This window comes from Arachis hypogaea, chromosome 19 (genome assembly GCF_003086295.3).
Source record: "Arachis hypogaea cultivar Tifrunner chromosome 19, arahy.Tifrunner.gnm2.J5K5, whole genome shotgun sequence".
NCBI lineage: Eukaryota > Viridiplantae > Streptophyta > Magnoliopsida > Fabales > Fabaceae > Arachis > Arachis hypogaea.
Window position 1 is genome coordinate 10,906,687 of NC_092054.1, and position 60,948 is coordinate 10,967,634.

Sequence of the window (60,948 nt, forward strand, 5' to 3'; positions counted from 1 at the left end):
GCCTCATCTTTTGAACCTGCACGATGTGTTTCACGTGTCGCAGCTTCGGAAGTACACCCCTGATGCTAGCCATGTGTTAGAACCTGAATCAGTTCAGTTGAGAGAAGATTTGACGCTTCCAGTGGCTCCAGTTAGAATTGATGATACTAGTATCAAACGGTTGCGTGAAAAAGAGGTTTCATTAGTCAAAGTGGCTTGGAATCGAGGCGGTGTTGAGGAACACACTTGGGAACTTGAGTCGGAGATGCGTACGGATTATCCGCACTTATTCTCAGGTAATTTGATTTGAATTTTGTGGGCAAAATTCCCAATTAGGTGGGTAGAATGTAAGACCCGGTTAATTAACGGCTAATTAACCCATAAATGAGAATTTATTCTAGAAAGCCAAAAATGTTATTTTATGGCTTAATATGATAGAGGAGATTGAGACGAGAATTTCGGTACCAATTTTATAGAAATCGGACCAAGATTGGACTGAACGGGCCAAACCGGACCAACCGGACCCAAAGTGGGCCCTTGGCCCAAGTAAACTAAACCAAAACCCTAGTTTTCAGCACTCTCTCTCCTCATTTACTACACACACACGCTGAAAATAGTGGAGAGGAAGGGAAGAACACTCTCTCAAGTTCTCTCCCTTGGTTGATCTTCAAACCACCATAACTTTTGTTCTAGAGCTCCGATTGCCGCTCCGTTTGCGACCACGTGTTCACCGTGGAGAGCTCTACAAAACCCATACAATCAATCTTGAGGTAAGCCACGTTTTACTGTTCGAAATTCCAGCCCTTGATTTCGAGTTTCATGGGTGAAATGTTGAGATTTTGGGTTCTTTGATGTTATAGGACCCAACTCTCTTGAAGGAGAAGGTTAATCTTGTCTCCTTGGACCTTGGGTGTGGTAAGATTCTCAACCCTAGTGTGATTTGTTGTTCTATGATGTTTGGGTATTGAGATGTTGTGTATGGGTATGATGATTGTGGCTTAGGTTGTGTATATGTGAATATTGGAGCTTGATTGGTGATTTTGGAAAGCTTGGGAGAGGGTTTTGTGTGACAAAATCTGTTCTTGGAGGTGTTGAGACCTTGAGAGCTTGTGGACAAGTGGTTTGGAAGTGCTCTGGTTGAGCTTGGGAAATCGGCTAAGGTATGGTTTCGGTTTCCCGTATCTAATATGTAATGTGGTAGGAAATACTTAGGCTAGAGGCCCTAAGATAGGCATTGAATTGTTGGTGTTGTTGAATGGTTGAGATATATGATGTGTTCATATATGTGATTATGAAAATTGATGCCTTGATTGTGTGATATATGAGAAATGCATGTTGTGATATATGCTTGATGGATGATTGAGGTTGAATTGATGGGTGGTACCATATTGATGGTGAGTATGATGTTGATCATGTATAATGATGGTTGATTTGGAAATTGATATTATTGGAAATTGGGATGAGAAGGATGTATGACATGAGATTGTGTTTGTCCTTTAGCCATTGATTGAGAAGTGTTAAAATGGTTGGAGGTAGTTTTGGGAATTTTAGTAAAATGTCAATGTGTGAGTTGAGGATGGCTTGTTGTTGATTTTGGTACATTTTGAATGATTTCAAAGAAAAGGGTTGAAATTGGCATGTTTTGATTGATTTTGAAAAGAGTTAAAAGTGGCTTGTTTTGAAAATGGCACTTTGTGGTTTTGAATGAAAATATGGTTTTTGGGCATACTTTGACGGGACATAACTTGGAATACGGATCTCTGATTTGCACCAAATCTGTTTAGAAATGAAATTGGATCCGGGATGTCCATGCCGTTCGAAGAACGGGTGAAAAATGATTTAAAATGAGAGAGTTATGACCGTCGGAAGATTGGGGGTTGAATCTGTAAATTCTGCAGCTTTTAACTTAGAAAATTTTTTAGCAGAATGACCCCTCGCGCGTAGGCGCACTTGGCGCGTACGCGCCGTTCTTCGAGAAAGCATCATCCACGCGTGCGCGTGGTGTGCGCGAGCGCGTCGATGCGCTGCATCGAATGCCCAGCCATTTTCCAGAGAGTTATGACCGTCGGAAGATTGGGGGTTGAATCTGTGAATTCTGCAGCTTTTAACTTAGAAAATTTTTAGCAGAATGACCCCTCGCGCGTAGGCGCACTTGGCGCGTATGCGCCGTTCTTCGAGAAAGCATCATCCACGCGTGCGCGTGGAGTGCACGTACGCGTGGCCTTGTTTTCATCCCAAAGTTGATTTTTGAGTTTTAAAAGTCAAATTTCATACTTCTAAGCCTCCGATCTCACCACTTATGTCTTGAATCATTATGATATGCCTAGCTATGAGATAAGGAGCTAGTGAATGTGGTAACTTGCGAGTGAAGCAAGGGAAAAATGAATGATCATTGAGGATCAAAGATGATTATGTGAGATGCGGAGAATGGCGGTGGAAGTGCTTGTTATGCCATGGGCCGAAGGGCCATAATTGTTAATGAATTGGCTGGTTATGGATTTAACCGTGAGCCGGATGGCTAGATTATTGCCGTGTTACGGCGGAGCCATGTTTATGGCCAAGTATAAATGCATATATGCTGTTGAATGAATTGTGAATGTTTGCACTTCCACCATTGGAGATGAGGGTTTCCCTGGGTAGTAGCAATGGCTAGCCACCATGTGCTCCAGGTTGAGACTCGAAGCTCTGTTAACCCAATGTCGTAAGTGTGGCCAGGCACTGTGAAAGGCCCGGATGAGCTCGCCCCCGTAAATATTCACCAGTGATGGTGATGGATAAATATTCACCAGTAAGGGTGATGGATATGGATCATGATTATGATCAAGTTTATGATGAGTATAACTTGAGTTGGGGATGCACGACAGAGGGACAGTCCAATGGTTAGCTACCAGGACTTGTCGGGTTGGCTCTATAACCGACAGATGATATCATCAGCCACTAGGGACAGGCATGCATCATAAGCATACTACATGAATTGTTTGAGATTGCCTATTGACTGCATATTACTTGCTAATTGCCTAAATGCCTTATCTGTTCCTATTTGTAAATCTCTTGTCTGATATAACTGTGTTTGCTATATTATACTCCTGCTGGTGGTTGGGAGGTCTGAAGGAATTGGAAAGGGAAGTATTACTTAGAATGAAGGATCTTTAGTCAGTTGCCACTTACGGTTTAGCTTGTTTATAAGCTTTGATATTACCTGGAGGAAGTTCTAGGATTGCCTTCGGCTTTCCTCTATTATTATGTATTATATATGTGGAAGCTGTTACCGTACTGGGGACCTCTGGTTCTCACCCATACGGATTTTGTGGTTTTCAGATGCAGGACGCGAGGCTTCTCGTTGAGGCATGCTGGAGACTTCTGGATTAGCGAAGATCCTTTGTTCTCGGGACTCTATTTTGATTTATATATCTTGTTTAGATACTTTTATCTCCATTAAATAATACAAACTGTGATGACTCCTTATAGAGGGGATTTTGGAGAATAGGTTTTCTGTATTTGTGTCCCTTTGGGTTTCCTTTGGGGTTTTCCTTATTTTATTATTTGTATATATTACTATGCTCGGACCGGTTATCTTCGCGGCCGGATTTTGAGTCTTAATATTCCTGTTTTTGACACTCCTTTGTATATATGTGATCTTGCGTTAGCTTATCCTTTGCTCGTTACGTTATCGATCGGAGTGTTGCGCGTTCGAGTTACGGTTTTTGTTTATCCCTTTTTCTACAAAGGCTCCTAGCTATAATCAATTATTCATACTACTATACGTACTAAATTTTTGTTTTAGAGGTCGTAATACCTTGCCATCTCTGAATTATGACTTAAGCATAAGACTCTGTATGGTAGGGTGTTACATTATGGTATCAGAGTAGTTCGTTCCTGTAGAGCCTGAGGAATGGACTGACTATGCTTCTGTGCATTCTCTGTGTGTGTGTTATGTGCTACTAGTATATCTGCTTGATATAATTGGCATAAACGTTCATGAGCATGCATTTGGGACTTTGAAGCACTAGACTTTCGATATTGAGACTGATCAACTTAATATCGATTGTTTGGTGTGTATAGGGACCAGATGGCGCCTCGTGTACGCGGTAGAGGTCGTGGGAGAGGACATACGAATGCTCGTGCGCCGGAGACTAACCCTAATGACCCGATGAACTTTATGAATGTGTTGGAGAACATGGTTGCTTCTATGCAAGCCACTGCTGAGGCTCTTGGCCAACAGATGAACAACCATGGTAATGATGGAGGTGGAGTTCAGGGCCCGATGACACTGGCAAACTTTTTGAAGGTTAATCCACCGAAGTTCAAGGGAACTACTAGCCCGACTGAAGCCGATACATGGTTTCAAGCCATGGAACGAGCACTGCAAGCGCAGGTGGTACCTGAAAGGCAGCGTGTAGAGTTCGCTACCTATTTGCTCACTGGGGAAGCGTCGCATTGGTGGCAAGGAATCCGACGCCTCCTGCAGTAGGGTGATGATTATATCACCTGGAATGTCTTCCAAGAGGAGTTCTATAAGAAGTACTTTCCGACTTCTGCTAGGACGGCCAAGGAGCTTGAATTGTTGCAGCTGAAGCAGGGTACTATGTCCGTATCTGAGTATACTGACAAGTTTGAGGAGCTGTTCAGATTCTCTCGTATGTGTCAAGGGACTCCGGTGGAATATGAGGAGTGGAAGTGTGTTAAGTACGAAGGAGGACTCCGGAGTGATATTTTCGGTTCGGTGGGGCCAATGGAGATTAGGACTTTCTCCGAGTTGGTGAACAAGTGTAGGGTTGCTGAAGAGTGTGTGAAGAGGGCAACCGCTGAGAAAGGAAGTCACAAAGGATCATTTTTACAGAACCGAGGGAAGAGCTTTGCACCTAGAGGTCCACCTTTCAAGAGGGGAGGTTCTTTTAGGAGGCCCAACAACAACTACTTCCAAGGGAAAAGGTTTGGGAAGCAGCCTCAGAATGATCAAGCTTGTACTAGGTGTGGGAGTCACCATCCGGGAGTACCATGCAAGGCCGGATGGGGTTTGTGCTACAATTGTGGAAAAGCGGGGCATAAAGCCACAAGTTGTCCGGAGAAGCAAAAGCAAGGTGCTGGGAAAGCACAACAGACTGGTCGGGTGTTCACCACCTCAGCTGTGGGTGCAGAGGGATCTGAGACACTCATTCGAGGTAACTGTAAAATGGCTGGTCAAACTTTAAATGCTTTATTTGATTCGGGAGCATCACATTCATTTATTGCATTTGAGAAAGCCCATGAGTTAGGATTGAAGATCGTAACCTTAGGTTATGACTTAAAAGTGTATAATGCTACCCATGAGGCCATGGTAACTAGGCTAGGATGCCCGAAAGTTTCGTTTAGGTTCAAGCAGCGTGATTTTGTCCATAATTTAATCTGCTTACCGATGATCGGTCTTGATCTTATCTTGGGATTGGACTGGTTATCTGAGAACCATGTCCTGCTTGATTGTTCTACAAAGTCGGTGTACTTTATGCCGGAAGATACAGAAGGGCCGGTCGTGGTGAATAATTATTACTTGAATTCGATGATGGTGAACTGTTCTGGAATCGAATGTCAGGGTATCCTGTTGTTAACCGCTGGTGTTTCGGGTGATGATCAAAAGTTGGAACAGATTCCGGTAGTGTGTGAGTTTCCGGAAGTGTTTTCCGATGATATTGAGGAATTTCCACCTAACCGAGAGGTCGAGTTTGCTATTGAGTTGGTGCCTGGGGCGGGACCAATCTCAAGTGCTCCTTATAGGATGTCACCATTAGAGATGGCCGAGCTAAAGTCTCAGTTAGAGGAATTATTGGTAAGAACTTTATCCGACCAAGTGTTTCCCCGTGGGGTGCTCTAGTGTTACTGGTAAAGAAGAAAGATGGAAGTATGTGGCTCTGTGTGGATTACAGGCAGCTGAACAAGGTTACAATAAAGAATAAGTATCCATTGCCGAGAATTGATGATCTCATGGGTCAGTTACAAGGAGCTGGGGTTTTCTCCAAGATCGATTTGTGATCCGGTTATCACCAGATAAGGGTGAGAGTTGAGGATATCCCTAAGACCGCTTTTAGGACTCGTTATGGTCATTACGAGTACACTGTGATGTCTTTTGGGTTGACGAACGCTCCTGCAGTGTTTATGGATTACATGAATAGAGTATTCCGTCCGTTTCTGGATAAATCCGTTGTTGTCTTCATTGATGATATACTAATTTACTCCAAGACTGAAGAAGAGCATGCGGAACACTTGAGGACCGTGTTGCAAATTCTAAAGGAGAAGAAACTCTATGCGAAATTGTCTAAGTGTGAGTTTTGGAAGGATGAGGTGAAGTTTTTGGGTCACGTGGTGAGTAAGAAGGGAATAGCCGTAGATCCAACTAAGGTGGAAGCTGTGATGGATTGGAGGTAACCAACCACAGTAACTGAGATAAGGAGTTTTCTGGGCTTAGCTGGCTATTACCGAAGGTTCATCAAAGGCTTTTCGCAATTAGCTTTGCCGTTGACAAAGTTAACCCGCAAAGACACTCCGTTTGTTTGGACCCCTGAGTGCGAGGAGAGCTTTCAGACATTGAAGAAAAAGTTGACCACTGCACCTGTGTTAGTGTTACCTGAGCCGAACGAGCCTTTTGAGGTGTACTGTGATGCGTCGTTAAAGAGCCTAGGGTGCGTGCTGATGCAGCATCATAATGTGGTGGCGTATGCCTCACGGCAGTTGAGACCTCACGAAGTTAGTTACCCTACGCACGATTTGGAACTCGCTGCGGTCGTGTTTGCCTTGAAGGTGTGGAGGCATTATCTCTATGGGGTTAAGTTCCAAGTCTTCTCCGATCACAAGAGCTTGAAATACCTCTTTGATCAGAAAGAGCTTAATATGAGGCAAAGGAGGTGGATGGAATTGTTGAAAGACTATGACTTTGAGTTAAATTACCATCCTGGAAAGGCGAATATAGTGGCGGATGCGTTAAGTCGGAAGTCGTTGTATGCGTCTTGGATGATGCTTCAAGAGGAGAAGTTGCTCAAGGGATTCGAGAGTCTAAAAATTGGTGCTCGAGAAGTATCTGGAACCTTGTGTTTGAGCCGATTAGAAATCTCAAGTGACTTTAAGTCCGAACTCCTAAAGGCTCATGAAAATGATGAAGCACTATGGAAGGTGTTACCGGCTATCGAGCAAGGAAAACAGTGGAGAGTGTCGGAAGAAAAAGATGGGTTATGGAGATTCAAGGGTAGGATCATTGTGCCGGATGTTGGCACTTTGAGGCAAGATATCTTAAAGGAGGCACCCAAAAGCAGATTCTCCATTCACCCGGGGAGTACTAAGATGTACCATGATTTAAAGGCGATGTTTTGGTGGCCAGGTATGAAGAATGATGTGGCGGAATATGTTTCAAAGTGCTTAACTTGTCAAAAGGTAAAGATTGAACATCAAAGACCTTCCGGGATGTTGCAACCCTTAGAGGTTCCGCAATGGAAGTGGGAAAGTATTGCAATGGACTTTGTGTCGGGATTGCCAAGGACTAGGACTGGTTTTGATGCTATCTGGGTGATCGTGGACCGACTGACGAAGTCAGCTCACTTTTTACCCGTTCGGATGACTTACACCCTCGAGGAGCTAGCTCGGTTATACATAAAGGAGATTGTGAGACTCCATTGTGTACCTGCTACTATAATCTCTGATAGAGATCCTCGTTTCACTTCGAGGTTCTGGGGTGCATTTCAGAAAGCTTTTGGAACCCGATTAAGCTTGAGAACAGCTTACCATCCTCAAACAGATGGTCAATCCGAGAGGACGATCCAAACACTAGAGGATATGTTGAGAGCTTGTGTTTTGGACCAACCGGCGAGTTGGGATCGGTATATGCCGTTAGTGGAGTTTGCATACAATAATAGTTACCATGCGAGCATCGAAATGGCTCCGTATGAGGCATTGTATGAGAGGAAATGTCAATCTCCGCTATGTTGGTATGAAGCTGGAGAGAAAGGCTTGTTGGGACCGGAAATGATAGCTGAGACCACTGAACAAGTCAAGAAAATCCGAGATAGGATACTTACAGTGCAGAGTCGTCAGAAGAGTTACGCCGATCAGAGGCGGAAGCCCTTGGAATTTGAGGCAGGAGATCATGTTTTCCTTAAGGTTACTCCGACCATAGGAGTAGGTAGAGCGATTAAAGCAAAGAGGTTGAATCCTCGATACATTGGTCCATTTCAGATCCTAGAGAGGATTGGGCCGGTGGCGTATCGAGTGGCTCTACCGCCTCATCTTTCGAACCTGCACGATGTGTTTCACGTGTCGCAGCTTCGGAAGTACACCCCTGATGCTAGCCATGTGTTAGAACCTGAATCAGTTCAGTTGAGAGAAGATTTGACGCTTCCAGTGGCTCCAGTTAGAATTGATGATACTAGTATCAAACGGTTGCGTGAAAAAGAGGTTTCATTAGTCAAAGTGGCTTGGAATCGAGGCGGTGTTGAGGAACACACTTGGGAACTTGAGTCGGAGATGCGTACGGATTATCCGCACTTATTCTCAGGTAATTTGATTTGAATTTTGTGGGCAAAATTCCCAATTAGGTGGGTAGAATGTAAGACCCGGTTAATTAACGGCTAATTAACCCATAAATGAGAATTTATTCTAGAAAGCCAAAAATGTTATTTTATGGCTTAATATGATAGAGGAGATTGAGACGAGAATTTCGGTACCAATTTTATAGAAATCGGACCAAGATTGGACTGAACGGGCCAAACCGGACCAACCGGACCCAAAGTGGGCCCTTGGCCCAAGTAAACTAAACCAAAACCCTAGTTTTCAGCACTCTCTCTCCTCATTTACTACACACACACGCTGAAAATAGTGGAGAGGAAGGGAAGAACACTCTCTCAAGTTCTCTCCCTTGGTTGATCTTCAAACCACCATAACTTTTGTTCTAGAGCTCCGATTGCCGCTCCGTTTGCGACCACGCGTTCACCGTGGAGAGCTCTACAAAACCCATACAATCAATCTTGAGGTAAGCCACGTTTTACTGTTCGAAATTCCAGCCCTTGATTTCGAGTTTCATGGGTGAAATGTTGAGATTTTGGGTTCTTTGATGTTATAGGACCCAACTCTCTTGAAGGAGAAGGTTAATCTTGTCTCCTTGGACCTTGGGTGTGGTAAGATTCTCAACCCTAGTGTGATTTGTTGTTCTATGATGTTTGGGTATTGAGATGTTGTGTATGGGTATGATGATTGTGGCTTAGGTTGTGTATATGTGAATATTGGAGCTTGATTGGTGATTTTGGAAAGCTTGGGAGAGGGTTTTGTGTGACAAAATCTGTTCTTGGAGGTGTTGAGACCTTGAGAGCTTGTGGACAAGTGGTTTGGAAGTGCTCCGGTTGAGCTTGGGAAATCGGCTAAGGTATGGTTTCGGTTTCCCGTATCTAATATGTAATGTGGTAGGAAATACTTAGGCTAGAGGCCCTAAGATAGGCATTGAATTGTTGGTGTTGTTGAATGGTTGAGATATATGATGTGTTCATATATGTGATTATGAAAATTGATGCCTTGATTGTGTGATATATGAGAAATGCATGTTGTGATATATGCTTGATGGATGATTGAGGTTGAATTGATGGGTGGTACCATATTGATGGTGAGTATGATGTTGATCATGTATAATGATGGTTGATTTGGAAATTGATATTATTGGAAATTGGGATGAGAAGGATGTATGACATGAGATTGTGTTTGTCCTTTAGCCATTGATTGAGAAGTGTTAAAATGGTTGGAGGTAGTTTTGGGAATTTTAGTAAAATGTCAATGTGTGAGTTGAGGATGGCTTGTTGTTGATTTTGGTACATTTTGAATGATTTCAAAGAAAAGGGTTGAAATTGGCATGTTTTGATTGATTTTGAAAAGAGTTGAAAGTGGCTTGTTTTGAAAATGGCACTTTGTGGTTTTGAATGAAAATATGGTTTTTGGGCATACTTTGACGGGACATAACTTGGAATACGGATCTCTGATTTGCACCAAATCTGTTTAGAAATGAAATTGGATCCGGGATGTCCATGCCGTTCGAAGAACGGGTGAAAAATGATTTAAAATGAGAGAGTTATAACCGTCGGAAGATTGGGGGTTGAATCTGTAAATTCTGCAGCTTTTAACTTAGAAAATTTTTTAGCAGAATGACCCCTCGCGCGTAGGCGCACTTGGCGCGTACGCGCCGTTCTTCGAGAAAGCATCATCCACGCGTGCGCGTGGTGTGCGCGAGCGCGTCGATGCGCTGCATCGAATGCCCAGCCATTTTCCAGAGAGTTATGACCGTCGGAAGATTGGGGGTTGAATCTGTGAATTCTGCAGCTTTTAACTTAGAAAATTTTTAGCAGAATGACCCCTCGCGCGTAGGCGCACTTGGCGCGTATGCGCCGTTCTTCGAGAAAGCATCATCCACGCGTGCGCGTGGAGTGCACGTACGCGTGGCCTTGTTTTCATCCCAAAGTTGATTTTTGAGTTTTAAAAGTCAAATTTCATACTTCTAAGCCTCCGATCTCACCACTTATGTCTTGAATCATTATGATATGCCTAGCTATGAGATAAGGAGCTAGTGAATGTGGTAACTTGCGAGTGAAGCAAGGGAAAAATGAATGATCATTGAGGATCAAAGATGATTATGTGAGATGCGGAGAATGGCGGTGGAAGTGCTTGTTATGCCATGGGCCGAAGGGCCATAATTGTTAATGAATTGGCTGGTTATGGATTTAACCGTGAGCCGGATGGCTAGATTATTGCCGTGTTACGGCGGAGCCATGTTTATGGCCAAGTATAAATGCATATATGATGTTGAATGAATTGTGAATGTTTGCACTTCCACCATTGGAGATGAGGGTTTCCCTGGGTAGTAGCAATGGCTAGCCACCATGTGCTCCAGGTTGAGACTCGAAGCTCTGTTAACCCAATGTCGTAAGTGTGGCCAGGCACTGTGAAAGGCCCGGATGAGCTCGCCCCCGTAAATATTCACCAGTGATGGTGATGGATAAATATTCACCAGTAAGGGTGATGGATATGGATCATGATTATGATCAAGTTTATGATGAGTATAACTCGAGTTGGGGATGCACGACAGAGGGACAGTCCAATGGTTAGCTACTAGGACTTGTCGGGTTGGCTCTATAACCGACAGATGATATCATCAGCCACTAGGGACAGGCATGCATCATAAGCATACTACATGAATTGTTTGAGATTGCCTATTGACTGCATATTACTTGCTAATTGCCTAAATGCCTTATCTGTTCCTATTTGTAAATCTCTTGTCTGATATAACTGTGTTTGCTATATTATACTCCTGCTGGTGGTTGGGAGGTCTGAAGGAATTGGAAAGGGAAGTATTACTTAGAATGAAGGATCTTTAGTCAGTTGCCACTTACGGTTTAACTTGTTTATAAGCTTTGATATTACCTGGAGGAAGTTCTAGGATTGCCTTCGGCTTTCCTCTATTATTATGTATTATATATGTGGAAGCTGTTACCGTACTGGGGACCTCTGGTTCTCACCCATGCGGATTTTGTGGTTTTCAGATGCAGGACGCGAGGCTTCTCGTTGAGGCATGCTGGAGACTTCTGGATTAGCGAAGATCCTTTGTTCTCGGGACTCTATTTTGATTTATATATCTTGTTTAGATACTTTTATCTCCATTAAATAATACAAACTGTGATGACTCCTTATAGAGGGGATTTTGGAGAATAGGTTTTCTGTATTTGTGTCCCTTTGGGTTTCCTTTGGGGTTTTCCTTATTTTATTATTTGTATATATTACTATGCTCGGACCGGTTATCTTCGCGGCCGGATTTTGAGTCTTAATATTCCTGTTTTTGACACTCCTTTGTATATATGTGATCTTGCGTTAGCTTATCCTTTGCTCGTTACGTTATCGATCGGAGTGTTGCGCGTTCGAGTTACGGTTTTTGTTTATCCCTTTTTCTACAAAGGCTCCTAGCTATAATCAATTATTCATACTACTATACGTACTAAATTTTTGTTTTAGAGGTCGTAATACCTTGCCATCTCTGAATTATGACTTAAGCATAAGACTCTGTATGGTAGGGTGTTACATAAAGCACTGTCTAAGTAGATGAACTTCTTCAGAGAGTTTCTTCGCAAAACAAAACATCAATACTCTGAGTTATCTCTCCTTGATTCTGAATGAAGAAAAAATCTTCTTTTATCTCTTTGCATGTTGCTGGGTTGCTCTCCCTAGGTCAACTTCTTGAGCCTTGTACTTCACCAACCCACCATCTCACTTTTTCCTATTAATCCTCAAAATAGAAACTTTTGTTTTGACCTTCTCTTGTTGACCGAAAGCCATAGGAAAACAGAAACAGATATCTTCAATGGTAAACCCAGATCTTGGCCATTGAAAAATAACTTGGTCCCCAAGACACACTTGTGACCGTAGATACACAGCACTGAGGAATAGAAATCATCTTTCCCATGTATCCCATTTCGGACTTGGCAGATAGTTGGGAAGAGGAGAAGAAAGCAATATGCATGCAATAGGAAATGTGTTACCTTTAACCTTTGCCTTAGTTTGATTTGGTTTGATTTTGCTGATTTGACCTCAACCTTTCTTGCCTAACCTTCTCTTTCTTTCTTCTTCTGTGAATAGCTTAGAAACTAAGCACTCTCTCACTTCTCTAATATCTGATTGAGATAGGAAAAAGTGAACGTTGCTTTTGAAGCAAGATGGAGGGATTAGCTTGCTGAAATCAAATCGGGCTTGGGTCGGGTTTGATTTGCTTGACCCGTCTGATTCCTTGCTTTGTATTTCTTTGGACTTCTATTTATTTGTAGTCCACCAGCCTTGTTTTAATTTCATTCAATTTAGGCTGCAGCTGAATATTGAATTTGTGGCCTGCATCACTTTAACCAAAATAATCAAAACTAATTAGTTAATTTTTCCAATAAATTAATGTTTATCATCATTAATTAATTCAGTTAATTTCTTAACTCAACAATCTCCCCCTTGATGACAAACATAATTTAACATTAATCAAAAGGAATTGAATTTTAGTAAGATTAAGAAACTTCCCTTTGAATGATGTTGCTTGCTTTTATATTGCTCCCCCTTTCCTTTTCAAAGTTAGCTCCCCCTGGATTTATGCTCTTCTCTTCTTTCCTGTTTGCATTTAATTATAGAGAGCATCATAAAGAGCTACACAGAATTATTTTGACTTAGGGAGTTTAAACAATCAACACTACAAATCCAGCCCAATACTGAGCATATTATGTCAGCAACAAAATTAAATCATCAAGATTAATCAAGGGCAAACCAACAAAATATGAAAGCAAGTTCCAATTGTCATGTCATTGCATTTCCTGCAGGAGCACAATTGCAAATCAAAATTTATATGCTCAAAACTATTAGCAGCAATCAATTTTAGCTTTCTGCATTCAGCAGCTATTACTCCCCCCTTTTGTCATTAAGAGTGGAACCTAAGCAAGACCAATAAAAACAGCACCTTAAATTCTGCAAGAAAAGGTAATGCACAGTCTAAAACACCAAATTAATTTAAAGTAAGTGCATCAGTTGTTAAGGTATTACAGTCATCCAAAAATAACAAACATAAGTTCCAAAGTATCAAAATAGACAGGTTTTATGAAACAAAAGAGGAGCAGTCAGCAGCAACTTGATGAGACAATTCTAAGCATCAGAAGTATTTCCCTCTGAATCAATTTCCTCATCAGCATCAGTGGCAGGGTCTTCATCCTTTTGAAGGTTGTCAATGAACGTCATGAACACAGCCACTCTATCTCTTGATTTCCGGAAGAAATTCTCATGTTTGCTCGCTAGCCTCCTTTGTTCCTTGCTCATGGCAATCATGTGATTTGATTGTGAGACAAACTCCTGCACCAGATCCTTAACGACCTCATATAAAGCAAATTTTTGTCCAGTGGAGGCTGAAGTACCCGTGGTAGAAGGAGGAGAAATGTCTTCTGGTTCATAGTCATCATCATCTTCATCAAGAACCACTCTTTCAGAACGAGTGGGTCCCTTTTTTCTGCTGTTTCACTGAACCACCTCCTTTTAGATAAGAGTGCCTATTTCATATGACTCATTGAACAAATCAACACCAAAATATTCAAAAATACAAGTTAAGATCATGCCATAAGGAAGGGCTTTATCTTTCTCACTTAGAACAGAATCAAACATATATCTAACCATTAAATAAGCAAAAGAGATTTCTGTTGTTGTGAGAATAGCATACAAAACTAGAGTATCAGTGTAAGACACCCTTTGATATGAGACACCCTTTCATCCTATTTTCCAAATGTATAGGCGCATGCACCAACATCAGTGTATTTCAAAGAATCGCTGATGGTTTCATTATTAAGAATTTTGTCATTGCCTTTTACATAGGAATGAATAGTCTCCTCATGGTAAGTCATGTTTGCATAAAATTCCTTGACTAAAAGTGGGTACACTGGCTTTTTGATTTTAAAAGAGTGATTCCAGTCCAGAAATTTCAAGTTTTCAACAACAAAAAACCTTTCATTTTTAGCTTAGGTAAATCAACAAGAAAATTTGGACACAAGATGTGATGAGCAATAACCCCTTCATAGAAATCATTATTCAAAGACTTGACCTCACAAAGATGATTTACTTTTATTCAAAAAGAAAGTAAAGCAGATTAATAATAAAAATATGAAACATTTTCACTAAAAGACAAAAATAAAAGTAACACGTGAACAATGTAACACTCATTTTGGGCCCAGAGGTGGTTTATTTTAAGGAAACATATTTGGACCACCAAGAATCTGAATTTTAAAGTTTGCCCAGATGACTCTGTACTTGCAACAAGGCCTGAGAACACTGATTAAAGAGAAGGTTCTTCACTTGTCCATAATTGTCTCATACCTGTTTATGAGACAAAAGCTCCAACAGACATATCAACAGCTTTCAAACAAAGAATCATAGCTTAAAATTCCTAGACTAGTCCTAAGCATGCAAAATATGTCCTCAGCTAGTGGTTTAGTGAAAATATATGCCAATTGCTCTTCTGATTTAACAAATTGAATGATAATATCCCTTTTTTGAACATGTTCTCTTATTGAGTGAAATTTCACTTCAATATGTTTAGTCCTAGAGTGCAAAACTGGATTTTTAGAAATATTAATGACACTCATATTATCACACAATAAGAGAATATTTTTTAGCATTTAATTTGTAATCAGTAAGCTGTGTTTTTAACCATATAAGCTGAGAACAACAAGAAGAAGCAGCTATATACTCATCCTCTGCAGTGGATAAAGCCACTGTTGGCTGCTTCTTACTTGACCAAACATTCAAGGAGTTTTCAAGGAAGCAACATGAGCCTGATGTGCTTCTTCTATCAACTCTATCACCGGCAAAATCTGCATCACAATAACCAACTGCAGAAAAATCATCAATCTTAGGATACCAAAGACCAAAATTGGATGTGCCATAAATATATCTAATGATCCTCTTAACTGCAGAAAGATGAGACTCTTTTGGTTTAGATTGGAATCTTGAACACATTCCAACACTTAGCACAATATCGGGTCTAGAGGAGGTTATGTACATAAGAGAGCCAATCATTTCTCTATACCTAGTCTCATCTACATCTTTCTCAGTTTTTCCCTTGTCTAATTTTGAATTAGGGTGCATGGGAGTTCCCATGGGTTTGGCATTATCCATACCAAATTTCTTAACTAGTTTCTTGGCATACTTTTCTTGATGAATAAAAATACTATTTTCAGTTTGTTTAATTTGCAGCCCAAAGAAAAAAATTAAGTTCACCCATCATACTCATGTCAAATTCACTTGTCATGAGTTTCCCAAATTCAGAACAAAGGGATTCATTGGCTGATCCAAAAATAATGTCATCAACATATATTTGGACTAGAATGAAAGAATCATTAGAATTCTTAATAAATAGAATAGTGTCTGTGGTGCCTCTTTGAAAACTATTTTTCAAGAGAAAAGAGCTAAGTCTCTCATAACAAACTCTAGGAGCTTGCCTCAAACCATAGAGAACTTTTGATAATTTGAAAATATGGTTAGAAAGCTCTTTATTTTCAAAATCAGGTGGCTGTTCCATGTACACTTCTCTATCTATCACACCATTCAAAAATACACATTTCATATCCATTTGATATAATTTAAAACCACAAAACACAACATAAGCTAAGAGAAGTCTTATGGCTTCCATTCTGGCAACAGGGGCAAAGGATTCATCAAAGTCTATTCCTTCTTCTTGGTCATATCCTTGTGCCACTAGCCTTGCTTTGTTTCTTGCAATACTACCATCCTCTCCTAGCTCGTTCCAAAATATCCACTTGGTGCCGGTCACTTTCTTTCCATTCGGCCTTGGAACTAATGTCCAAACTTGGTTCATCTCAAACTCTTGAAGCTCATCTTCCATTGCCTTCACCCAAGAAGGGTCACCAAGGACTTCCTTGACATTTTGAGACTCCATTTGAGAAAGAAGAGCAATGTTTGTTCCTTCATTTGCCTTTCTAGTTGAAGACCGAGTTTTAACCCCATGAGAGACGTCCCCAATGACAAATTCCTCAGGATAATTCTTCAAGAATCTCCATTCACGAGGTCTAGTGGACTTGGAGGCAGATTCAGTTACCGAGGGATTCTGGGTACTGCTAGTTTCAGGATCTCCTTCAGATTCATGAGACAAAATGGAATTGTCTCTTAAATTTTCTACACCTGCTGTTTCTGGTTCATCTTGTCCAGAATTTTCATTTTCATGATTTTGTGCAGTATCGTCATCATTTTGAGCTTGATCCCTGTATCACAATCTTCCAAAACACTTTGCACCAAGTTAGTATCACAAAATATAACATGTATGGACTCTTCAATAATCCTAGCATCTTGATGATAAACCCTATACGCTTTACTAGTTGTGGAATATCCTACAAATAAACACTCATACGCCTTTGGATCAAATTTTCCCAAATTATCTTTGTTATAAGAACAAAGCATTTGCATCCAAAGATGTGCAAGTAGTCCAAGTTTGGTGAGTAACCTTTCCAAAGTTCATAAGGGATTTTCTTCAAAAATTTCCTTATGATAGTTCTATTCAAAATATGGCAAGCTGTGTTAACCGCTTCGGCCCAAAGGAATTTTGGAACATTGCTCTCACAAAGCATAGCTCTTGTCATTTCTTGAATGCTTCTATTTCTTCTTTCCACAACACCATTTTGTTGTGGTGTTCTTGGATAAGAGAAGTTGTGAGATATTCCAAATTCTTCACAAAAGGATTCAAACAAATGGTTTTCAAATTCAGTTCCATGATCACTTCTTATAGAAGAGATCTTTAAATCTTTTTCATTTTGAATTTTCTTGCAAAAAGGTTCAAAGACCGAAAATGCTTCATTTTTGTGTGCAAGAAATAAAACCCAACCAAACCTAGTATAGTAATCCACAATCACTAAACCATAATGTTTACCACCTAGGCTTTGAGTTCTTGTTGGACCAAATAAATCAATGTGTAGCAACTCAAGTGGCCTTTTAGTAGAGATATCTTCCTTTGGTTTAAAAGAACTTTTTGTTTATTTTTCCATTTGGCAAGCATCACAAGTGATGTCTTTGTCAAACCTTATCAAAGGAAGACCTCTTACTAACCCTTTTCTTTACAAGTTTGTTTATTTGAAACATACTTTTATGGCCCAATCCCTTGTGTCATAGCCACTTTTTAGATTCTTTAGAATGAAAACATGCTACATTTTGATCTTTTAGTTCATCAAAGGTAAGTCCATACACATTATTGCAATGCTTGGCAACAAAAAGCACTTCATTAGTCTTTTCATTTACAACACAGCATTCAAGTCTTTTGAAAGTCACTAAATATCCTAAGTCACACAGCTGACTTATACTCAAAAGATTGTACTTCAATCCACATACCAAAAATACATCATCAATGAAAGTAGAGTATTCATTACCTACTTTTCCAATAGCAATTATTTTACCTTTACCATCATCTCCAAAGGTCGCAAAACCTCCATCATACTTGTTTAGTTTGATGAAGTAAGTTGACCTTCCAGTCATGTGCCTTGAGCATCCACTATCCAAGTACCACATATCCTTTTTGTTCTTGGATGCTAGGCAAATCTGCATGAAATACTTCAAGTAACCTTAGGTATCCAAATTAATTTGGATCCTTTGAAGTTAATCCATCTTGGCTGCCCAAGTGCATTGAAATCATACACAACATTGTAAATTTGGTTTCCTACAATTCTTTTTTCAATGAAGCATTGTGAATATGAATGACCAAATTTTTTGCAATTAAAACAATGATTTTCTGATGCATGTTGCTGAAATTGAGATGAGCTACCATGCTGGAAATGATTGAAGGGCTGAAATTTTTTGGTTTTTGGAGGAGGTGCATTTTTTTTTGACAAGCTGATTTTTGTTATACTTATTCCTCTTTGCAAAAGCATTTTCACTAGACTTTTTGAAAACTTTTGGGCTTTTCGAAGATGAGGTTTTGTTGTAAAATGATGGTTTTTTGAAGGCAACCTCATTTTTTGAAATGTACCCCAAACTTGACCTATTTGAAGTAGGTTCGGTTCTTGGTGAAGGCTCAGTTTCACTTGTGTAAACTTCATCAAATTTCTCCTCAAATGTGAGAACATATCCAATACCAGATTTGTTGGATGTGGATTTAGTATTTGATGAAGAAGCCACAAATTTCATAGAAGAATCATTAAAAACTGCACTTTCCTTGGTTATATAACCTAAACCAGATTTTTCAAACAATGGTCTTTGCCTTGCAAGTAATTTGTCCAAGTTACTAGAACTTTGAGCAAATTTTGCTAAGTTACCATTCAGCCTTTTAATCAAATCATTTAATCTTTCATTTTCAGTAATTAACTCTTGAGAAGGATCCACAATGTGCTTTCCTTTTACTTTTTCAAGTTCAGATTTTAGAAATCTGTTTTCTTCAATAATGTCCAAAGCACATTCAATTTTCTTCACTTTTTCTTTTAAAAAATCATTTTCAACTTTTAACACATCTTTTTCAGATCTGCATTTATTGTACTTATCTAGCAGTTTTGAGGTGTTTAGAGTGAGATCATCAATAATAGCATGTAAATCATCTATAGACAAATCATAGTAATTTACCTCATCAAGTGATTATTTCCAGCCATTAAGTAGGTTTTATCTTCACCTTCAGAATCTTCTTCTTCATTGGAGTCGTTCTCAAGATCCTCCCAAGCTGCCATGAGCACTCTCTTCTTTTCTTTCTTTCCTTTGTCCTCTTTCTTGAGCTTTGGACAGTTTAGCTTGAAATGTCCAGCCTCCTTGCAATGATGACATGTCACCTTGCTCAAGTCCATCTTGTGTTCCTTTTGAGCTTGAACCCTTATACTTGCCCTTGTTCTTCATCATCCTTCTAAATCTCCTAACAAAAAATATAAGCTCATTATCTGAAATACCATCACTAGACTCACTCTCTTTTAATTCTATTTTTGACTTGAGGGCTATTCCCTTTTTCTTTGAGTCCGGGTTTGTGTGTGTGGTTTCATAGGCAATGAGTTTTCCTCTCAACTTATCATAAGTTATAGGGCTTAGGTTATTGCTCTCGGCTAGGACAGTGGCAGTGGTTTCCCATTCTTTTGTGAGGCTTCTAAGGAGTTTTCTCACTAGGGTTTGTTCTGAGTAGTTTGTACCCATAGCATCAAGGTTGTTGATTATGATTGAGAATCTCTCAAACACTTCATCAATGTTTTCTCCATCTTTCATATTAAACATCTCATACTCTTTTCGCAGCATATCAATCCTCGTTTCTTTAACTTGTTTAGTGCCTTCCTGTGTAACCTGAAGTTTCTCCCAGATTTCTTTGGTTGTCTTGCATTTAGACACCTTTTGGTACTCTTCAAAGCTGATAGCATAGTGAAGAAGGTTGATTGCTTTAGCATTCAGCTCCATCTTCTTCTTATCGTCTTCATTCCACTCAGCTTCTTCTTTTGGAGTCACCACTCCATCAGCACTTGTTTTTGTTGGGATCTTGTGACCACTTACAACAATCTTCTAAATATTGTAGTCAATGGATTGGATGAAGATCCCCATCCTCTCTTTCCAGTAGGCATAGTTCTTCCCGTTGAAGAAAGGAGGCCGGTTGTTTGATTGGCCTTCAATGAGAGTGTAGGTAATTGTGGTTGTGCACAAGTTGTTCGCCATTGGATCTTTGCTCCAAGCAGTGAAGCTTGATTCTTGAGACATTAGCTCTGATACCAATTGAAGGTTGTAGAAGGCTTAGAGAATGGGGGGTTGAATCTATGACCTTATTTGATGTTACTGGATTAACCCTTTAAAACAAACTTTCAATTCTGATTCTGTTTGAACTCAGCAGCGGAAATTTATGAGACAATTTCATTTTGTCTCATGAATATCAGAAAACAGAACAGAGCAGAGAAGAGAAAAGCTAACACCGTCATGTATCCTGGTTCGGTTGCCTTGTGCTATGCAACCTACGTCCAGTCTCTACCACAACAGTGGTAGAATTTCCACTATAGTTAAAGTATTACATACACCAATTCCACAAGATTGACACAATCTTTTCACACTCAAGTTCTAACCTAACTTGACATTGGCTATGGAGTACCTCACTGATACTAGATACAAGACACAAACTCACCTAAAGAAATCTGAAAATAACTCTAGGCTTTTCTCTCAAGTTTATCACTCAGCCTCTTTCACTCATTTGGCTTTTACTTGAGCTCTCTCAATATGTCTTTTCACTCCAGAAATTACAGAAAGATAAACATTGAAAAGTAAATTACAATTTGTAAAACATGAAGGAGATTGACTTCTTCAACAGCCTCTTTGTTATGTGATAAACCAGATTTGCATGTCTCTGATTCAGTTCTTTATTTTTGGCGGAATGCTTCTTTGAAAGAAAGCACTATCTAAGTAGATGAACTTCTTCAGAGAGTTTATTCACAGAACAAAACTTCAATACTCTTGGTTATCTCTCTTTGATTCTGAATGAAGAAAAAATCTTCTTTTATCTCCTTGCATGTTGCTGGGTTGCTATCCCTAGGTCAACTTCTTGAGCCTTGTGCTTCACCAACCCACCATCTCACTTTTTCCCATTAATCCTCAGAATAGAAAATTTTGTTCTGACCTTCTCTTGTTGACCGAAATCCATAGGAAAGCAGAAACAAATATCTTCAATGGTAAACCCAGATCTTGGCCCTTGAAAAATAACTTGGTCCCAAGACACACTTGTGACCGTAGATGCACAGCAGTGAGGAACAGAAATCATCTTTCCCATGTATCCCATTTCGGACTTGGCAGAGAGTTGGGAATAGGAGAAGAAAGCAATATGCATGCAATAGGAAATGTGTTACCTTTAACCTTTGCCTTAGCTTGATTTGGTTTGATTTTGCTGATTTGACCTCAACCTTTCTTGCCTAACCTTCTATTTCTTTCTTCTTATGTGAATAGCTTAGGAACTAAGCACTCTCTCACTTCTCTGATATCTGATTGAGATAGGAAAAAGTGAATGTTGCTTTGGAAGCAAGATGGAGGGATTAGCTTGCTGAAATCAAATCGGGCTTGGGTCGGGTCAGGTTTGATTTGCTTGACCCGTCTGATTCCTTACTTTGTATTTCTTTGGGCTTCTATTTATTTGTAGTCCACCAGCCTTGTTTTAATTTCATTCAATTTGGGCTGCAGCTGAATATTGAATTTGTGGCCTGCATCACTTCAACCAAAATAATCAAAACTAATTAGTTAATTTGCCTAATAAATTAATGTTTGTCATCATTAATTAATTTAGTTAATTTCTTAACTCAACATTTAGTCTTGAAAGATGTGAAAAGACATAGCTCAGCTTGATTCTTTTGACCATCTATATGTTGTAATAAAGTTAATACAATCTTCTTGCCTTCTTTGATAAAGGAGTAAGTATTTTTGAAACCATCGTGAATAGCCTGACAATCATATTGCCAAGGACGTCCTAACAGTAAGTGACATGCGTCCATTGTGATGACGTCACACTACACTTAATCTTTGTATTTATTTCCAATGGAAAATTAGACTAAACATCACTTTGTGACTTTAATTTCATTCTCCTTTTTTAACCAATGCAACTTGTAAGGGATGTAACTTGGTTGGAAGCTTCAATTTGTCTACCATATAATTTGAGACAACATTTTCACAACTTTCGCTATCTATGATGACCTTGCAAACCTTCTCTTCAACAGTGCATCTTGTGTGAAAGATGTTGTGGCGTCGCCAACTCTCGTCTTCTATTACCCTTGCAGTATTCAAGCTTCGACAAACTACTAAAACTTCTCCACAATCGGCTGAAACTTTTTCAGTAGCATAGTCAACCTCACCTTCCTCCTCTTACTCCTGAATTGGTTCTTCATTAACCTCTTCCTCGACACGAGTGATAATCCTTCTGTTTGGACAATCAGCAGCAATATGCCCAAAATCTTGACATTTGAAGTATTTCTTACCTGATGATCAACGCTCCTTGTTGCTTTTACAAGATCCTGTCTTCATTTCTTGTTGAACATCAAGGATGACTTCTTTGTTCTTTGGCGACTGAGTGTTATTTCTTTGTGTTCTTTGCTTTTCAATCTTTAATGACATCCTAATGACATCATCCAAGATCCAATATGATTGCAGCTAAACGACATCAATAATTTCTGTGTTCAGTCCTCCAAGATAACGAACAATTATTTGTTCTTCAGACTCTTGAATGTCACACTTCATAAGCAACTCTTCGAAGTCTATTATATATTCTTCTACAGATAATGACTTTTGCCTCAAATTATGAAATTTGATGAAGGTGTCTTGCCTGTAATATTCAGGAAGGAACTTGCGCTTGAGCTCACAACGCATTTTATCCCATGTCTTGATCTTTCTTCTTCCTTCTCTTTCTCGCTGACGCTTGAGATTCTCCCACCATACTGTTGCATGCTTCTTTAACTTCATCGCCACAAGCTTCACACAATTGTCATCTGGAATGTCTTTTAACTCGAATACTCTGTTGGAGTCTCCCTTCAAACTCAGGAATATCAATTTTGATTCCTGAGTCTTTAGCTTTGTGAGTCGCATTGTGTCGTGCTCTTCGTGTGGACAAATCTTCAGATGAAGAAGAATAATGAAATGGATTTGTATTATCCTCTTCACTAGAAGGACTGTCTTCAGTCTAGTTTCCATGATTATGTTGAACGGCTTCATATTTTGCAAGTTGCTCTTGCAGCTCCTTAACTTGACGGCATAATTCCTCCACTTCAATTTCTTGAGTTGTTCTACGCTTTTTACTGATGCCGGGACGTCGAGGTTAACAACCCCACTATGGTGAAAGTAGCCAAGAATCCACCTTGGTTGGCTAAGCCAAAGATGCACCTCTTACTATCAAAGAGTTTCTAGGAAAATAAGCACACAACTTATTTAATATATAACTCAATCAACTCAACTTTATAAATAAAAGGGGTACATATGCATATTTATATTAGTAGGGGAGGAGGAACCTTCATGACTCAGACGATGTGGACTAACTCATAATACAATATAATAATATATGCTAAACTAGACTACTTTAATTAACGAAAGAAACATAAAGATACATGCTCCTGCATCAGCAACAATACGTAAACCGTTGCTGTCTCCAGCGGTTTACACTAGCCTTTGTTTTCATATAAACCGCTACTGTCTATAGCAGTTTATATTTTGTTCTATTCCTTTAGAAACTGCCGCTGCATATAGGGGTGGCAATGGGTAGGGTAGGGTAGGGTTTGGATCCAATCCTAACCCTATCCGCGGGTTGAGAATATCCCAACCCTAACCCTACCCGCTCTTAACTCGCGGGTACCCAATCCTACCCGCGGGTTAAAAAAATATACAACATTATTATATAATTTGATGATAATTTAAACTAGAACTGATTTTTATGTAAAAAAAATATTAAATTATCAATTAATGATTTTCTTTTAGTGACTAAGGATTTTTTGCATTTAGTGAGAGGTTTTTGATTTAGCATCCACTTAAAATATATTTTTATATAAGTATATAATATAAACATATATAGAGTGCGGGTTGGTCGGGTAGGATTGAAGTTCAACACGCACCCTACCCGACCGGCACAAAAACCCTATCCACACTCTACCCTACCCGCTGCGGATCGGGTTGGCAACCCTACCCGAATGGGTAGGATCGAATTGGGTACCCGCAAGTAGAGTATATATTGCCACCCCTAACTGCATATAGCAATTTCTGTTTTGGCCTTTCTTCACATAAACCAAATAGCGGTTTATATTAATTTTGAATCCGTTGCTATCAGTAGCAATTTGTATATATATATAAAAAATTACAATCGCGTCTTCAATTTAAAAAAAGTTACAATCTCATTATTTTAAATTCTAATTATTTTATTTGAGTAATTTATCCTTAATTTAAGTTAGAACTTTCACTAAACACGAAGGAAATTTCGTTTCAAAATAAATTTAAAAAAATATAAAGACTATTTTCTATTTATATTTCCATTTAATCTTGACAGTTGACAATCACTTACCAAGAGCATAGTATACAGATAATTAATTAATAACAATATAAATATTCTTTTTAAGTTGATTTAATTATTTAATTAATTTTTATAATTTTTATAATTTTATTAAATTTATAATTAAATTTTTATATTTTTTAATTAAATTCTATAATATTTTTAAATTTATAATTAAATTTTTATTAATATAAAAAATATTAAAATAAACAAAATATTTATTTGTAAATTAAAATTATATACAAAAAAATTTAATTAAATATTTGACTATATATTTAAAAAAAATATTTTATCAATTTTAATATTTTTAACATGAAAAAACTTATATAAAATTAAAAATAATATATAAATTTAATTATAAAATATAAAAATTTATCATATGCATGACTTGTTGGCCATCGGCACACTGCAATGATTCATTTAGGCATTTTCGAAACCCAAATAAAATGCCATTTTTGTTTTACAACCCAAATAAAAATAGGTAATATAACGTGTTGGGAATGGCAAAGACTGTATATAGTAATACAAAGGCAGATTCAGGTTGGCACAAATAATAATGGATTTGTTGGCCTCCATAAAACTATATCCGAATTTGAAATATGAGTTTACTTATATAGTGAAAAATAAAAATCCATATAGTTATATATGTGTGTGGGTGAATGTATAAATTTGTAATATAATATTTAAAATTAAGGATTATTCAATTTACCTAAAAATTAATAATAATACAAACGACAAAATAAAAAAATAAACTAAAGAGTTTTAGAGAGAAATTTTGTCAGGATTTTTTTTTTCATTTCGAATAGAAATGGCAAAAAAATATGCACCTACGAATATTCGCAACGAAAAAATTTACAGAAATATGAAATTTTAACTAAGACAAAATTCTGCCCTCATGAAGAGACGGGGACATAGATTGAGGTACCCATTTTACAGAGATTCACAAAATCTTACAAAAGAAAATTTATTTAAATGTCTTTGTATATATATAAGTAACTCTAATTTATTTTATTTTAATTTATATATTAAAATTTTATGTGTATGTTATTATGTTAGATGTGTATTTAAATTATGTTTGATTTAATATATTTGGTTAAATTATATAGAATTTTATTATAATTGTGTTAAAAAAACAAATTAAAACTTAATAATATCAAATTATTTATGAATATCTGTGGATATTTGCCTCCTTCAAGAAGAAAATAAACGGGGACCCATAACAAAGATGGGGCGGAAACGGGGAGCATTTTACTAAATGAGGACAGAGAGTGAATCCCCTCCTCATGAATATCCATTGTCATTCCTAATTTTGAGAAGTGCTTTTTCTACTAGTTAGGACCTTAGTTCTTAGTCATTTAAGGGTTTTGGGTATGGTTCTAAAAATCGAACAAAATTGACCGGATTAATCGAAAATCTTTTTTTTTTTTTGCCAATTCTGTTGACATAAAAAATTATTTGGCAAAAAATAATAAAAAATCGGTTGAATTGACGGTTAATTAGTAAATCACAAGAATTGATCCGATTTAGTTTGTAGACGGTGATATGCACAGTAAATAATGTCGTTCAAGTTTTCTTTTCAATTTACAATTTTCAGCAACTCTGACCTAAACCCAATAACTCACTCGCCATCTCCTTGCTTGTACGACCATACATGATTCAGATTTCAACCTATCATCAGCAGCTCTAGTAGCCACCGTCAGTAGTTACCCCACCTTTTCTATTGCCGTCGACACTGGCAATTATAATTATATGAAATATGGATTCTGAGTTTTGTTGTTGATTGTTGATGTAAATGCACTTATATGGTACTTGTTAATTTTAGGGGTAAGTACGATTTTGGTCCCTAAAGTTTAGCCCCAGAATCGAATTCGTCCCTCTTCTAATTTTCGATTTATAATCGTCCTTAACATTTTTTTTTTGTATTAAAATCGTCCTTTTTATTTTTTTTTGGATAAAAATGCCCTCCCCTTTCCTCTCTCCCTCCACCCCCACCCCCACCCCCACCCCCACCACCATCCTGCGTCCCTTTCCCCCCACCCCCACCACCACCCGGCGTCCCCTTTCCCCAGCACCACCACCACACTGCGTCCTCCCCTTCCCCCCCACCCCCAGTCACCCCCACCCCCAGTCACCCCTTCCCCCCACCTCCAACCACACCGCGTCCTCCCCTTCCCCCCACCTCCACCCTCACCCCGCCTCCCCTTCCCCCCCACTCCCACCCCCAGTCACCCCTTCCCCCCACCTCCAACCACACCGCGTCCTCCCCTTCCCCCCACCTCCACCACCAGCCCGCGTCTCCACCCCTTCCCCCCAACACAACCACCACCACCACCACCACCACTATCAACACAATAACAAATAATAAACAGAGATCAATGAAAACCAACAACTCAAAACCAACAATGATTCAACAAATCAAATATTCAACAGAGGAGGAGGAGCATAGGAGGAGGAGGTCACGGCAATAAGGGCGAAGAGGAGCAGATGCGGCGAGGAGGGCGAGGTGCGAGGGCACGGCGGTGGTTCACGGACGCGGCGAAGATGAGAGGAGGAGGAGGAGGCAGAGGCGGCGAGGCTCGCGCGGCGACGCGCGCGAGGCGCGAAGGCGGCGAGGCGGCCGAGGCTCGCGAGGCGGCGGCGGTCACCCTCCCCCCCTTTCCCCTTCCCCCTCCCCCTCCCCCACCCCCACGCGTGTTTTATTTTATTATTTTAAAATTTTATTTTTTTATTAAAATAGGGGTAGTTTAGGAATTAAATTAAAAATTTTATTAAAAATGACGAATTTAATACAAAAAAAACGTTAAGGACGATTTTAAATCCAAAATTAGAAGAGGGACGAAATCGATTTTGGCGCTAAACTTTAGGGACCAAAATCGTACTTTTTGTGTTTAATTATTGGTAATTAGAAATTATTAGAAATAATTAAATATAAATATTTAAAATTATATATAAAATTAATAAGAGGCATGCTACACATACAAGTCTTTTTGACTTACAAGTCTTACAAGTTGGTACAAGCCCAACAAAAAATACGCATTACACTTCCACATTCAAGAGTAAATAAACGCACGTTATTCAACCATTTTCCTGTTTTCAAAGCGCGCTACTCACCATGCATTATAAACGACTCTTCTTCTTCTTCCTCCATGAAAACGAGTTTCTTAAAAAATTTGAAAATAATGGAACTTCAGAAATACACCCAAACGATTACAGAAATACACTCAAACGATTACAGAAATACACCCAAAGAATTATAGAAATACACCCAAACGGTTACAGTAATTCACCCAAACGATTATAGAAATACACCCAAATAATTACAGAAATACACCCAAAGGATTACAAAAACTACACCTAAAGGATTTAAGAAATACACTCAAAATTTGTTGAAGTACACCTTATGCATAATTCAAAACTCTTTCTCTTTCTCTTTCTCATCTTCTGCTGCTTCTTCTTCAAAAACGATTTCAGAGCTTGATGTCAAAAAATAATGGAAATCGAGAATAACGAAGAAAGAAAATAGAGAAAAAAGCACATAAATGAAGAAGGAGAAAGAGAAGGCAAGAAACGAAAGAAAAAAAGAAGAAGAAGAAGAAGAGGAAGAAGAACGTGCAGCAAGAAGAAGAAGGTGCAGTAAAAACGTGCAGTAACGGTTGAAGAAGGAGAAAGAGAAGGCAAGAAACGAAAGAAAAGAAAAAGAACGTGCAGCAAGAAGAAGAAGAAGGTGCAGTGAAAACGTGTAGTAATGGTTGAAGAAGGAGAAAGAGAAGGCAAGAAACGAAAGAAAAGAAGAAGAAGAAGAAGAAGAAGAAGAAGAGGAAGAAGAACGTGCCCAAGAAGAAGAAGAATGTGCACTTGTAAAGACTTGTATAAAAAAACGCTTGTATGTGAAGAATTTCTCAATTAATAATACATTAGTTTTTATCATTTCATGTGAAAAAAATTGCTTAATAAAAAATGATAAAATGGAGATAAAATTAGTAAAGTTAAGAAATACTTAAAATATAAAATTTAAAATTTTTGAAAAAAAAATTAAAAAATTATTTAAGGATTAATTTAACTCACTTTTTAAATCTTTAGAGATAAAAATAATTCATGCCTAAAATTTTAAAGATTATTTTAATCTTATATAAATTAATGATATAGAAAATGACACACATAATATGTCACTTATCAATAATTATAACATGACTAAATTATTTTTATAATACGTAATATTTATCGCAATACGTCATTATCTAATTAATAAGATGATCAATTTAACTCACAATTATATTTTTCAAAAACTAGTTTAAATCATCTAATATTTTTAGCACCAAATTAATTATCGTGTAATTTTTTAAGAAGAATTTTAACTATTAACTCTTTTTAGAAAGAATAAGGTGATGCAGCAAAATTTGAACTCAAAAACATCTAAGCACTGATTATAGTCATAGTAGGTACAAAAAAGATTAAAACTCATTAAATAAAGGTTTGAGATTTGGACGGAAGCAGTAAAGAAAGGCGAAATCCCGCCAAAAATACCGAACTTGAAAGAATACGAAACCCACCACAATCACCCACGTCTTCTCTGCTCATGAAACCAAACAATCCCTTTCCTCTTCCCCCAAACCTCATTAACCAAAAACCCAACTCCAAAAAGAAAAACCCTTCTCAAGCAAAGCATCTTCCCAAACTATATCACCCACCACAATGCCCACTTCTCGCAATAGCAACACACTATTTCTCGCCATTTTCAATTTCTCGCAATCACAATGGCCATCATAACTCGTCAACAAGATCCTCAGCTTCAACCTCAACCGTCCCTCCTCCCTTTCAAATACTCGCACCGCGTTCTCCTCAAGACGCTCCTGGACCGCCAGGACGGCGGACGGGCTTTCGCAGGCCAGCGCGTCGTGGTTGGCGGTTGGGTGAAGACTTCCAAGGAGGTTCAGAAACCGTTACCGCCGCCAGCTCCGGCGGCTTCTGTGCCACACGAAGAGAGGTTTATTGATCGTGAGAAGAAGGGAGATAAGGATATATCGTGCGTTGAGATGCTTCAGTCTCGGATTCCTCTTATTCGATCTATTTGGGAGGTTTTCGGAGGGGGCGGTTACGGGCGTTCGCATGCTCCTTCTCGCAAGAGGATCGAGTCCGCGCCTCCTAAGCCTGCAACTCCGCCGCCGCCGCAGCTTTCTACTGCGTATCTCCTCATCACTGATGGTTCCTGCGTAGCTAGCCTTCAGGTATTTTTCTTTAGTTCTTTTTAACATTTTAATTATAAATATTATGAAAAATGCTAGATAGTCAGTAAATATTATCATTTTAGATCCACACTTTGGCCAATAATAATTTGTATATATATTTACAGAAGTTTAAACTTTGAACACAAAGAATTAATACGATTTATACTTATATTTTTCAGAATTTACACACATAAATTGGTAAAATTGATTTGTTGAAAAGAACTTAGTATTTGTACTAATCAAATGATAGTTAAAACTACAAAAAAAACTGATGGTCCCAAGAGTTTGTCAAATATTATTTGAAAAACAATAAAATATCAGTCTAAGAACAATTTCAATTTATCTAATTTTGTAATTTTTAATTATTATTTATTTTATTTTATATTTATTAATTAAAAAAATAAATAACGAAGCCAACTAATCAAACAAAGGATTTAGTTTTTTAAAGATAAGAGAAACTTTTAAGTACTCTTACAATGCCAAGTGTATTGTTGTGTTCTCAACAAAAATGATTATGTCGTTTAGGATAAAATCTAAATGATAATTTGTGACTATTGAAGAGTTTCACATGAAAAATGATGAATGAATGTTTCGGATTAAAAATAAATAAGTATACCTATCATAACTTTTTAAGCTGACAATGGCTACTCTAACTACTAATGGGATAGGCTTGGTTAGTTGTTATAACTTGTACTAGTTTTCATGGCTCTCATTTTCATTCACAAACTTTTAGGTTGTTGTTGAGTCCTCAGTAGCTCAACCCAGCAATCTCTTGCCTACTGGAACCTGTATACTAGTCGAAGGTCAAATAGAAAGACCAGCAAAAGAGGGAAAGCATGTCATTGAGCTCAAAGCTGACAAAGTTCTTCACATTGGGACAGTAGATGTTGACAAGTATCCATTATCAAAGAAGAGAGTTCCACTGGAGATGTTAAGGGACTTTCCCCAGTTTCGACCGCGTACAACAACGGTGAAATTCATAATCACTTTGATATTTACTCATTCTATTCATCTTGATTATCTATAGTTAGCTTAGATTTCTTGACAGGTGACATGGGTAGTTGGTTGAATTAACTCAATTTGTATAGAACCTTATCACCTTAACCATAAAATAAAATTGATGGTTGCTCATTGCATCCTAATTATAGGAATGACAATCATATATTTATTTCTTAAAAAATGATGAGAAGTTAAGACTAAATTTGTTTTGTTTTTCACTAAATGACATGTAGGTGGCAACTGTCATGCGTATTCGCAATGCTCTGTCGTTTGCAACCCACTCATTTTTCAATGGTCAAGGATTCCTTGATGTGCAAATACCAATTATAACCACCACAGACTGCGAAGGATTTGGCAAATTGTTCCAGGTGACCGGCCTGGAACAGAAAGCTGACAAGCAGAAGCTTAGTACTATCCATGAGACTGATGGTGTTAGCCTTGATATTGTGAAGGCAGCTGCTAAAGAGAAGAGCAATATAGTCGAAACTTTGAAAAGGACTGAGAGCAATAGGGAAGCTCTGGCTGCTGCAGTTCAAGATCTGCGAAAAACAAATGAACTGGTATCACAGTTGGAAGCCATAGAGAAGAAAAATTTAAAATCCTTATCATCGAAGGATGAGGCGGTTGATGCTTCTAGAGATTTGTTCTTGACTGTCTCTGGTCGCTTGCATCTGGAGAGTTATGCATGTGCTCTTGGAAATGTCTACTCATTTGGACCAAGATTCCAGGCAGATAAAACAGATTCGGCCAAGCATGCTTCAGAAATGTGGATGGTTGAGGTTGAAATGGCTTTTTCGCAGTTGCGGGTAACATTTTTTCCTCTCTATATCACTGCTTTATAATATACTCAGTTTATTGCATATCATTTATCTATTTAACATTTCAATATCTGAATCCATAGAATGCAGTATTACTTATATATACAGAATTATTAGCCATCCTTCTAAGTAGCTGATCCAGCCCGATGAAATTTGCTAGAGTAGAAATAATTTATATATGCTGTATCTCCAAAGTTAATAATAGGGAAAATTGAGACAAGCAAAAACAATGGTTGGATTATGATTAAATATGAACAAGCAGAGAATTTCTATATTTCTTTCTTTACAGAATTGAATTTTATCTTCTGAACAGCCACAGAAAATTATATATATAGCAACCTTCTCAGAATGATATTGAGAGTAAAAAAAATGGAAGTTGCTCATTAAGAAACCTTAATTTAATATAAATATGACAAAAATTTATTATACTTTTGCATCAAATTAGTGCAGTTTTACATATTTAAAATAACATACAAAGTTCTCAAGTCATAGTCCCTTTAATTAATAGTTGTAAACTTCTAATTCTTTCTTATATTCTGATTTGGAGGCTTCTTTTGTCATTTGATAGCACATTGTACTTTGTGGTGCTTGCAGGATGCCATGAATTGTGCTAGTGACTATTTCAATCACCTCATTATGTATGTTTTGGAAACATGCCATGAAGATATGAAGTTTATTGCCAAAAGAATTGACAACGCCTGCTTCACTCGTCTTCAGCAGACTGCATCAGGTTTTCCTGAAATGCTTTCCTACAATGAAGTCATAGATATTCTAAGAAAGGTAGTTGCTACTTCTAAATGCTGAGATGAAAACAAGAGATTTTCTTTCTTACTTGTTTTAATTGTGCTCCCAGGTTGAAGATAAGAAATTCGAAACAAATTTCAAATCAGGTGTTGCACTCACTGCAGAACACTTAAGGTACATTAATGTTATAATCATATTCTAGACTTTGCTGATTTCTAATGGAAGCAAAAGCATTGCATTCAATTTAAATTTTTGTTACTTACTACTCTATGTCTTTCTTTAGCTATCTAGTGGACACCATCTACAAGAAGCCGGTTATGATATACGATTATCCGAAAGAAGCTAAGCCGTTTTACTGTCGCCTGAATGATAATGGAAGAACCGTAGCTGCATTTGATCTGGTTGTGCCAAAGGTACTGCAAAAAAGCGACTGTTAATGTGATATGTAGACATATTCTTATTTAGCAGGATTTAGGGTTTATCAGACTAGTTCGGAATAGTGTTATTTGAATATAGCTATTATTATACTCCATGCTAAACTATCACATATTCTCCATCTAACCATGTTGGATGGAGCTTGACAGTTGGACCATGTTTCTACTCTAGTATTGTGCGTTCAAGTTTTAGAATAACAACTTCTACATGCACAACAATCTGCAGGTTGGAACAATAATTTCAGGTAGCCAGAATGAGGAACGAATTAACATTATACATTCCAGGTACTGTTCATTTGTTTATTTAGGATAACAATTTGTGCTTACCTTGTTATGTCTTCTAATAGCAAGTAATGTGAAAGAGTTCTTGTTCCTCAATAATTCGTTCAAAACCACAAGAAGGGCTTAAGGCAAAACTTTAATGTTACTTTCTTGATATGAGACATGACAATTTTCATGTCCTTAAACTTGAAAACTGTTCTAACATCAGCTACACTTTCAAAAATAGAATTGGGAAAAGTTCCTTAAAGTCAGTAATCCTTTATGTTGTGGCCATCCTTGACAATTTGATATTTAAGAATAAAAAAAATGAACACAACTCCCTCTGATATATACATGATATGGATAAATAACTCACAAACTAAGTGGCTGTATGAAAATTGTAAGTAGTAATGTAGTATACTGAAATTTTGGTTTCAAGTTCAGTATCTCAAAGTCTTCTGGTTCTGAGTTTTTGTACTATTGTACACAAAACCAAACTCATGATAAATTAGTTGTTTCTTTGTAGGTGGCAGTTTGTATTAGTTCTATTGATGACTTTGCTTGTTTTCTTGTTGAATAAGAAATATTTTTTTTTCTCGTTTTCTGCATTTGTATGTCAGAATCAACGAGTTGGTCTTGCCGCGAGAGAAGTACGAATGGTACCTTGATCTTCACCGAAATGGAACTGCCAAGAATTCTGGTTTCACTCTGCGGTTCGACCTTATGGTCCTCTTCATAACTGGTCTTACCAATGTTAGGGATGTTATCCCTTTCCCAAGAAGCTATGGCAAAGCCAACAACTAACTAACTTTTATGGATACAAGAGAAGTATGATACTCTGGTTGTGTAGCATATCAGTTTGAATGTATGTAAGTCCTATTGTATATAAAAAGGAAATTTGCGATTGAAATGAAATTTAAGTCTTGTTGGGAAGTTCTTCTCATCAAAGCTGTTTACAACAGATCACTATATTTTAACATTCATTTTATTCTTTCTGAGTCAGCAACATTCATATTTTAAATGCCATATGATTAGATTAGAACATTCAACCAAGCACTATCTTACATTCACTTCACGATCATATTTTGGATCCTCAAAAGGAAAATCCAAATGTGGATGCACCCTTTTGTTGGTCAAGACGTCTTTTCCTCTGTATTTGAAGGTTTGCAAAGGATTCTCTCCATTGCAATCACCTACTATTTAGTATTTACCCTTTGTAAAAATTCAGAACACAAATTTGTCTTTGCTAGAACAACTTTAAATGATGAATTTTTATAGTGGTTATGGAGATTATAAAACCAAAATTAAAACCATATTTTTTTTTATCATTTGTACTTTTTATTTTTCTCTAACTGAAAAATATTAATAAATAATAAAAAAAGCGAAAATTTCACGTACAGTTATATTTATATAAAGTTGATATTTAAGAATCGTTAGATGATTTGATAAATTTGACTAAATCATCATCTAATTATTTTCAACTATTAATTTTATATAAAAATAACTGTGAATCTTTACCAATAAAAATACATACTATGGCTTATTAAATTATTCAAAGCCAACATAAAATGAAATATGAAAAAATAGAGATGACAACTCTATTCTAACTAGGAATAATTAAATTATAAATCACTTATCATCTCAATTAATTCAATTTTTATTATTTTTATATATATTTAATAAATGAAAAAAGTGAATTAGTAGAAATATTAGTGTCTATTATTTTTATTAAATTATTAACAAGTGCTCTAAGTATACTTATCATTAAAATTCTTGGATTTTATTTCAATTTTGTAATATTTTAAAGGTTTGTTTGGACGTATTTTCGAAAAAGATCTTTTTTAAAAGATTTTTTCTTTTACAAAAATAAAAGTGATTTTATGTTTAGATATTTCATGTAAAAAGATCTTTTTATTTATTAATATGTTTGATAAAATAAAATAAAAACACTTTTTTATTCATATTTATATTATGTAAAAAATATCTTTTTTTTTAAATTTTTTTAAAAAAATATAATTATAACTTCTAAAAAAAAGATATTTTTTATTTTTTAATATTTTTATTTTTATTATTAAAAATTTGTCAAATACACTAAAAAAATAAAAAAAAATTTATCAATTTAATAGCTAAAAATAAACGAAGAATGGAAACTAATAAATACACAAGTATATTAAATTAACTAATATAATTATTTTAGGAAGATATATACATGTCTGTTTTTTTATTTTCTTTTTTTATTGATTTATTTTATTTACGGGCCTGCTACACATACAAGTATCCAAGCATCCAAGTTGGCCCAACCCAAATCGAAGACACGCGTATAAGGAAGCATAACATGGCGCGTCAAAATCACGCGCTCAACACAAACAGTTACGTATGGCAGACTCTTCCACTTCCTCCACTTCTTCCACTTCTCAAAACGCTTCGAAAACAAGGAAACGCTCCCATTTTCGAGCAAAAATCAAAGTTCAAAATATACAAATCGTTGTTCGAAACCTCCATCAAAACAACATCAAACTCTCCGTGAAGAATTTGAAGAGAAAACGAAGCAACAACACTCAACGTAAGTTCATTAAGATTACTGTATATTTTAGTTTTCTTCTACGTCGTTCTTCTAGGGTTTACTGTGCTATTATTCTTGCTTCTTTGTTACACTGTTCTAAGTTCTACGTCATTCTTCTAAGTTCTACGTCGTTCTACATTCTTGTTCTAAGTTCTCTTGCTACTGTTGTTGATTTTTGGGGGTTTATTCCGTAGATTGGGGGTTGTATACTGCTTGAACTTGTAATGTGGCTTGATATTGATGCATGTTTGACTGATATCTGACTGATATATATGAATGTATCTGAATAATATCTATCTCACTGTTATCAATGGGTGTATCTGATTCTTACATATGGGTGTATCTTACTGTTATCAATGGGTGTATCTGACTCATATATGCGTGTATCTTACTGATATCTCAATTAATTTGATATTGAAGCATGTTTGAGTGATACCTGACTGATATATATGGATTTATCTGAATCATATCTATGGGTGTATCTCACTGTTAACAATGAGTGTATCGGATTCTTACATATGGGTGTATCTTACTGTTATTAGACCTTGTAATGTTGCTTGATATTGGAACATGTTTGACTGATATCTGACTGATAAATATGAATGTATCTGAATAATATCAATGGGTGTATCTCACTGTTAACAATGAGTGTATCTGATTCTTACATATGGGTGTATCTTACTGTTATTAGACCTTGTAATGTTGCTTGATATTGAAGCATGTTTGACTGATATCTGACTGATATATATGAATGTATCTGAATAATATCTATCTCACTGTTATCAATGGGTGTATCTGATTCTTACATATAGGTGTATCTTACTGTTACTAATGGGTGTATATTTGTGTGTATTTTTTGTTTCAGACAAAATGGCAGCAAGAAACCAAACAAAGGATCTTAAGTGTGCCACACATCTCCTGAGTGATAAGTTCAGAAACATGACTGAGGAGAAGAAGGCAATTGTCAGGGATCTCGGATTTGGTGGGTTGATGCACGTCCCACCTCTAAGGGTGGATCACCAACTCTTAAGGGAACTGGCAAACAACTTCAAACTTGGGGAGAACAGACTGAAGACAGGATATGGTTCTTTCCAAATAACACCAAAGACAATAGGTGATGCGCTTGGCATCAATGCAACAGGTAACTAGCTCAAAATTATAGGTGTATATTAAGTTCATGCTTGGGTATATTTAAGGTTGATGCTTGGGTGTTTTTGAACCGATTTTGATACTTTGTTGTTTTCTTTTTTGTAGGAAATCTGTTTCCTGAGAAAGTTGAGTATAAGCAACTTTATAAGCAACTTTCTGATGATGACAAAATAATTTATAGAAGATTCCAGGGTAAGACCCTCAAAAGTCTTACCGATGAAATGATGGAAATAGGCGTTGGCAGCGAAGAGGAACGCCTGATGTTCAAGAGGATATTCATCCTCTACATACAGATGGCGTTCCTTTTGCCAACGACGATAAACAAAATATCGCCCGTGCACCTCGCCCCAATTTTTAAGATGGACGGCATATCGGAGAGAAACTGGGGGGGGGGCATGTTTTGACGTTCTTGATCAAAGGCATCACAGACTACCAGGAGAAGAAGAAGAAGGCAATTGATGGCTGCCTCTTTGCCCTCATGATAATATACTTCCATCTTTCTGAAAACAAAGGCAAGAAGAGGGCTGAAAGACCACCAAAGCCTTGGATTGCCAACTGGACTAAGGAGCAGTTGGTGGAAAGAATGACTGCAGAAAGAGAAGAAACTTTGGTAAGTAAACATAATATGTTGCTTGTATTTTATTTACCTGAATGCTGCTAGCTAAAATATCTCATGTTTCAGGGGATTGTGAAGATGGCGGAGACAAGAGCAAGAGAAAAAATGAAATAAAAAGAAAAAAAAAGAAAAAAAACAAGAAATCAAAAAAACAAAAAAAAGGAAGGCGAGTCCAACATCGTCTTCGGAGACAGAAACAGCTACTGACAGTGACACTTCTACCTCTGAGTCTGAGACTCAACAAGACTCAGAGGATTCAGCAAGAAAACACCCCATCAAAAAGGGAAAAAAGTAAGTACCATACTTGGGTGTAATTTCTTTTTCGAGTTGGGTGTATTTTGTTGATCACGTTAGGTGTATTTTTAGTATGTTCTAAATAATCACTGTTTGCCTTCCAGAATGGACTCCAGAAAAAGAAAGCAGAGGCAAGAGGAGCCAGATTCTGATTCAGAATCTGAATCTGAACAAAGTGATGAGTAATGTCCTGAAATTATTACTCCTTTCTTTTGGCTTCATTATAAAGATTCCGTGTATTAACTGAAGTGTCTATTATCAACTTATAGGAGCGAAGAATCATCACCTGCAGAGAAGGAGAAGGAGAAGAAAAAAACAAAAACAACACAAAAAAAGTAAGCACTTCTTTGCATAATATTCTGTGATAAAATTAATTTTTTATTTCTGATTGGTACTCTTTTTTTTCCACCCAGAACACAACCAAAAAAGAAAAAAGTTCTCGTGGAGGATTCACCTCCTAAAGAAGACCAATACTTTGACGGGTACAGTACCTCGTAAGCTATATTACCGTCTATCGTCGTAATTATTTTTGTTAACATCTTCTTTTATGAATGTAGTGAGACATATGAAATATCAAGTGACGAACTGGATGAATGGCTAGGGCAAAACGTTGATAAATCTGCTGCAGAGGGGTATGTCTTGCTGGGCTGTCTATTTCATATTTTGTTGTGTTTTGTATGCTAATAATTGTTTCTTGTTTCGCAGCGAGAACCAACCTGACCTGCGATCGACAGAAGGTCGCTATGTGTCGTCTGAAACGTAAGAAGCTTTATTATTTAATAAAATCTTGTTATCATGATTTGGGTGTGTCTTGTGGAACCATTTGGGTGTATTGTGTGGATCAAGTTGGGTGTATGTTGTTTAATAAGTTGGAATATTAACTTTGTTGTGTTGCTTGGATCAAATCTGTCTTAGAATACCGGCTGTGAACTTGGGAACTGATGCTCCTTCCTCTCAAGGACACACAGAACAGAGTAGTGTAAACCAGCCGTCACAGAGCATGTAATTTCTCTTTCAAATAACCATTACTTTTGTTCTTCTATTACCCTTCTACTTCTAATTCTGTATATATTTTTTTTTAGAAAAAAAAGCCCTTTATTATTTTATTCAAGAAAAAAAAGGCAGGAAAAAAAAAGCAAAAACTGCAAGTATGTAAGTTCTCAAAAAAACAAAGCATGTCTTCTTTTTGAATTGTTCGGGTGTATTTCTTGAATTTCTTTGGGTGTATTTTAGGTTGAGTTCGTCTGATTCGAATATGATGGTTGTGAGGGAACAGACACCGTCCGAAGCGCTTGCAATGTGAGTTTTACAATAATATTCAGCCTTATAACCTTATTATTTTCAAAGGCGTTGTTAACCTTTCATTTTTCTTCTTGTTTAGAGTCCCGATTCAGGTTTTTGTGCCGGCATCCCAAACAACCACTGACACAGATTTTGAACCAACCCCTATGCTACAGATTGAAGGGACTACAGAAACGTAAGAAATAGTATTGAGTGTATATTTGTTTGGAGTTTGGGTGTATATTAGCTAACAGTTTGGGTGTATATTGTTCCTGATTAGTTTCTTTTACGCCTTGATTAATTTTTTGTAACTGTGCAGCACTCCTGAAACCCCCAAACAACTTCAAGAGACCACACCGACGGTTCCCCCAGCTCCAACTAAAATGTAAGTTCATCAGACTAAAATCAATCTTTGCTTATCATCCGTATATTCTTATTCTTATTCTTATTCTTATACATGATGACGCAGTCATCCAGATGCAGAAGACGCTGCTGCCCTGTTGATGATGGCACGGACAGCTTCCTATGTTCCTAAAACAGATCCAGGGGTGCCATCATTCAGCCTTGGATTGACTGATTCAAGCCAGGAGGGGGCGTCAACGCAGGAGACAGAAAGGGAAAAATCTCCAGAAGCTGCGAATTTGATAGAACAATTGGACAGTTTGGTCCAAAGAATAGCAAGCAGTGCGACGAAGGGAAAAAACACAAGTCCACAAATTCAGAGGGAGACTGGGGGAGAAAGTTCTGCAAAGTTTGAAACTCCTCGGGGATTATATCAGATTACGGATGATATGAAACAAAAGTGCTACATCTGGGGGACAAGACTGAAGGAAGATGCAGATGGCAATACTAACGAGTATGAGGAAATGTGCACTCTGATTGGCCAAGGAAAATACATTTTGATGAGAATGCACCTTGCTTCCCTCCAGGCAAAAAGTGATATAGAATCTCAGGTAATATTATAATAAGATTAATGTTTTTACACCAAAGTCAATTACAATGCTTATTAATGTAAAATTGATTTCGGCATATATTTCTAGATTGTATCTGCCATCTGCCTCATCCTCAACAACAAAAATGAAAAGAGATTTCAAGAACAAATATACTGTCTCCCCACCGATATTGTGGTAAGTGTTACTTCTACGAACTTCGGGTGTATTTTCTGTATTGATTTGGGTGTATTTTTCACATTCGATTGGGTGTAAGTTTAGTATTTCATTTCTTGTTTCCCATTCTTGCAGTGCATGGCACTTTCGGATCACCCAAACGGGAAATTCGTATCACCGAAAACGAAAAAGGAATTCAGGGTGGAAGCCTACCCGAGTTTCATTCCCTTCATAGATAGAAAAAAATTGACTTCGCACCCATATGTAAGTTTTCGTTTGCTAAATTTGTTAGTACGCTTATTTACTTATTTGCAAAATAAAATAACACACTGTTCATGTGTGGCAATCCTTCAGATTTTTGCCCCTGTCTGCTACGCGGGGCATTGGTGGTTATGACTGATAAATACAAGAAAGCGGAAATGTCAAATACTTGACCCACTACACAAAAAGGCTCCCACCGATGAGAGAAAGGCCATTAATAAATTCACTGTAAGTTGCCTCTGTCTTCTTTACTTTAATAGATAGGTCTATTTCGTTAGTTGTAATGGGTGTATATTGTCCATTCAGTTGGGTGTATCTTGTCCATTCATTCGGGTGTATTACTGATTTGTTTTCGTATTTAAGGGATACGTATTTTCAAGATTGATAACATATGCCGGCGGGGAACCTCTTCAGAAAGGGGAGAGGGAGAAGGAAATTAAATCACCATATGTTAAAATATTTGGCCAAAAAACAAGGTATAAATTTGTAACTCTGAACATTAAACTTTTGTAAATGAGATTTGTAATTTATTTTCTTCGTTTTCAGCTATGACTGCGCTGTGTACGTTATGAAGTGGATGGAGATAATTGAGCCGGAAAACATCAAAAAGGGAAAGTATCAATGGGATAATTGGCCACAGGTAACTGTCTTTAGAATCATATAACTCTGTATTACTTTACTGAATTAATATTGCTGTTTAAACAGAATATACTTTTTAATTGTAGGAGGAGGTGGACCACTATAGAGTGGAGTACGCATCCCGGATACTATTCAGTGAGATGAATACACAGAGAGATCGGGCAATTAGAGAAAGTAGTGCTATAAGGCTGTCGAAGCCATCCTCTATATTATTAAGTCCGTTTTGTCAGATTAATTCTGCTGATATAGAAACTGCGTAATCCATCTGCTGGGTAGTTTGTAAATTAACAAATGATGTAAATATTTGCCATTTATCAACAACTTCTATTCTATGTATATTTTTTCCCATAGTTAAACTATCTGTGCTGGTAAACTGTCTGTGATGTATTCAAAAGCTGTATTACAGGTGGTAAAATATGAAGGAAAAAATCAAGGCATATATAAACACAAATTATAAACTGCTACACCCAACGCAAGTCTAATAATACACCCAAGGTTGTATAAAATATACACCCAAACTGTCTGCGCTGTATTCAAAATGTATGAATTACATGTACTAAAATATGAAGAAAAACATCAAATCAAATATAAACCCATAACCTGAGAATTTTTACAGCTTTTGTTTTATATATATCTATATATGTGTCTATATCTAAATTGTGAATTAACGAAAATACACCCAAAATAACAGTGCTTTTACACCCATATTCTGTAAAACTATACACCCAAGGAGTTATCCCCTGCTGCTGGTACCCTAAACTGATAACTCATAACGTGTCCTTGATATTGGCTGCAATTTGAATGCGCCGCTGATGCAGCATCAAACAGGTTTATCTGAAATATAACACACACACATTACCTAAACTATTAACGAGAAAAATAAACTCAATCGCCACAAATTTAAAGAACATTACTTTTACCTCGCTTAAAACTTTCGTCTTCTTCTTCTTTGTGGCATTTGCGATCTGTTTCTCCAGCTTTGAACCTAGCCTGTTTTTTGGACGTCCTCTTGTTCGAATCCTTGGCGGGCTTTGAAGCTCGTTAACGGATTCCAAGTTGGCGTCTTCGTGGGATAAAGAAGATGTCCCCTTCCTTTTGGCTTTTAATGCTTCCATCTCGGCCATGACGTTATCGTACGCACGGTGCAGAATTGCAGTCAGCTCCTCCGATTCGGAAGCAAATTCGCATATATTTTGCGAACGAAAAACCAATTGGTCGAACCTCTTGCTTCTTGGCTCCATTAGTGGCTCGTCGTGGCTGCTCTTGATGTGTGTGTGTCGCCTCTTTACCTTCTTGCTCCATCGTTCCAGTATGTATCTCGGTGACACTTGGCTTACTTGTTCGAAACTTAACACGCTTAGTGCGTGACGGCACAGTATCCCTCTCGACTCGAATAATAAGCAATGGCATTTTACCTCGGCTGCAACCGAGTTGTAAGTAACCACGAACTTGTTGAATATTGAGCTGGAAACTTGTTCTCCGACTTCGTATACTGAATAGCCTAGAGCGGAATTCTTTAGTCTGGTGATGCAATTCGCCTTTCCTCTGAATTGCGCTTGGACTTCCATAAACTTTGCATGAGTGTACGCATCTTGAAACTGAGCTTCAATGCAGGATTTGGTTGCACACGGTATGACCGTATGAAAATCTGCAGCATCTGATTCTCTCTCTGCTTGCTCCCTGCTTCCGAGGCAATTATCATATTGTTTGACGAACTGAATAAGCGAGCTGTTCCGGGTGATATACTTGTTAAAAAATGAATGCATGCTCTCGCTCCTTTGTGTGCTTCTCATCCCTGCCCAGAAATGGTGATCCAGATAGATAGGAACCCATATGTGACGGTCTTCGTACAGATCTGCATAATACACCCAAAGACAGTCTATAAATACACCCGAGAAAACATGCAATTTACACCTCTGATGCAGATTTTAAAAAGACATTACCTGAAAGCCACTTGTTGTCCCCAAGACCAAAATTCAGCAGAAAATCGTTCCAATTCCTATCGAATGAGTCTTTGCTTTGAGAGTTCCAAACAACTTGGCTCATTTCTTGTTCGATATCGGCATGTCCCTTGTACCCGTTTAATTTGCTTGGAATCTTCTTCATGATGTGCCAAATGCACCAGCGGTGAACTGTTGTTGGCATACAGGCCTCTAAAGCCCTTTTCATGGATGCGCACTGATCGGTGAGAAACCCTTTCGGAGCGTTTCCTCCCATGCAACGAAGCCAGCTTTGAAATAACCATTTGAATGATTCAATTTCTTCGTTCTTCATCAAAGAGCATCCGAGAAGTGTTGATTGACCGTGGTGATTCACCCCGACAAAAGAACCACAGACCAAATTATACCTGAAACAAATTACCATGGTCCAGAATGCAAAATCATTAGCTACACCCTAACAAATGCTTCGCATACACCCAATGAAACAGCCAATATACACCTCTACTGCGGATTCGTAAAAATAAATTAACTTGGCATCATAAACAGGGACAGTTTCTTACCTGTTTGTATTGTAGGTGGTGTCGAATGAAATGACGTCTCTGAAATACTCAAAGGCGGCTCTGCTTCTTGCATCGGCCCAAAAAGCCAGCTTAATCGATTGATCCTCTTCGAGTTGGAGCTCAAAAAAGAAATTCGGATTCTTCTCTTTCATTCTTAACAAATATTTCCCGAATTCCTTTGCATCTTCTTGTTCGGAAACATTCCGCACTTCCCTGGTAATGTAATTCCTCACGTCCTTTTCGATAAAATTTAACTCGCGGTGACCCCCGGCAGCCGCAACAAATGATTGGTAGGTTTTGCTTGGTCTGATACCGGCCTCCTCGTTATTCTCTATCGTACGACGAATGGACATGCTTAGTTCCCTGTGCTGTTTGAGCATCTCTGCTTTGCTTGGACAGCAGGGGTGTGAATGATCCAGCACAACCTTTGAAATGATCCAAGCACCGACATCCTTCAATGTGTGTATATAAATTCTTGCAGGACTGTTTAGACCAGCTGTCGGATTGGTCTTCTCGGTCGGAGATATTTTAGATTTCCATTTTCCCTCTCTGCTACATGTAATCAGTTGGTTCTTAATCTCGTTTCCCTTCCTATTTGTGCACCGAACTCTTGTAGAGAAACCTGCAGCCTTGGCGTAGTTCCTGTAAAATTTTCCAGCATCTTCAAGGGTGGTAAAGGTCATTCCGACCTTTGGAACAAGCTCGTCATCAACAACTGAGAGAGGCTGCAAAATACACCGTGTCAGAACTGTAAATACACCCATAGATATGATTCAAATACACCCAATCATGTCTAATACAATACACCCGAACCGCAACAACTCAACTACAGAATGACTTTTAAAGCCATAAACTGTAAATACACAGCATGCAGATATACACCATCTCAAAAACTAAAAACACACCTAATCATGTCTGTTATAATACAGCTGAACAACAACAAGTAAATTAAAATAACAAAAAACCAGTAAAGTGTAGATACACCCACACTTCTAACTAAAATACACCCAAACAAGAATTGATCTACACCCGAGCGTCTGCTACAAATTCCAGGTAATTAATCACAACTAATACATTGAATCGACAGATTCAGGTAAACGTGTTACTTTCACAGTCAATGTTCAGCAATTTTTCAACTACACAATGCTATACAAATTACTGAAAGAAATTTCATACTAATCCTATGTAAATCAAACCTCAGAGACTTCGTTAGATTCTGACTCATAATCCACTTCGCCTGCATTCAGATGACAATCTGAGGTTGAATGATCCATTATCTTTAAAACGAGATCAAACTTTGATTTCGGAAAACAACAAATCAAAAATAGAAAACGAAGCTCGAGTTGCAGAGAGAGACAAAGGTAACCTAAACGAAGAAGATGCTAGTGAGAAAAGGAGAAGAAAAGAACAATGGAGAAGAAGGAGGGAAAACGCGGGAGAAGAAGAAGAACGAAATCTCAAAATAACGAAAACGAAAAGGGAAAGAAATATTTTAAATCTGGTAGTTAGATATACGCGCGATGTTATATAGCGCGTGTAATCAACGTACCTGAAGCAGCGCATATTTTGATTTTATTGTTTAATGAACTTGTAAAGCATACAAGCCATTAGGGCTTGTATGCAGAGTTTTTCCGTTTTATTTAATAGATAAAATTTTTAAAATATTAATTAAATTTAAGAATATGATTTTGATTCGGACAAACTCATATGAAACAAATTTAATACCCTAAAACTCAACACACACAACTCTAATAATAAACCCTTTGTCACACACCCACACGGTAGAAAGGGAAAGAAAGAAAGAAAGGAAGAAAGAAAGGGGGGAGTCCGAGGGAGAAGGGAGATCGGGAAGGGAGAAGGGAATCGCGCCGCATCCTGCCGCCGCGCCACCATCACCGGAGAGGCGCCCAAACAAGCACTAAGAATTCTAATATAAGCGAGAGATAAAACTGTGTAACAAGGTTCAGGGGTTTGGTTTCATTGTTGGCGAATTTGTGTGATAATATTTTGAAATCATCATCAACATCACTCATCTCTCTGCCACCGCACCACACATTAGATCCTCCTCCGCCTCCCTCTCGCAACTATCGCAATTATCACCTCTTTCAAACCCTCGCCTCGTAATCGATCCCGCACGTCCACCTTCTCAGTCCCTCCGCGGTGTGCCCTAAACCATGGACGAGGATCAAGAGATGGAGAGGTTCGAAATGGACAACGATTTCGAAGAAGGCCAGTGGATTAACGGCGAATTCTACTACAAAAAGCGCAAAGAAAAGCGTACTCAGACCAGAGACGATGTCCTCTACGGTGTTTTTGCCGGCTCCGACGATGACGACGACGACGATTATTCCAGCAAGAAACGCAGGAAGGACCTTTCCAAGAAGCAGGACCTCACCAAGCCGGTAAATTTTATTTCTACTGGAACTTTTATGCCGAATCAAGATGTTGTTGATAACAATAGAGATTCTAAAGAACATGGTGAGAAAGATGGTTATGTTAGTGAGGATAGGCCAGGTTTAGGTCTTGGAATGGGATCTGCTTCCACTTCAGGTGCTGGTTTAGGGTTTACTAGTAGTAACGGTGATAGGAATAATGGTTCTGATGAGAACATTGATGATGGTGATGATCATAATTTTTTGCCTACGGCTTTTGGGAAGAAGATTAAGGAAGGGGCGATGCGGAGGGAGAGGGAAAGGGAGAGGGAGAAATTGGAGAAGAAGAGGGGTCAGCGTCAGAGTTCGGATCAAGATGGGTTTGGTAATGCGGGGAAATTCTATAACAATGGAATAGGGATGAAGCTGTTGGAAAAGATGGGTTATAGAGGGGGCGGTCTTGGAAAGAATGAGCAAGGTATTGTGGCTCCTATTGAGGTGAAAATGAGGGCTAAGAATTCAGGTATTGGTTTTAGTGATGCAAGGGAGGCGCCGCCACCACCGTTGCCTATTTTGCAGCAACAGAACAAAAGCACGGTGGGAGCAGTGCAGCCTGCGGCTAGCAGAACAAAGGAGAGGCTTTGGTCAAAGCAGTCACGGTTGAAGAAGAAGAAAGAGGAGGAAGTGTATGTTACTGCTGAGGAGTTGTTGGCAAGCAAGCAAGAACAGAATTTGGAGGTTGTTCAGAAGGTTTATGATATGAGGGGGCCACAAGTTCGGGTTTATACAAATTTATCTGATTTAAATGCCGAGGAGAAAGCAAAGGAGGAGGATGTCCCAATGCCGGAACTTCAGCATAACATTGGATTGATTGTTCGGTTGGCTGAGGCTGACATTCAAGAGATTGATAGAGATTTGAGGAGAGAAAGGGAGACAGCTCTCAGCTTGAAAAAAGAAAAAGAGAAGTTAGAATCTGAAGCAGCATTCCAAAAGCGTCAACTGGATAATATGGAGGAAATAATGAGGGTCTTGGACCAAGTAGCCGAAGAGAGCACTTCTGGAACCCTAACATTAGATTTCCTTGCTAGATGCTTCAGTGACTTGCATAAGAGATATGCTGATAGCTACAAGTTGTGTAATTTGTCCTGCATTGCTTGCTCATATGCTCTTCCTTTGTTTATTAGAGAGTTCCAATGCTGGGATCCTCTTCGAAATCCATCTCGTGGGTTGGAGTTGGTATCTACGTGGAAGACCTTGCTTCAAGGAGAAGAATGTCTTGATATATGGGATGTTTCATCACCTTATACACAATTGGTTTCGGAAGTTGTGTTGCCAGCCGTCAGAATATCTGGAATCAATACATGGCAGCCACGGGATCCTGAGCCAATGCTACGATTTCTTGATTTGTGGGAGAAGTTGCTTCCTCCTTCAGTCCTCACTGCCATATTGGACAATATAGTCTTGCCAAAATTGTCAGCTGCTGCAGATACTTGGGAACCACATCAAGAGACCATTCCTATCCACACTTGGGTGCATCCATGGCTACCAAGGATAGAGCACAAGTTGGAAGGCATTTACCAGGTCATTCGTTTTAAATTGAGTTCTGTTCTTGGTGCCTGGCATCCAAGTGACGCCTCTACATATACCATATTGTCTCCGTGGAAGACTGTCTTTGATGCTGTAAGCTGGGAACAACTTATGCTTCGATTTATTGTGCCTAAGTTGCAACTTGTCTTGCAAGAGTTTGAAGTCAATCCAGCAAGTCAGAAGCTCGATCAGTTTTTTTGGGTAATTAAATGGGCTTCTGTGATTCCAATTCATATCATGGTGGACATGATGGAGAAGTTCTTCTTCACAAAGTGGCTCCAGGTTTTGTATCACTGGTTGTGCTCAAATCCTAACTTTGAAGAAGTTATGAAGTGGTATAATGGATGGAAGGAGCTTATTCCAGAAGAACTATTGGCAAATGAAAGTATCCGATTCCAGATAAACCGTGGTTTAGATATGATGAGTCAAGCTGTTGATGGAATGGAGGTTGTCCAACCTGGTTTGAAGGAGAATATCAGCTATCTTCGGGTACGTGAGCAACGACAATTTGAGGCTCAACAGAAAGCAGCAACCTATGCTCAACAGCAAGCTGCTGCAGCATTGGGTGGTGCCAACGCAGATGGTGTGCATGATTTGAGCTTGAAAGAAGTCATTGAGGCTCATGCCCAGCATCATGGTTTGTTGTTCAAGATTAAGCCTGGTAGAATGCACAACGGTCACCAAATATATGGGTTTGGTAATGTCAGCATAATAATAGACTCGCTACATCAGAAGGTATATGCTCAACATGAGGAAACATGGTCCTTGGAATCTCTTCAAGGATTGCTGGAGTTGCATAATAAATCCCTTGGTAAAAGACACTGATTTCTGTATTATTATAGTGTAATGTGAAGTAACATCGTAGTTGGGAGGTACTCTTTCTCTCTAGGTTCCCAGTAATTTTTATTTTCGTTTGATTTATGGTTTAGACCTGGGATATTTGGTTTATTTGAATATAATAGTTATTTAGGATGTTTTCACTTGATCTACATCTGGTAACTCTGCTACTGTTTCTTTTCTGCTTGGTTCCTTCCCTTGGGGCTGGATCGTACAAACTTGCATTGTATGAGTGCCATGATTCATGGCAAAAAATGATCTGTTTTTGAATCTGTTTATATGATCAATACTTTTTAGTTAATCATTGTATTTAGTTAAAAGCTGGTAAATTAAGAAATAATTTCCATTTGTCTTGGTTAAATGAATTTATCTACTTTCAAGGATGTGAGTATGTGACTTATCAATTTCAAAACCAACCGATGTTGAAGCTTGAAATAAAAGCATCAGAATGACCTTGTTCACATAAATAATAATTCCAAGTGTTCATTTTTATTTATAGAAACAAAGTGCTCTTGTTCCTCTATAATTCGTTCATAAGGCAAAAAATTAATGTTACTTTGTTGATACGATGAGATGATAATTTTCCTGTCCTTTAGGTTGTGGCCATTTTTCTAATTTTCTAATTGAATTGAGAATCCATGAGTTGTTACCGAGACATTCAGTAGTAAAAGTTGCAAGCAAACAACAAATTTGAGTGCAAGGCTTAACTCTTACAGTTCTACTATATTTATTCTTTTGAAATTGAACATTGATATTTTGATGCATTAGACTTATTTGTGGTGATAACTTTGATGCAAGTCCTAAAATGACTAAAAATATCAATCATCAATGCTGTTTAAGAGCATTCATTTTTTTCTTTTTGGGTTAGTAACATTCATATTTTAATCAATCAACATGACATGTTCATTTCAGAATCATATTTTGGACCCTCAAAAGGAAAATCCAAATGTGAAAGCCCCTGGATGCTCCCTTTTGTTGGTTAAGATGTCTTTTCCTCCGTATTTCAGCGTTTACAAACGATTCCCTGCATTAAACTCGCCTACTATTTACCCTTCACAAAAATTCAACACACAAACTTTGTCTTCACTAGAACAATGTAAATTAAGGCATGGCCATTTTGGTCATTTTACAGTCTCTAGAATTTCTCGTCATGAGTAAGCCCCTACAAGCGATCTGTCGATTCTGGTAATATATGGGACCTCTTCATTATGAAAATTTGTTCGCTGCTACACATGAGCATCATATCATATACACTAAATAAATTACAATTTTAAATGAGTTTATCGATTTTATAAAATTCGTATTTTTTTTGTGACTTTACGAAATTTATACTAAGTCTGACAATTTTACGATTTAAATTTTGTTAAAATTTTACGTTTTACGTTCTTAAATTATTTTTTTAATTTTATGTAAAGTCTTGATTTTCTCTACCTTAAATGAAACTCTCTATCTATCTTTTCTCTTTTTTTTTTTTACACAATTTGAGTCATATTACATATAAAATTGATTTATTTTGTAAAATGTGACACTGATTAGGTGTTTAATTATTGTGCACAACATATATGCGAATAAAATACAAATAAAAATGAATTTGAAAATTTTCATTTTTGAGTATTGGAAAAAAAAAACACATGTTAAGAAATTAATTTAGGAGCGCATAATTTCAAGAATATATTATAGTGTCTGGATAAGTCACCAATATATATATATATATATATATATATATATATATATATATATATATATATATATATATATATATATATATATATATATATATATATATATATATATATAGTGTCTAGATTAAATTAGGTAGTGAAAAGAAAAAAAATAAAAAGATAAAGATTCTCTTTGATAGATAATTAAATATTTATTTAAAAAATATATATTATTTTATTTTTATTAATTCTTTAAAATAAATTATACACTTTTTTATTCTCTTCATATTAAAATTTTTTTATCATAGAATTATCTATTAAATTAACTCCATTTCTTTCTCATAGTAATATTAAATAAAGAATATTAAATTATTAAGTGCACTTACATACATAACAAGTGTCAATTGAGAAGTAAGAGCGTGAAATTGAATAAAAAAATTATTATTTTCTTAATTTTTTCTTTTTGTAGAATGGTATATATTTTCTCAATTTAATTGAATGATAAATAATTTTAACTAAATGTTTAGCTTAAAAATTGCCATTAAAAATGGGCAGATTATCAAAACAATTAATTAAGCATAAAGAGTTTAATTAATAATCATTGATGGTATAAAATTATATATATTTTATTTTGTCAATAAATTATATTAATAATATATATAACATGGTGCAAAAAAATTACACAATTCTGATAAGCATGCTATCCACTGCTCTTTGCAGATATTGTCTTCTATGTCTCTTTATATTCTGAATATTTAAATTGAAGCAAACACATCCCTCACCATTTTGTTTCATCTCCCTCTTCTATCTTCACATATTCATTTCCCTCTAAGCTTTTTATCTTTCTCTCTACTCAAATAAATTCCCCATTATCTATATATCTCTTCCCATCACTCCCTTATTTGAGGTTATTCCAACACATAAAAGATACAATAAGGGAGTAGAATAATAATAATAGTAGTAGTAATAATAATAATAATAATGGGAACTACTAAACTTGCCAAATTACTTTTGCTATTTTTCACCTTATTAACACTTGCTACTCCTAAAGTCATACAAGGTTATACTCATGTCTTTTTTTTTTCTTCTCTCATTACTTCACTTCTTCTTCTTCTTCATCTTCAATTGTTATATTACTAAACTCAATTCTATCATGTCTCACTTCTTTTACTTTCTTCTATCTCTTATATATGTTATTCTTGCTTATTGCTTTCCTTTAATTTAATTTCTTAGGATTTTAATATAAACTTTGCATTTAATTCTTTGTCATTATTATTTCACAAAGGGTTTATGCTTGAATAATGCAACTTTTACAATAATAACATTTGTTAAGATGAAAAGTTATTAATTAATTGTTTTAAAAAAATGTTAACCTTTTTTTGAATTTCCTATTTTCTACTATTATATATGTAACTTATTATAATATTATTATTATTTCACTAAATTATTATTGTTGCAGGAATTCAAACAAAAGGATTATTGGTCTCCCATGAGCACTCTTTTTCCCAAGCCCAAATAGAACAAAGTTTAAAGGTAATTAAATTATATTATTATATTATATGAAAATTTGAATTTTGTTAGAATCCCAAAGAACTGAGTTTGATGCAATAAGAAATAATTCAGGAATTGAAAATGAGGAATTCAAGGAGATTGATGATTGGATCAACAGCACCAACTTGCACTTACAATGAATGTAGAGGATGTAAGTATAAGTGCAGAGCTGAACAAGTACCTGTTGAAGGAAATGACCCAATTAATAGCCCATACCATTACAGATGTGTTTGTCATAGATGATATTATTAATTAATTATTAATTATTAATTATTAATTAGTTAGTTAGGTTAATTTTGTGTTTTAGCTTGAGATATTATTGTAGCTAGTTGTGGTTTAATTTATTTTATTTTATTATTATTATTATCTCCATAAATCATCCTAATCCCATGCATCCCCTAGGGAACTTATTATTTCTTTTTGGTTATGTGTAAGTGCAAGAATTGCAAAGCTATGATGAGTGCAATTGCTGAAAGATGAAAGCCTTCAATTCTTTTCTTTTTATTTTGAAAAGTTTTTCAAGTATACCGATACATCACTGTTTCAGTAATTTTAAATTGTTGATTTTAATTATATATTTATATATATTTTTTATAATTAAGATCACCAGTTAAAAATTACTGAAATATCAGTGTACCGATACACTTAAAAGTTTTTCTTTTATTTTATGTCTTTTACATTTCAATTCATATAGTATACTATTGTCATTCAATTAGTAATATATATGAAAAGCAAGTTGAAGTGTTGAATAATGTATGTTACTTAAATTAGAAGGATTCCTTTATTTTATTTCGTTGTTATTATATTACATTAATTAGTTTTATCTTCAATGCTTTAAATATTTGCTAATTTGTGAATATACTAAATATATAATTTGAATATAATTTGTTTTGTGAAAAAAAAAAAGCATATTATACTACTAGTGGTATATATGTATACTATTTAATTTATTAAAAAATATATGTAGATAATATTATTTAAGTATTTCCGCTGTTCATTCATTCTCAGATTTTCATATAGTAATTTTTTTTATCTCATTTTTATTATTTATTTAATTTTATCTTTTAAATATCCAATGTCATGTGAGTTCTAATCCCAAATTTAAACATTTTTTTGGAAGAATAAAAAAATATTAACAAACCCTAATTTATTGCAAAAATCTTTAGGACATTGTTTAATTAATCAGAACCATTGACATTTAGGTAGTATGTTATATGCATGCAGTATGATACAAGTATCTAAAAGCTTGGATTAATAGTTTCTCAATTAAGAATGGTCAAAGTTAGATATTAGTGTATGTGTAGAAGTATCTATGTCAATGAAAAAGCAAAGGGATTTTGAGGCATATACTCTATGAATGAAGAACGTAGAGCATTTGAAATTCACAAAAAAAAAATAATGAATGTGCACGCTTAGCCTGCAAGTTGTCACATGGCAATGGAATTGAAAGTGGTCCCTAAAGTATATATTATTAGACAAAAATGGCCAAGAGATCACATGGCAACTTAATTTATTTATTTGTTTGAATCTTCTTATTATTATTCCATCTTCACTAAGGGGCAAACATTAAATTTGTACAGTGCTGAATAAGGGCAATATAATATATATATATAGGTCCCATTTTTGTGTGTGTAAAAAGCAAACTGAATTTACCTAGCCACTGAAACCCTAAATATATGTTTGTTCTATATGCAATTGGCCTCATCTATATATATATATATATATAGGCTTTTTTATTTATATATGCATAGAAAAAATATTATTTTTTATAAAGCACATGTCTCAAAAATGTTTTTAAAATGTGCATAATCATTTTACGTCAAGCATTCACGAAATGGAATTAGCTTCTATTTTAAAGAAAGTATATGCATAAAATGGTGCACGTCAGAAAACTCATTCCAAAGAAAACAGGCACGAAATGGAGCAATTTATGTATACCAGCCACAAAATAGAATAATTCGTGACTTAGACACGCAAAATGAGGACTTCAATAGAACTGAACACGAAATGGACTACTCCTGTATGTCAATTGAGCTGAACACGAAATGACCACTCATATATAGGTGATGAGTCATATATTATTTAATTGTGTGCATAATTCATTCTACAGTTAATGTTTAATCTTAAATTAATTGAATTTCTTACTCCGTATATGCAATAAAATGTGATGATGATTATAAAATTAAAATTTTTTAACATTACACCAATTTGATGAGCTTTATTACTATTATCCCTATTATTATATTGTATATTCTCATAATTTGATGAGTTTTATTACTATTATTCCTATTATTATACTGTATATTTTCATGCTTTTAATGGATAACATTAAAAAATATTATATAAATTTAATTTTGGATCATTTATATAAATAAAATAAATGAAGCTCAAAATTATATATACTTCTATATATTGAAATTGAATCAACTTAATTTGATTTGATTTATACAATATATGATTTTAAAAGTAATTAAAATATTATATCAATTAAATTATCCTTTAATTTGTAAAATTAAGTGTAGAATAAACGTTTTGATGATATTATATGTTACTTCTAACTCTGAAAAATCCAAGTTTTAATTCATATGCCACTTTGAAAAGTTATACTTTATATTAACTTTTTTAACATCAAAAGTCTCATTTATGACTCTTTAGATACTAATGAGTCAAAGAATAATTTTTAATGAATTTTTAAAAATAATTTATTGTTTCATTTTGAATTTATAAATTTGTAAAAATGTAAATTTTTAAAATTTGAACTCAAATACAAAATTTGAATTTATATTTTTATTTGTTTTGATTTTTTTGATATTTTATTTGAATCTAAATTCGAGTATTTTTATTGATATTTATATTTTGAAGTTAATGAAAAATAAATCATTTATACAAGTAGTAAATTATTTCGTGTTCAGCTCCATTGAAGTTTCCATTTCGCGTGTATCAGTCACGAATTGCTCCATTTCGTGGCTGGTATACATGATTTGTTCCATTTCATGCCTGCCTCCCTTAGAATGGATTTAGGACTCCTCATTCATTCTCCCTTAAAATAGAGGCTAATTCCATTTCGTGAATGCTTAGCATAAAATAACCATGCGTATTTTAAGAATACTTTTGAGACATGCGCATTATGGAACGGAATAATATTTTTTTCATGCGTATATAAATAAAAAAGTCTCTCTATATATATATGATTTTGAGCACAAAAATCTTATCAATTCAGTAGTACAAATTATTATATATAATTCCTCTACCCAAATATATATATTTTCAGAGATGAGAATACACACCCCAAGGACGAAGTATGAACAATACACAGTGCAAAATGAGAAGTAGAGATTTAAGACCAAATTGGTGCACCCTTAAGATATATATATATATATATATAGAGTAGAGAATTAAGACCAAAATTTTCTTTTTTTGAAAGAACTAAATATTGTATTTGAATGAAAAGTAAATTTGTTTTTTGTGAATTGGATCAAATAAAGTCGAATTAAGAAATTTATGATGGGAATACAGCTAGATGAAAACTTAAATCCTACCGTATTTACCTATTGCGACCCTATGCTACTCTAACATTAATAAGACGAAATAAATAGGTTTTCTTTTGTTGTTACTTTTTTGTTTAGTAAGTTATGAACTTATTTAGTTTGGAACTATTTAGTTAGAAAATAGGACCAGATAGTTATATATCCAACTTTCTAAGGTAAAAATTCACCTGCAATCAATTTTACGAAAAATTGTTTAAATTACTATGATGTTATTATTTGATTTGATAAAAAAAATTAGTTTATTTTATATAAATATATTTTTTAAAAAAATCGATTTAGATAAATTAAATAATTTTTTAAAGATTTTTTTTAAATTTTTTTACATATTATCCCTAAATGATAAATTTAGTACGTTCTTTTTTTTTTATCTTTTTTGACCAAATTTTTTTTTAAATTTATTTTTTATTTTTATTTATTTAATTCTCGTAAAATATATGTACACATAATTGTTTAAAAAAAATAGAGTTTGGTATTCTGGAAAAAAAAACTCACGCCTTTTTTGTTTGTATAAAAATGGTGAAAGAGAAAAAATTAAGAATCCGAATGGAAAGTAGAGGAAAAAAAATTAAAATTCACATATAAGGATAAAAGGAGTTTGTGATACGAACAAAAAATTATAAATGATTCTATCTTTTTCTGTTTCATTTTGAACATCAAATAGTATAATGAGATAAACAGTTACGTATTTATTAAATAATTTTTATTATTGATAAAAAATTAAATAAAAAAAATTAAAAAATACATTTAAAATAAAAAATTTGATTAAAAAATATGAATAAGAAGAATATATCCAATTAAAAGTTTGAGATTAGTTCTAAAAAATTAAAAAAGAATAAATTTTAAGAGCATAACAAAAAAAGAGAGTAAAAATAAGTTATTTTTTTAAATTATTTTTTTTAATTAAATTATTTATTTACATAAACTGATTTTTTTAAACCAAATAATAACACGTATCAACAATCCAAAAATAACTTTATGTAAAGTTAACTGTATATGAAATTGACTATAAATAAATTTTTGCCATTTAATTATGTAAAGATTTTAATGTTTGTAATGCTTCAAAGTTAAGGTATATTAAGAATAATTAGAGTTAGGTAATATACCCAAATCATATATATTGGTTAAGATTTATTCGAAGATTCATGGAGCTTGAATTGAAGGGAGGGTATGGCTTATGTCTCTTCTTTTGAACATCAAGCTCCTCTAATTGCTCCCACAATTAACCATGTTATTATATAGCCAAACTTGATTTAAAAGAGATACAAATTCAGATATAGTTAATTTTATGTAAAGTTAATAGTTGAAAATCGTTAAATAATAATTTAGTTAAATTTTTTAAATTATTTAATGATAGTCAATTATCAGTTTCATATAAAATAACTGCACGGAGGGACGGATATACCGAGGCCTCGCCTTGCCCCCCACATTTTTAAAAAAAGATTAATAGTAATAAGTTATTAAGTATGATTTAATCTTTTTTAAATTTATTTAGTATTTAGTCTAATATAAATAAAAGTCCAGCATAACTTAAATATTAATAATTTCTAATATCTAAAATAATAAGTAACAATATTAAAAAAAATTTGAAAAGATATTATTATTAATATTTTTTAATTAAATAAAATTTTTTAAATCTCATAAAGTGGATTTTTTTGTCTTCTTGTTAGCGTCCTTCTTGATTCATTTGGTATTAATTCTCTCTGTTTCAATTATTACAATTGAGAGATTTTTTTCAATGATGAATATTGTGAAGAATAACTCATAAACAAAATGAAAGGTTAATTTCTTGCTAATTGCTTTTTAATTATATTGAAAAAAAAATTGCTAAAAATTTTGACACAAATTCTATTATCGATAAATTTTATGATACGAAAAATCGACCACTTCATTAATAAAAAATACATACAAATTTATATTTTAAAATATATTCTCTATTAATATATTTTTTGTAATACATTTTACATTATATAATTTTTTATATAATTTTTTAATATTATATATATATTATTGGCCCTTTCAATATAATATTTCTGTATCCGTGTACCTGAGTTTTTATCTTTGAAATATATATATAATACTCATGAATTGTTTTCAACATGAAATGAAGAATAATAAGGGTGAAAGTGTCATTTTGACGTACGTTTGATGAAGAAGTGTAGTTTCTAGTTTCTACTTTCTAGAGTGTACATAACGGTGCAATTAAAGCAAATTGTGTACGTGATGATAAGATGCGTAGTTTCTAGTTTCTGTAGTGTACATAACTCTGTATTGAAGAAATTAAAGCAAATTGTACAATTATTAAATAAAAATAGAAAAATTCTACTTGTACAAAACAAATTAGTCTTTAGTTAACCTTTAAATTTAATATTTTATTATTTTAATTTTTTAATTAATCATATTTTATATTTTTAAGAAACCACTCTTATTTTAAATGTTATTAACTAAAAAATCTCTAACTTCTTATTACTATAATAAAACATTTTCTTTATTTTCTCTCTTTCTCTTTTTCTCGTTCACACTCTTTTTTTTTTTTTTTACTAAAGATATGAATATTTGAGTTATTACTCATTAGCTTTTCGTTCACATTCTTTCTCTCTCTCTTTCGTAGAGATCATATCGTTCTCTCATCTAGCAAAGTTCTCCGCTTCAAATAAAAAAAAACTTATGTAAGTATTTTATCTAAATATCCAAAACTAGAATATCATTATAAACTCAGCTGGTCCAATTAAAAACAAACACATTCAAAATTATGTTGCCTTTGATTATTCAAAAAAAAAAAAAATAAGAACATAAACACATCCAAAATTATGTTACCTTTCATTAATCGGGAGAAAAATAAAAAATAATATAAACGCATCTAAAATTATGTTGTCTTTCATTAATAAAAAAATTAAAAAAAAAAAAGAAAGAAAGAGGAGACAAACCACTACAAATAATGTAGAATAATAAACGAAAATTATCTACACATCCAAAACAGTTTGATTACAAGCTCAGCTGGCTCCAATTAAACACATAAACACATCTAAAATTATGCAACTTTTCAGTAACCAGAATTAAAAAACAACAACAATATAAACACATCTAAAACACATAAAACACATTTAAAATTATACCACCTTTCATTAACTAGATTAAAAAAAATAAAAACACAAACACATCCAAAATTATAGTTTAATTAATTAGAAAAAAATAATAACAATATAAACACATCCAAAATTATGATGCCTTTCATTACTCGAGAAAAAAAAGCCAGCAAGAACAGCATAAACACGTTTATTAACAGAAAAAAGATAAAATAGGAGAGAGAAAGTACTACAAATCATGCAGAATAATGAACAAAAATTATTAACACAGCCACATCCAAATACCTGATGAGTGCTTCCGGCGCAGAGGGAGCGGCGTGGAGGAGGAAGGCGGCACGACAGAGCTGCGAGGGGGAGTAGCGCGGCATGACGGAGCTGCACAGGGGGAGGAGTGCGGTGTGCGAAAGCTGCGCAGGGGGAGAAGACCGACGCGGGAGGAGGAGAGTGCGGGCAGAGACCGGCGATGACGGCGACGAAGATGAGCTTGGAAGGAGAGGAATGCGACGTTGTGGATGAGCGCCGAGGTGGAGGAAGGCAGCGTCGAGAATGAGGGATGAGGAGGACGGTAGCACGGACAAATGACGGCGGAGGATGACTTCTCTAGGTTTTCAAAGTGCGCGCGTTGAGTTTTGAATTTGAGCCTCTGGATTATGGATGTGGGGTAAATGTGACTTCTCTACTTCTACGAGGGTTTTGAATGAGTTTAGTTAATAATTAGATGGTTTAAGGTTTATTTTAAAATTTTAAAATTAAAATTTTGAATTTTGAATAATTTGATTTTTAGATGTGTATTTAAATTATAATATATTAATAATTAAATATATTAAATCAGAAACAAAAATTTAAAATTTAAAATTTAAATTTTAGTTTTATTTAGTTTTATTTTAAATATGTATTTAATTTTAAAATGACACTAAATCTATTCACAATTTTAGATGTGTTTATTTTATTTTTTTTAAATTATTGTAATAAAAGACTGAATATTGTACCATTTTTAAAGGATACTAGTTGAATTGATAAAAAATAGTATTTACACCATTTTACAAGCATATTTTTTAAATATTTTTTATAGTATAAAAATAATTTTTATTTTTTTCTCGGTTTACACTAATTATTTTTATGTTTAATTACTCTATTGATCCCTATAGTTTTGCGAAATTTTCAATTAGGTCCCTATACTTTTTTTTTCTTTTAATTGGGTTCCTGCACCAATTTTTTTTTTCAATTAGGTTCCTCTTGGTAGTAATTGGCTTAGTTGTATAAGGACCTAACTAAAAAAAAATGGTATAAGGACTCAAATAAAAAGAAAAAAGTGTAGGGATTCAATTGAAAAAAAATTGGTGCAGGGATCCAATTAAAAGGGAAAAAAGTATAAGGACCTAATTAAAAATTTCGCGAAACTATAGGGACCAACAGAGTAATTAAACCTTATTTTTAATATAAAAATAAAAAGCATACAAAAATAGAACTTTTTATTTTTAATATTTGATTGGTAATGGTGTTTTTTTAAAATGTGGATTGTTAGGGTGTTATTCTCAAATGTGAAACCGTTTAACTAGAAAAGTAGAAATCGGACCGTCTGATTTATTAGAGGTACAAAAATCGGACAGTCCGATTTGTAGAGGTACAGAAATTGAACTGTTCGATTTGTATTAAAAAAATTAAAAAATTTGAGGTACAGAAATCAGACCCTCCGATTTATGTACTTTCCACAATTTTAAAAAACACAAAAAATTACAATGTTAAAGTATATCACTACTTTTACTTCCATACAAAAAAAAGCCTACAAAAATAATCAACATATATTTTTTTATTATAAAATATAAATTTTGATACTACGGTGATACCAACAATCATGGTACAGAAATGGAGTAAATCTCCAAAAGTGGTCCTGAGATTGACGTCGTGCACTAAAATCGTCTTTGAGATTTTAATTGCATCAATTACGTTCCTAAGTTTAAAAAAATTGTACCATATTAGTTCCTGATCCGTTTTTCATTAACGGCACGCTGACGTGGCTTGATGACGTGGATATTTGGTGACACGTGTCACCTCATGATTTGGTCACGTGTAACGGTATGATGATTTATTGATAAGCAACACATGACATGTTGATGTGGATGGTTATGCCACGTGTCACCATACTATTTTGCCACGTGTCGGGTTATGTCACGTGTCACAATTTTATTTGTCCACGTGTCATCCACTATGTCATCATTACATATGTATCAAATTGGTCTCTTACTTTGCATCAAATAACTCATTTTAATCCCTGAAATTAAATATCGTGTACCAAATTAGTCTCTTTGTTAGTTTGTTCTCTTTTTATTATAAATTCAAAATTTTTAATATCTTTAAATACACTATTTTAATTTTATATTTTCACAAGTTATTTAAATATAAGTGCTTTTATAAAATGTTTTAAAAATTTTAGTTTTAATTATACAATTTTTTTTACAATATTTTATTAAAAGAATTATATGAGATATTGATATTAATTTAGTAAAGAGTGTAAGTTAAGAGTATAATAATGTTTTTTAATACAAACTTTTTAATATTTAATACCTTAATAAATATTTTAAGAATACTTGATAAGGCACTTGTTAACTAATATAAATTTATTATTCCCATCCAAGAATATTCGATTCTTCATATAATTGACTTCTCACTAAATTAATAAGATAGATTTATACTGTCGATTATAATAATTTATTTTATCTATAACTTAGTTAGGCGGCCTTTTCATATATTATACTATTAATTAATATAAGCACTTATTGTAACCATGGTTTGAAAAATATTAAAACATATACAAATAAATACAAGAGACAATAATAAAGTTTTGGATTTTAGCTAACATGTGCTTTAATGATATAAGTTAAAATTATTAATTAAAAATTTATTATAAAAAATTATATAATAAAAA

General features: G+C 35.4%; 3 protein-coding genes across 3 annotated transcripts; all 3 read left to right on the plus strand.

Annotated features, from left to right (window-relative positions):
• Nucleotides 1-29,106: 29,106 nt before the first annotated feature.
• Nucleotides 29,107-34,000, plus strand: LOC112779216 (asparagine--tRNA ligase, cytoplasmic 2). Its single transcript, XM_025823464.3, has 8 exons — nucleotides 29,107-29,718; nucleotides 30,452-30,688; nucleotides 30,951-31,523; nucleotides 32,130-32,315; nucleotides 32,389-32,453; nucleotides 32,563-32,692; nucleotides 32,940-32,998; nucleotides 33,595-34,000. The coding sequence occupies exons 1-8, from the start codon at nucleotides 29,248-29,250 to the stop codon at nucleotides 33,776-33,778; spliced, it is 1,905 nt and encodes a 634-aa protein (XP_025679249.1). The 5' UTR covers nucleotides 29,107-29,247; the 3' UTR covers nucleotides 33,779-34,000.
• Nucleotides 34,001-38,988: 4,988 nt separating this feature from the next.
• On the plus strand, nucleotides 38,989-41,159 carry LOC140182128 (uncharacterized). Its single transcript, XM_072228249.1, has 6 exons — nucleotides 38,989-39,073; nucleotides 39,197-39,262; nucleotides 39,347-39,830; nucleotides 39,918-40,004; nucleotides 40,119-40,184; nucleotides 41,133-41,159. Exons 1-6 carry the CDS (start codon nucleotides 39,045-39,047, stop codon nucleotides 41,157-41,159), a joined length of 759 nt encoding a protein of 252 aa, XP_072084350.1. The 5' UTR covers nucleotides 38,989-39,044.
• A 3,935-nt stretch (nucleotides 41,160-45,094) lies between these two features.
• On the plus strand, nucleotides 45,095-48,327 carry LOC112777248 (septin and tuftelin-interacting protein 1 homolog 1). The gene has a single exon (XM_025821581.3). It carries the CDS (start codon nucleotides 45,558-45,560, stop codon nucleotides 48,165-48,167), a length of 2,610 nt encoding a protein of 869 aa, XP_025677366.1. The 5' UTR covers nucleotides 45,095-45,557; the 3' UTR covers nucleotides 48,168-48,327.
• Nucleotides 48,328-60,948: the final 12,621 nt, after the last annotated feature.

Coding starts and splice junctions, on each gene's coding strand:
- LOC140182128 (XM_072228249.1), top strand. CDS start 39,045: ATGCTACAGATTGAAGGGACTACAGAAAC. Junction 39,074..39,196: donor ATTGAAGGGACTACAGAAAC/GTAAGAAATAGT, acceptor GTAACTGTGCAG/CACTCCTGAAACCCCCAAAC. Junction 39,831..39,917: donor AAAGTGATATAGAATCTCAG/GTAATATTATAA, acceptor ATATATTTCTAG/ATTGTATCTGCCATCTGCCT.
- LOC112777248 (XM_025821581.3), top strand. CDS start 45,558: ATGGACGAGGATCAAGAGATGGAGAGGTTCGAAATGGACAACGATTTC.
- LOC112779216 (XM_025823464.3), top strand. CDS start 29,248: ATGGCCATCATAACTCGTCAACAAGATCCTCAGCTTCAACCTCAACCG. Junction 31,524..32,129: donor TGGCTTTTTCGCAGTTGCGG/GTAACATTTTTT, acceptor TGGTGCTTGCAG/GATGCCATGAATTGTGCTAG. Junction 32,454..32,562: donor CTCACTGCAGAACACTTAAG/GTACATTAATGT, acceptor GTCTTTCTTTAG/CTATCTAGTGGACACCATCT.